The sequence below is a fragment of the Lycium barbarum genome, chromosome 2, assembly GCF_019175385.1.
Source record: "Lycium barbarum isolate Lr01 chromosome 2, ASM1917538v2, whole genome shotgun sequence".
NCBI lineage: Eukaryota > Viridiplantae > Streptophyta > Magnoliopsida > Solanales > Solanaceae > Lycium > Lycium barbarum.
Genome location: NC_083338.1, coordinates 134,077,891 through 134,149,979, shown reverse-complemented (window position 1 = coordinate 134,149,979; position 72,089 = coordinate 134,077,891). Strand labels below are relative to the sequence as shown.

Below are 72,089 nucleotides of genomic sequence, written 5' to 3'. Positions count from 1 at the left end.
CAGAAAAGAAAATGTACAAGTACAAAAAATGTGGTGTCATAAGTTTGCCCTTTAAGTATTTCTCCACTAATGTAAACACACTTTGTTCAAAATCAATTAGGACTTGCGGGTCATAGTTAAGGTTCGGGTTAAGGTGTACTGCCCACATCAACATCTCTAAATACGGGTCGTATCTCACTTTACAGACTGCATTTTGAATTTAAATAAATAAAAAAAGAGCGACTTAAATATAACAAAGGGCAGCGATTTAAATCAAAGGGCAGAGAACCATTAACGTTCCAAATTACACCTTTGAGATCAGGAGTAAGCGGTCGTTGTCAAATATAGAACCCAACAAGGTTGGGGTCGAATCCCAAAGAGAATACAATGAAGAAATATACTTGATAAGTGTAGCACCAGACTATTAGTCTATATTTCAAGGGGAAAGGAAATATAATAAGAGTTTGATTGTTGTTTGTTCATTAAAAACTGAGAATGTTTATAAGATGTAACCAATTGGTAAATGGGACTAAGGTTGTGGTTCCAATGGAAAGTAATGCGATTGGGTATCAATTCAACTTATTTATATGCCTAGGTGCATTAAGCCAAGGGTTACGCGATTCTTGCCAAAAGTTTTCCAACCAAATCAGCAAATTTCATCCTAGGCTTTTCCAAGCCCTAGAATGTTTTATAAGAGAACACCCATGTAGCCTCAACTAGCTTTCCTATTCCTAGCTCAAGCTATTAGATGGATTTAATGACCCACATTGTTGCTATTAACTCTTTTCCTAACCTCTACTTTCTTTTCCAAGCAAAGTAATGGTATTAAGGCACAAGTAATGTTGTACACCATCACAAGACATTAATGCTTGAAGAGTTAATAGAACACACCACTAGCATATAAATGTAGTATGAATATGAAACCCAATCACATAACTAACACATTTGATCCCATAACCTTAGCTGAAATATTAGCTACTGGTATTCATTAAGGGTAAAGCAATCAAGTAAAATGTATTCATAAATCTTACAAAAGTGTTGGATGGAGAAGATGACAAAATCCAAAAGAAATCTCTTAAATGCTTCACCAACCAACAATGAATGAGGTCCACCAGAGTCTATGCTAAAAACTGCAGAATTAATGCCATCCAAAACCCTAGAAAATCTATTTATAGCAAGTCCAAAACGGGAACAATTCCCAGACTAAAATGCCCCTGCGCATTTGGTGCGGATCGCAGATGGTGTCGCATGTGCAACATGCGAGTCGCAGATTGCATCACATCCTCGCAGGTGTCGCGTCTTCAATCATCTGTTGAGCAGCATCTGCGACACCAGATGCGATTCGCATGTGCCACCTGCGACTCGCATGTGGTGTCGCATGTGGTGTCACATGTGGTGTCTTCTTTGGTCATCTCTGTCAACAGATGCTGCACCACCTGCGACTTGCATGTAGTACCTGCGATTCGCAGGTGATGCCCTGGGTTTTGCTTCATTTTGCTTCGTTTTGCTTCAAGTTGCTTCCGGCACATGTTATTCTACAAATTAACACAAAAACACGAGAAACGACATCAAAAGTACTTGGGGATTTACAAAAGACTAAGTAGTTGGCGTCGAATGAGCCGTAATTTCACGACTCATCACCCACCATAACCCATCATCTTAACGTTCCCTCCTTAACTCTCCCTCCAGTAACGTTCCCTCCTTAACTCCCCCCATTCCCACGATTTCCCACCATAACCCATCATCTTCCATTGTTCTAAACTCCATAAATACACAACTCACACCCAAAAACAAACCCACTCTCACCAAAATTCGTATCTCTCTGCCCTAGGTTTAAAGTTGGTTGTGATTGAAGTTGTGTTCTCCAAATCTTTGTTGATTGTGATCTGTTGGTTCATCATAAAAAGGTATGATTGACATTCTCTACTTTTATTTTCCAACAGTGAGTTTGAACTTGATGGTAAGTATTGATTAGGCTAGGTTTTGTGAAATTGAATATTTGCTTACCTTGGTTAATGATCTTGTGAGGGGATAGATATGCTAATTTCTTTTAATTCTCTTGGGAGGTTGTAAAAAAAAACCCAAATGGGTTGGAGGGCATTCCATACTTTAATATTCAAAATGTGAAGTTTTGGTCTGCCCACTAATAGCTTGACTCTTGAGGGAATTATGAAAAATTGGTAGAAAGTCGGGTGAAGTCTGAGTAACCTAATCCCCAAAACAATATGAAACCGAGATGTGCAACCAAATCCTGGAATCAAAACATGTCTCTGTCTATGATGCGAAACACGATCATACTTTACGGATCGTATTTCAGTTTACGGTCCGTATTTAAGCATGTCACGAAGGGACAGAATAGTCTCCAAGAAGATGAGCAATTTACGATCGTACTTTACAGACCGTATACGGTCCGTATTTAAGCATGTCACGAAGGGACAGAATGTTCTCCAAGAAAATGAGCAGTTTACGATCGTACTTTACGGACCGTATTTCAGTTTACGACCAAGTCGTCCTTCTAGTTGTGAGCAACTTCCATCTTTTGAAATACGGACCTTAAAGTGGTTTACGACCCGTAAACTGCTCGGTCGTCTTTCAAATTCCAAAACTCAGACTTTCTGCCAAATGCTCGAATGGTTAAATACGTGTTGAAATACGGACCATAAACTGAAATACGGTCCGTAAATTGAGTTCGTAAATCACCACGTTCTCAGCCTGCCTTTCTGGTTCTGTTATTCTTTAATACGACCATGGAATACGGCCCGTATTTTAGAATACGGACCGTAAACTGAGTTTACGCCCACTTCTGTACTTCCAACTGTTTTCATTCCAAATCTGCTCCGTTTCCTGAAAAACACTAAAAACCACGTAAAATCACATAGACTTGCTTAAAAACAAGTAAAACTTATAGCAGAAAAGCATCGATTTGTGGCGTAAAATCACGCCACATCATGCATCCAAGATGATTTCATGGTCACAACAGATTTTGCTCTTCTACATTAACTAATCTGGATTTTTCCGAACTTCAAGGACTTTTACATGCTATAAGCTGCTAATTTTCATCATTTCTATTCTTGTTAACTGATTACTCTTCGCATGGTGGAACTTACCTTCATTTTCCCCTCTTTAGAAGGGAATGACTTTAGAGATCAATCAGTATAAAGTAACTTCATGTCAATCACGGTACAGGAAAACACTAAATTAGAAAGACAATGGAGAATTTTTCTGTTACGATACATAATTCTAAAGTGAACTTGAAGTAATAACATGTCGACTATATTCTTATTATCTATATTTTACCTTGACAATCATTAAAAATGACTCTTTCATTTCCTGTAGTTCTTTCCGAACAAACAAGTTTGGTGAAAGAAGAGACAAGACAAATATATAAATCAATGCAGTTGTTACTCGATGTATGGACATATCGAGAAGCAAGCACAAGAGATGAAGAAAGGAGCCGCATCAGGTGAATGAGTAGAAGACAAACTATGGTAGGTCTTACATTTCTTTTTCATGATGTTATATATGTGACTATGCCTTAGATATTTCTTGATCGTAGTCTTGATCCCCAAAAATTGATGAAAGGATTTCATGTTGACTTTGGATATCTAATATATCCCTGTACTGTCACATTAATCATTGACAATGTGTGAATTATATAGATTTTAGTCATCCTCTTAATATTCTGTTGAGAAATTATAGTCTTGACATTTGCAGTTGTTCTAAGTTTGACTACCAGTTGTTAGAAAATACAAAGAATTATTTTCATTACACAAAACTCCAAAAGACGATGCATAGTTCTCAAAACAAGCACCATGAAGGCTATTTCAAAGTAAAGAACTCTTTTCTTTTTCATACTTAAATCTATGTTGCTAATCTCTGTACTTGAAATTATGTAAAACCATCACAAATTCAGAAAATTTAAAACCAAACACATGAAAAAAAGTACAATTCTCATTTGACAGGACTGTAAAAGCCCATAGCACCCGACATTGTCTTTTGGCATGGACATAAAGACATAAACTTCCCAATTTGCAAAAACAAGAATGGTCTTGAATGTCAGACTTCCCTACTTTCTTCTGAACTAGTGGAAAAAGACTTTTTTTTTTTAAAAAAAAAACTTGGAAATAGAAATTTTCGCCCCGTAACTTTCTTCCATCAAATTAACAGCACAATGCCAAATATAGAACATTAACCATCATCAGGAGATTTCTAATTACAGCGCAATATTAATTAAGAAAAGAAAGAAAGCATACCTCAAATGGTTGGCTGTGGACGCGACGGTGACAACGATACTGATTAGGGATGGTGGCGACAGTGACGACAGTACTGATTAGGGATTGCGGCGACGGTGACTCCCTGCAATGATGGTGACGTCGACGGCGTATTAGGGTAAGAGAGGGGGGGGGGGGGGGGGGGAGTGAAAACGTGAGAGGGAAAGAGAGAGAAATGGAGAGAGAAGGGTTTATTTGGGTCTGTTTTAATTTAATTTATTTGCCCAATTATACCAACCTCATGAGGTCGGTATATTTAATTAATTTATTTTTAATTTAAAAGAATACCGACCTCACGAGGTCGGTAATCTTTTAAATTAAAAATAAAATTATAATGTTAGGCATCAAATAAATTTCCAACCTACTGAGGTCAGTACATTATTTTTTCAAATTTTGGTACAAAATTACTGACCTCATGAGGTCGGTTTATTTTTAAAAAAAAATTGAAAAATAAATATTACGACTTTACCGACCTCATGAGGTCGGTTTTTTTCCGACCTCAATTGAGGTTGATTTTTTGAGGTCGGGAAATCCTGTTTTTTTAGTAGTACATGGCAAATGATTGTGTTGTGGTGATTTTGGCGATGTTGGTGGTTGTGGGTGGTAAAAGGTGACAATTGTGGACATCAATGGCAGTGAGGGTGTTAATTGATAAAGTGGGCAGCGCGCGACAGCAGTGGAGCTTAGCGGTGAAAATGGATGAAGTAGTGATGAAACATCTTATCTTTCCATAAATCCTTGAATGGATATGGTATTAAAACTTTATTATATGTCTTAATCAAGCGTATGTATTCAAACCCATTATGTAATTGTAAAACTAAAAAAAAATAACATGCGCACTTAATACTTAATATCTAAATGATTAATATTAAGACCTAAAATATGAATTCCTTAGTAACTGAAATCTAAATAATTAAAATTCAGATTTTCGTTAAGCATAAATAAATGAGGCCTAAGATTGGATAGAGTAATAATGGAAGTTTTATTATTCACTAGCTCACACACATTTCAGACATAAGAACTCTGTGCACACAAAGATTCTACTCAACACGTACTCTTATTCTCCCCCCACCCCCACCCCCACCCCACCCACACACAGACACACCCACACGCATCCCCCAAACAGAGAGACAAAACAGTATAACATTTGTAGAAATAACCACAAAAGGTTTACATTATATTTCTGACCAAGTTTCTTGTGTCTCTTCTGCAACAGAAGAAGAAGAAAGTAGCAAATTATAATTAGCTGAATTCCTGGCCGAACAATTGCCCCTAACTTCACCCTGTGTACCTGTCAACACTTTCAACTGTCCCATCTTGACCATGGAATTCACAAATTCTTCAAAGAAAAGTGACTCATTAATAGCAAAGCTCGTAACAATCCCTCGAGTTCTTTTATCCGTGTACAAATCTTGATCCGAGGTAAAAAGTCCTTGTCGATTCATGAGATCAACGTAGTACTTGTTATCGAACTTGTTAGGTGATCGGATGTCTAGGACAGTCGTGTTCGTCGAATTTGAGGTGGGACAAGTTGTTTTAAGGTTTTTGGCAAAGGTTTTATCCATGGATGAATCTTGATTAGGGTAAAGTCTCTCAGTGAAAGAAGTGCAATGGCCAATACCAATAGTGTGGCCACCAGAAAGTGCAACAACATCTGTGGGGGTGAAGTTTTTTGTGGCAAGTGAAGTTAGAATTTCACTTGCGTTGGATGAAGGTGGTGGAAGATTGGCTAGGGTTTCATTTCTTGTTGCAAAGTTGAGTCCATCCCTTCTTCCTAATGGTAGATCATAGTCCGGACCACCAGACTGCATTGATTATTTATACTATCAGATCACTTATAAGATATCATAAACAGATATTCACCATGAATATTAATTTGTAACTTATAAAAATAATAACCAACCGGTTATCATAAGTTAAACTACATTGATATAGTAAAAGAATTATGATGTAATGTATAGTTCATATTTATATATATGGGATGTGATGCATGTTGGTATGTATTGCTCTGATCATATGAAGAGCATTGTTCGGTCAGTATTGATTTTAGCTTGTTGATAACAATTAAAATTTTGCTTTACTACATCTTTTGTTAGTAAACAATTATGAAAGTGTTTATATTTGACCAATTAGTTTTATAAGAAAATATTATAAATAATAAAGAACAAGAAAAGGAAAGAAACGAAATGGTATTAATGGACGATTGAATGCGAACATTATTGAGAAAGGAAACCCGTCAATTATTTGAGGCTTTTGTACTAAAGCTTATTGAATTTCTCCATTAGTCAATAAAGCTTGAACAATTTTTGAAGGATGTTTCTGAGTTGTTTGTCCACGTCTTTTTTTTTTTCTTTTTTTCTTTTTTTTTGAAAATAGTCGAACAGTCTTTATCAAATCGTACTAGTATATCAATTTGGATTAAGTTTTCAACACTTATCCATGCAATTAATTTATTACAACAAGTTATGACTCTATATTTTAGATTAATATATCAAAATTGATATGAATAGTTACCTGATTGTTACAAGTCAATTTTATCTGATAGTATAAAGTATATATACACCATCAGTGCACCCCCAAGGGGTTTGATGAGTTAGAGCCGGATCTTATCCAAAACTTGATCAAAATCACAACTACAAAGTCCCTTTTTTTTAAAAAAATAAAAAGTTTCTGTACCATCAAAAAAATTGTAAAACCAACTTCAGTTAAATGTCTTAAGAGAAAATACTATATAAATTAAATGTTAACAGAACTTTTTGTACAAATTAAAGTGGAACTGGGAACCCGCAAGGGTGGCTCAGTTGGTTGAGCATGGGGCTTTCATAATGGAGGTACAGCAGGGGATTTACCTTTTGGGTCGAGCTCGTCGCACCGGGCTTGTCTAGTGCGGGTTACCTCTCCTGTGTGGTTTGCGAGTTATTGCACAGGAGCTGGATTTACCCGGTGCGCACCCGGAAGGTAGCGACTGCGGGTTCCCATGTCATAAAAAATAAAAATAAAAAGTGGAACTGGGAACCTCATATGGATTATGCTGACTACTGAGCTAACTAATTAGCCGATTCGAAATTGATTGTTGTATACACTTTAAAAGAGCTCCCAAGTCTTACAATTAATTTGATCTGTCAGACCTAACAAATTGATTAGCGGCGGCTAATTCAATAAATTCCAACTTTCCACTAAATGACTTTGAGCCTTGACTATCCTAACAAATTGATTAGCGGCGGCTAATTCAATAAATTCCAACTTTCCACGACTTTGAGCCTTGACTATGACCTTTGCCTCCAGTTAGTACATTATAAAAAGAAGGTTCAAATATGCCCCTGAACTATATGAAATTGTATATATTTGCCCGTCGTTAAAAGGTTGGTGCAAAGATGCCCTTAACGTTTTTTTTTTTTTTTTGCTATATATGCCCTTGAATTAATGGAAAATATTGGAGGGCATATTTGTTCAAAGTCGCATAGTATAGGGGCATATTTGATCCATTGAAATTCATGAATATTATGGCACAAAATATCATTGCATTTCAAAACATAAAAAAACATTTGTAATTACAATCCATCCACTATTGCATTACATCAAAATTATACAACTAAAAGAGCAGATGCAATTACAACCATCTTTTAAAGACTGTTTTCACAAACAAGAGCACCATTTCTCCTTTTCAAAAGATTTTTTCCTAATGATAATATCATTTTTATTTTTCAATTTGTTGATGATCTGGATAGTCCTTTCTGGATATTTTTCGTCTTCTCAGTCCCAATATCTACACGATAATGGATGCAACAATTGCCGCAATAAAACATAAACATAAAATAGGAGATAACTTACATTAGACTTATGACACATGAAAAAATGTCTCCCGCAGTGCTAAAAGTTTTTATAATAATAATAGAAAGAGTATCACATTTTAAGCATTTATACGGTTTCTTACATAACATTCAATGTGGTTTGGCCCTTTCACGAATTTCACGCATAATCGAAATTTAGTAGAATTATTTGAAGTCCATAAGTGAGATGGAGTGCAGTAACTCCACGTCCACAAACCCTTCCACAACTATTTAAAGAACTCGAAGCTTCCGACATTTCATAAACAAGTGAAAGAATAAGAGAGAAAAGTGAGGGTTGTACGATAAGTGTGGAGTTTTCAAAATGCAGTTGCAATAAATCATTGGCTAGCATAAAGTGCACTACAAAAAAATCTGAGAACTATTTGCGCCATAATATTCACGAATTTCGATGGATCAAATATGCCCCTATACTATGCGAAATTGAACAAATATGCCCTCCAATATTTTCCGTTAACTCAAGGGCATATATAGCAAAAAAAAAACGTTAGGGGCATCTTTGCACCAAACTTTTAACTACGGGCAAATATGTGCAATTTCGTATAGTTCAGGGGCATATTTGAGCCTTTGCCGTATAAAAAATGATCTATGCAAATGGAATACAATTATAAATTGGTATTGACTCCTTCTGTATTTGTTTTCTTATATTTTAAATTTCTTAATAAAAATCTTGATTTCACCACTATCACATATATGAACTTACCAAGAAAACAGAGTCGCGAGCAGCAATAGCAGTGATATCGGCGCAAGAAACCACCCTACCGCAGACCCGGTGGACCCGATGGCGAAGGTCTTCGATGATCCTAAAAGCCTGTTGTCTTAAAGTCAAGTTAGGAGGTGCATCTTTCTCACTTGGTCCACTCGCTGAACCATCTAATAGTATTGATCCATCACAACCCTGTGTGTAAAACGAAGGCACGTAAAAGTTTATAACCATTAAACAAAAACAACAAAGTAGAAGTAACAAATTATATTTAAATTTGTTTATCCAAAATTGGAGTTAGAGATATGTATGATCGTTAAGTAATTCATAACAACTTTACATTTAATTTTTTAGGTGCATTAATGTTACACTTTCACCAAAACCTTTTTTCCTCGTGTCTTTTCTTGTTTCGCTAATCGTGAATTTCATCTCCACCTAAAAGTTATAGTACTACAAACGAAAATCAAAACCTACTCCTAAACTTCATTGATCAGGATCATATCTCCATTATATTGGAGAAAGAATTTAAGTTATATATACAGACTAAAGACAATATGCAGAGTAATTTAATTTGTAATAGCAGATTAATTAGTTATATCTATTTTTACCAAGTCGCCATTAAATAACTTGATTGTGCAAAATCATTGTCACCATTTGCACGTAGAACTTAGCTTATACTTAGGAAAGTACCTGGACAAAGCAATCATGGAAGTGAAGGCGAAGAAGGCCGGCAGCCTGGCCTATATCTTGCCGGAAAACATCCCGGAGCCGCCTCCTGATGATGGATTCAGCGTTGGGGCAAATGGAGTCATAGAAAGTCCATGAAAGACCTTTCACAATTGGTTGAGTACCTTGAGCTTCTGTTAGTTGAAAATGGACTGAAAGAAAAACAGAAAGGAAGAGTACAAGTGAAGAAGCAAAAGAAGAAAGGCTAGTTGAAGCCATGACTTATGCTGATCTTTCGAAGTTAATTGATGAAGGTTCACATTCACTAGGCTCTATTTATAACAGCTAGAAGGAACTAATAACCAGTAAGTATAATCACAGTGGTTGAGGCGGGATGTATGAAATCCTTTTATTCTTAACCCGAGGTCTCAGATTTGACGTTGTAAATGAAAAAAAAAAAATCTAATTGATGACGGTTTCTTCTATGATGAACATTACGGGCAAAATTCATATAAATAGGGCACAAAATGAATATCGGACACCGAATAATAGAAAAGACTGATAACTACAAAATGATTTGTCCCTTATGTACCACAAGCTTTGAGAAAGATGGTTCATAAAATTGCTCTTTTCTTTAATAATAATCTCTTTTTTTTTTTTTGGTTCCGGAGTAGGTAGCTTATTCTACAATATTAATATTTAATCGATTATATTTTTAAAATTATGGGTTGAAACATATTATTTATCTCAATTTTAGTGAACTTTTATACATAAATTTTACTCTGCATCAAAAGTATTAGGATCAGATAAACTCCCGAATGTTACATTCTTCTCTGTTAACATGGTGATAAAACTTGAAGAACGGGAATAATTAACAAAACTTTGATGCAAAATGTTGCTTGACCTAATTCGACTACGTACTAAGGAGTGAAAAGAATGTTTCGAGTAAAATCCTTGTATCGAGATTCTTGGAAATTGTTTAAAACAAATATATATATATATATATATATATATATATATATATAACAAAATGTGACAAACTATAATAGTTACTCGAGAGAACGTCAAGAATGTACACTATTAGAAATAGATATTTTTCTCACCAACATTCAGTGAAAAATTTGTGTTATAAAATATGATTTTCTCACCTCATTCTCATTGAATCAACTCACTGGGAAAACGCATGGTGGGAAATAAGTTCCTATTAAAACACTGAAAAATTTCCTAATTTTTCCGTGTGAACACTACTATTTTTTTTCCCATTGATTCAATCAAAATACAATAATTTTCTAGTGCCCCAATTTATGAACTAAAAGCTACGGAATATGAATCATATAAACTATAACTTTGATATATTCTCATGGTAATTGTTTGTTACAACATCAAGCTCCATCAACTATTTTCGTTTCTGTGATGTGATACAAGAAATTATAGAATTTAAAAACATTAAAGAAAAAAGAGTTACCTTTTTTTTTTTTTTTTGGGGGGGGGGGGGGGGGGTTGATGTGAAGGCCACGAGCCCACGACCACGTGGCAGACACACTCTGGCCTTATTTTATTGTTTTTTTAGATATCGGTGTTTGCGTTTGGATGAGAACCGGACATGCTTCGTTTTTACTCTCATAGCAACTTTAAAGTGATATCGGAGTTCCCTTGTTTTTGCCGGAAAAGTTGTATGCTATTGATATTTATATCAAAGTAATTAATAAATTATATACTTCTTTTACATACGTTTTATCACTTAATTCTAATTAATTAACATATCTTATCACGGTTATCACTTACTAATGATAATTTAGTATGATTTGATGCAAACACCTTTTTTCAAAATTGAGGAACACCTCTAGAGAAAAACAAGCTAACGAGGGAATCTTACCATTCTAAACCCTCACGAATTATTTAAATTTACATGCTGGAGGCTTAAAAAAAGAAATAAGAAAAAGATAAGGTCCAAATTGAGTGCAACAAGCAAAGCAAAAATTATTGAGGGATTTTTATACAAATAATTGATCAAATTTAATGTTTACTTTTCCTAATCGATATTATATACTGATTATACACGATTATACATATATTACACATATGCCGGCTGTTTTACTTCAGACGGTTGGGACGGCTATTCAAGTTTATTCTTCTATTAAATACTTTGATCTCAGTAGAGCACCAGAGCTATCAAAATATAATGGCTAAGCAATTGGCTAAAGAACAAATCATTATTTGACTATCATACATAGTGTCGTGTGGAGACTCTTTAAAAATTTTGTTTAGAAGGAGCTGTGAATTATTTAATGTTGAATCTGATACCTATACAACTCCAATGTTTCCTCAAATTAGTACTTAATTCAATAGTTGGCTTGATTGGATACGCCAGAAATTATATGGAAACTCATTCATTATATTCAAAGTTTTAAACTTGCCAAAGGTAGCTAGTTTATACAAATTAGTATTCAGACTTCAGAGCATATCCCAAATATGTATAGGGACACACTGTGAGTTGCTATTAGTTTCCCCTGGTAATTTCCAAGCTCCATATAAGAAAAATAGATTTGACTTATACATGATATTGTAAGTAATTCATATGCTGTTGATGTATTTTAATATGTTGCAACTTGCAACCGGTAATTAACTTTATTTTCAATTTACTAATTTTATTATTTATGATTAATTATTTGTCATTATATTTTAAGTGACTCGACAGGGTAAAGTTATTTTCAATCCTTTGAAATATATAGCAGAATAAGTGAGAATTTAAAAGTGGACTATCATAGAGTAATAGTGAGGTAATACTTCGGTAAGCTCTTAGGTATGATGGCACTAAATGATAGTAAAATGTTAGGTTTGAAATTAGGAGCAAAGAAGCCGACAACAAAGTTATAATACGAGGAGAAGTCGGAAAAAATATTAACGAAAAATGAGGACACGATGACTATTTATATTCTTAATTAATGTGGGTAATACTTATACTGATGGTGAAATTATATTTTTATTTCAACTATATAGTATATGTCCCTCATTTATTCTTTCTTAGCAATTTACCAAGACATAAAGGACAAGAAAGAGAGAAAGAAAAAAGAAACCGATATGAAAGCGAGACGAGAAATCTTATACCCAACAACTCCATCGAAACATGATTTTTGCACTTTATGCTGTCTCCTTTAAAAGATGGCAATATCATGGGATATAAACGAAATACAAAAAAAATTATTTTCCTATTTCATTTTTATATAAACGAAATATAAAAAAAAATATTCTATTTCGTTCATATACCAACGAAATACAAAAAAAAAAAAAAAAAAATTCTGTTTCGTTTTTATATAAACGAAATAAAAAAAATTATTTTCCTATTTCGTTTTTTTATAAACGAAATACAAAAAAAAAAATATATATATATATATATATATATATTCCTATTTCGTTTTTATATAAACGAAATAAAAAAAATATTTTCCTATTTCGTTTTTTTATAAACGAAATACAAAAAAAAAATCTTATTTCGTTGGAATACAAACGAAATGCAAAAAAAAAAAAAATTGTTACATTTCGCTACAAGTGTAGTGAAATGCAACAAATCCGAACCGGAACAATATTGATTGTGGGTATTTCGTTGGATAACCAACAAAATACCCATTTTGGTATAAAAAAAAAAAACATCCTATTTTTGTCTATTAACTCCACAAACAAACTATTTTGACGCCGGACTCTCATTAGTCTCCCCTGGTAATTTCCAAGCTCCATATAAGAAGAAAAAAAAAAGATTTGACTTATACATGCTGATATTGTAAGTAATTCATATGCTGTTGATGTATTTTAATATGTTGCAACTTGCAACAGGTAATTAAATTTATTTTCAATTTACTAATTTTATTATTTATGATTAATTAGTTGTAATTAAATTTTTAAGTGACTCGACAGCGTAAAGTTATTTTCAATCCTTTGAAATATATATACCAGAATAAGTGAGAATTTAAAAGTGGACTATCATAGAGTAATAGTGAGCTAACACTTCGGTAAGGTTTTAGGTATGATCGCACTAAGTGATAGTAAAATCTGTGTCCTTTTCACCATCTTTCTTCCCTGATCACTTAATTACTTTTATTTTATTTCTCTTAATCAAATCACGTCAATTCATCAAATTAAAATATCATGTTGATAGAGGAGCCAAATGTTCAAAGTGTTAGGTTTTAAATTCGGAGCAAAGAAGCCGACAACAAAGTTATAAGAGGAGGAGAACTGGAGAAGTAGGAAAAAATATTAACAAAATATGAGGACACGATGACTATTTATATTCTTATTTAATGTGGGTAATACTTTTACTGATGTCGAAATTATATTTTTATTTCAACTATACAGAATATAGTATATATGCCCCTCGTTTATTCTTTCTTAGCAATTTACCAAGACATAAAGGACAAGAAAGAAAGAGAGAGAAAAGAAACTGACATGAAAGCAAGGCAAGAAATCTTATACCCAACAACTCCGTGTCCTTTCAAAGATGGCAATACCATGGGATGTTAAAAATCGAATTCGGTAGAACATGATTTTTTCAACTTTTTTACACAACAGTTCAGCAAATAGATGATGTTGCTATCAAAGATAGTACAAGGTAATATTGAGCGTTTACGCCAACGTGCCATATTTTGACAATTGGGTAGGCACAGTGAGTTCTATACTTGCCCAGTTAATTTGCGGAAGAAAAATGAAATGAAGATGAAATCTGAAGAGATTTGTAGGGTGGAAACCCTAGAAATGAGAGAGAAACGAATTAGGGATTTTCGTTCATAAACTAATCTGAGAATTACATTTGCAAAAATCTGTACAAAATCCAATTCTAGTCCTATTTATACATCTTTAAAATGTGGCTACAAATTAAATTAAATGATCAGGCCTTGTATTGAGTTGGGCCTGTTGGGCCTCTGTCTTTGATGTTGTTGGACTTCAACACCCCCCTTCAAGCTGGAGGGTGGAGAGACACCCAGCTTGGACAAAATCGCTTGATGTTGCACACCGGTGAGGGACTTAGTCAATATATCAGCAAGTTGAGAGTGAGTGGAGATGTAATGCAGGGAAATGAGAGCAGCAACAAGTTTTCCCGTACAAAGTGACAGTCGAGTTCAATATGCTTAGTCCTTTCATGAGCCACTGGATTCCTGGCAATGCTGATGGCTGCCTGATTGTCACAATGAACAGGAACTGGAGAGGTAATAGAAATGCCAAAGTCATGGAACAAACGAACTAGCCAAGCAACTTCAGCCACAGTCTTTCTTAAGGCTCGATATTCAGCTTCAGCAAAGGACAAGGAGACAGTGGGTTGTTTCTTAGACTTCCATGAGATAGGACTACCACCTAGTGTAATGAAATACCCAGTGACAGACCTCCTAGAGATGGGGCAAGCAGCCCAGCCAGAATCAGAGTAGGCCGAGAGAGAAAGATCAGAGGAGGCATTAAGGAAAATGCCTCTATCAGGGTCTTTGGCCAAGTACTTGAGAACATGTAGGGCAGCCAAGTAATGGGAAGATCTGGGAGCATTAAGGAACTGGCTGAGATGCTGTACGGAGAAGGACAGATCAGGTCTAGTGTGTTGTAAGAAATTAAGTTTCCCAATCAATCTACGATATGTAGTAGGATCAGATAAGAGGTCACCAGAAGTAGGGGTGAGTTTGGTGGACAAATCAAGAGGGGCAACAACAGGGGAAACAGAGGAGCAATTATATTCATCAAGTAGTTCCTTGGTGAACTTGTGTTGGTTAATAAACAGGCCCTCGGGGCATTTGGTGACTTCAAGTCCCAGAAAATAGTGAACAGTGCCCAGGTCCTTAATCTTGAACTGCTCATCCAGAAATGATTTGAGGGAGTCCATCTCAATGGTGTCATTACCAACTAATAGAATATCATCCACATAAACAACAAGAATTACAATAGAATCTTCAGATTTCTTAGTGAAGAGAGAGTAGTCATTAACACTAGGAACATAGCCCTTTGAGGTAAGGGCAGTGGACAGCTTTGCAAACCATTGTCGTGAGGCCTATTTTAATCCATACAAGGACTTCTTAAGTCTGCATAATAGCTGACCAGAGTCATTAGAAGAAGGGGACACAGTGAGGCCAGGAAGGATTTTCATATAGACCTCTTCAGAGAGATCTCCGTGCAAGAAGGCATTATTGACATCCATTTGGTAGATAGTCCAAGAGAATTTTGCAGCAAGAGCAAGGAGACACTTGATGGTGGTAAATTTAACAACAGGAGAAAAGGTCTCAGAATAGTCAATTCCAGCTTTCTGAGTATCACCCCTAATGACTAACCGAGCTTTATATCTTTCAATGCTCCCATCTGATTTGTGTTTAATCTTGTAGACCCATTTGCATGGTATGGCCTTTTTGTGTGGTGGTAAGTTCACAATATCCCAAGTGTCATTGGCTTCTAAAGCCTGAAATTCCTTAAGCATGGCAGCTTGCCAAGCAGGGTTGGACACAGCCTGTTGGTAGTACATAGGTTCAACTGGACAGGACTCAGAGGGTGTATATGGTTTGGTAATAGGGACAGAGTAGCAGATATAGTCCTTGAAATGTGCAGGGGTATTTCTGATAACCCTAGAGGACTATCTAGTGGGTTGAGAGGTAGTGGAAGATGGAATAAATGGCTGTGGAGGTGAAGGAATGTTCAGTTGAGATGTTGAATGAGAAGGAGCAGTAGGAGCAGAAGAAGAAGAAGAAGAAGAAGAAGGTGAAGGGTTGGGAATAGAAGATGAAGGAAAATCATGATCATAGCAAGATGTTGAAGGAGGAGGAAAATAGCCAGAAGAGGGAGAGGTGGAAGGGAAGACATGTTCAAGAAATGATACATCTCTGGAATAGATGATGGTGTGTTTGAGTAAGTTGTAGAGTTTATAGCCCTTTTTTCCTATCCCATAACCCATCATTAGACAAGGAATAACTCTAGATTGCAGTTTGTCTCTAAGTGGTGTGGGAACAGTAGCATAAGCCAAGCAGCCAAATGATCTAAGGTGGGAATAGGAAGGGGGATTTCCATGAAGTATCTCATAAGGTGTTTTGTCAGATAAAATAGGTGAAGGAAATCTATTTATTAAGTAGGTAGTAGTGAGGACACATTCCCCTCAGAACTTTGTGGGGAGTTTGGATTGGAAAAGTAAGGCTCTTGCAGTTTCAAGGAGGTGCTTGTGTTTTCTTTCCACAACCCCATTTTGTTGTGGTGTGTGTGGGCAGGAAGTTTGGTGGGAAATGCCAACAGAAGCAAGGAATTTAGCATTGACAGAGGAGGAACCAAGTTCAAATGCATTGTCAGTCCTTATGGTTTTGATGGAAGTGTTGAATTGATTGGAGACCATAGCAATGAAGTTCTTTATGACAGGAAAGGCATTGCTCTTACAGGAGAGAAGGTGAGTCCATGTGGCCCTACTATGGTCATCTACAATGGTTAGAAAATACCTAAAGCCATTATATTTGGGAGTGTGATATGGTCCCCAAAGATCAATGTGCACTAATTGAAAAGGTGTCTTGGAAACAGTACTGCTGTCCAGGAATGGCAACCTTTGTTGTCTAGCCATTGGACAAATGAGGCAGATGAATGATTGTTTGTTGGATAATTTGCATGTAGATAGAGAAGGGATAGTCAACATTTTGGCAAAGGGAATATGCCCCAACCTTTGATGCCACAAGATATCAGTCTTATTTATGGAAGAAACATTACAATCAGGTGCACAAACAGGAACTGAAAAATCAGAAGAACAAGTATCTACAATAGGCATATCAAAAGTAAATGGAGAAGGGAAAGAATTAACAACAGGTGAAACTGTGTTGGCACAAGGTTGACTGAGTGGCAACTTCAGCAGATACAGTCCATGCTCAGCTTTACCAAGTTCCAGTGGCCTCTTCAGAGAAGGGCCCTGCAAACAGCATGAAACAGTGGTGAAGAGAGCAGAACATGACAGTTGAGTGAGTATTTGATGAATGGAAATGAGATTGAACTGAAAAGAGGGCACCAACAGAACATTTGTGAGAGTAATGTGAGGAAATAATGATAATGATCCAAAGGAACTAACTTTAACCTTGTATCCATTTGGTAAAGTAACTAGGGATGGAGTAAGTAGGGATTGAATATCATGAAGTAAATGTTTGTGTGGGGTCATGTGATTGGTAGTACCAGTATCTAGGATCCAAGAACTAACACCCTCATAAGTACTGTGACATGCAATAAAACCATGTAATCTACTAACAGGATTATTATACCAACTTGCAAAGTTAGCATATGTTTGAGAAGCTGGTTGATGTGATGGGAGCTGAATCTGATTGAACATGGTCATAAGGTGGTCATATTGCTCCTTGGAGAAACCATGAGGTGGAACAGAATTTGTATCAACATTGAGGGGATCATATGGAGGCTCAACATGAGCATATGAGGCAGACCTTTTATTTTTAGTGAATTTGAAGTCAGATGGAAACCCATGAAGCTTGTAACACTTGTTCATGGTGTGACCTGTTTTCTTGCAGTATTTACAAATGAGGTTTGGTTTTCTTGAATCAAAACTGACTCTTTGAGTATAGTTTCTAGGGTGGTGGCTGGAATTCCCTTGACTAGAACCAATTGAAGGAGGTGTGTAGTTAGAATTTCCCATACTAGAACCACCTGATGTGGAAGAGTAAGCATGATGCCCTGAATTGGAACCAACAGAACCAGAAGTTCCTGAACTACTGTGGTGATCATACATAATTCCTTTGCCACGAGAGTTAGTAGCATTAAAGGAGGAAGAATCTGGTGAAAACATATGAGAACTAGTGTGAATTTCTCTTTGTTTCTCATCTCTGACTAACATAGCGTAGGATTTTTCAACATTTGGAACAGGGCTTAGCATGAGGATGTTACTCCTGAATGTGGAGTATGTTTCATTGAGGCCAGATAGGAACTGTATAAGTTTTTGTGTTTCGGTTAGGTCATGCATTGCCCCACAAGTGCAAGGTTTACCTAGAGATATGGTGTGGAGTTCATCCCAGAACCCTTTGAGTCGTGTATAGTATGTGGCTATGTCCAAAGAACCTTGAGAGGTAGAAGAGATGGCTCTTTGGAGAGTGTAGTATTGAGACATGTTTGCTACACCATACCTATCCGATAGGTTATCCCATGCCTCTTTTGCAGTTTTGTAGTACAAAATGGTTTTTTCTATGTCTTTGGACAAGGCATTCATTATCCAGGCTTTGACCATATTGTTACACCTCAACCAATGAGGGTACAACTGAGATTGTGGACTAGGTTCAACAAAGGTCCCATCTATGATTTGTGTTTTGTTCTTTGCAGACAAGGAAATGAGCATGCTTTCTTTCCATTCCCCAAATCCATCACCGGTAAAAGGGACAGATACAAGAACACTACCAGGTGTGTCAGAAGGGTGAAGATACAAGGGATGGAAGGCATCTAAGACCGTTGAACTACCAGATACAGTTGATACAGAAGCAGGTTCGGTTCCAATCGCCATATCAATCAGCCAACAACAATGACCAACTATACGATGCAATGCTATGATACAGTAGTACGAAACACTACAGGATTCTTCGACAATCGGCAATATAAGAGTCCTAAATCAACAAATCTTGCTACCTAACAACTGAAACCCTAGATTCGAAAACTGAACAAACAAATCTTCGACTATTAGCAATTAAAACTTTAGATCGAAGATATAAGATCCTACAATATGGTAAAGACATAAAAAATGGAAGAATATCACCAGATTGTCGAGTTGACCGAGTCAAAGCGAAGTCAAAAAAACCACAATTTCTTCGATTTGCGAAGTCAGAAAAATCACAATTCCTTCGATTCGATTTGCAGATTTCAACTCCAATCCAACAAGATGATCTTATCAACAGGTAATCTTCAATAAACGAAGCAAAAAAAATACTGAAAGTTGAAAGATCGTAAGTGCGATCTTCTTCAAAATAAAAAAATTTCTCAGATTTGTGGATGGAAGTTAGGTGTATACGATATTTCCCGAGATACGCTCTGATACCATGTTAATTTACTGAAGAAAAATGAAATGAAGATGAAATCTGAAGAGATTTGTAGGGTGGAAACCCTAGAAATGAGAGAGAAATGAATTAGGGATTTTCGTTCATAAACTGATCTGAGAATTACATTTGCAAAAATCTGTACAAAATCCAATTCTAGTCCTATTTATACATCTTTAAAATGTGGCTACAAATTAAATTAAATGATCAGGCCTTGTACTGAGTTGGGCCTGTTGGGCCTCTGTCTTTGATGTTGTTGGACTTCAACATGCCCAAGCTAATTAAGGTGATAAAAGACTACACCAAATTACAAAGGGTGATAAAAGACTACACCAAATTACAAAAGGTGATAAAGAAACTGAGGAGGTCGACACTGCGAGTCTGTTGGGTACGGAGGAAAATATTTCCCTCAAAAATAAGTAATATTTAATAATTTTTTTATTTGATAATAAATGAAATTATAAAAAATATTATTTTAACAGCATTTATATATAAATTACACAAATATTATGGGGGTATGGATTAGAGGTGTGGTGAGGTGATCATGGAGGGTGGAGGGGAGGGGGCAGAAAGATGTGAGGTGTTGGAATCAGAAAAATTATCTTTCTGTTTGAAAAAAAATATTTTCCTAAAGAAAATAATAAATAGAACGTCAAATTTTTTTAGAAAAAAAAATCCTCTAGCACAACATGGAAACAGAACAAAATGACGGATCTTCTAGCTAAATATGGAAGCAGGATACACTGTTAACGTAACAAATAATTTGCAGTTCTTTCTTTGTTCATCTTGGATATATTTAGAGAAGGAAAAATTATATAAACTACTTATATATATAAGAACCAGTATGAATAGTAGTTTGGATATAGTAATTTAAGTGCAATAGAACCAGTATGAACTACTCATGTTTATTAAATTTTACTCCCTCCGTCCCAATTTGTTTGACATTTTTCGATTTTCGAGAGTCAAACTTCTTAATTTTGACCGTGTGTTTGAACATAAAATCTTTGAATTTTTAGAAAATTAAATTTACATATTGAAAACTACATAAAAAGTACCATAAGTCATCATAATTAATAATATAAAATATTTAAAAGACATGAAAAAATTATGGTCAAAGAACAACTCATTTGGCTCTCGAAAAACGATAGTGTCAAACAAATTGGGACGGAGAGAGTAATTTTCTGTATGTACAAAAAAAAAAAAAGTTTTCTGTGTGCTTCCGTTAAAAATGAATTTTTTGTGCAGATTGCCCTTCAAAAGCACTGGTCTTTAAGTTTTGCCCCTTAAATTGGTGGTCTTTAAGTTTTGCCCTTCGCTAGAAGCCCCTTGGATCCGGATTCGAACTCTCGTTCAGTCAAAAATTAAAAAAAAAATGCAAGGCATAAGTTGGGATTCGCAAGGCAGAGTTTTGCATGCCTCAGGCAGAATTTTTAATGCAAACTCTACCTGCAGGTAGAGTTTGAAACTTTGCCTGAAGTAGAGTTTTGCATGCAAAACTCTGCCTTGGCCCTCACAATTAACATACAAATATTATGGGGGTATGCCTAAATATTGGTTCCCGCACAATTAACATATTTCATTTAAATAGAAAATGTGTTGTATAAAATTCTAACATTTATGGCATTTACTAATATATATCATTTGAATTTCATCAATATTCAGTCACTAAATAACATTATGTCCATTGCAAATCTAATTTCAATAATCAATGGTAACTTTAAGCACATTCATCAACCATCTTCCAGAGAAGGAAATTAATTATAATTTTTTCCAAATAAAAGGAATTGAACAAATCATAGAACAAACTATTAAGGATATAATAAATATTGGAGGATGCTAAAATCACTCGTGAAGAGACACTTCGTGTACTAGCAACAACCACAGATGGTGGAGTCCGAAGCCTAAAGGGTATAAAAATACACGATATAAACCAAAAGGCCATCATCAAAAATTTATATACCAAAAGGGGTATAACGTGGGCTGATCCACGTTACACCCCAAAAAACTTTTTCCGTTGTCAGATGCCATCAACGAAATTTTTTTTAAAAAAAATTGTATAACGTGGACTAATCCACGTTATACAATATATTTTGTATAACGTGGATCAGTCCACGTTTTACAAATATATTTTGTATAACGTGGATCAGTCCACGTTTTACAAATATATTTTGTAAAACGTGGACTAGTCCACGTTATAAATATAAATTGTATAACGTGGACCGGTCCACGTTATACAATTTATATTTATAACGTGGACTGTCCACGACTCTTCATCTTTATGCCCTAAAATATATTTCATGCTGATGGGTTGCTCTAGGAGTAATTAAACACATGGAGACTGCAAAATGGCATGGAATATGTGTCTTATATTATACTCCATGTAGGTACTGAAAAAGTTGTGAATGTTATCGAGTTTTAGATTTCCACTTCCATATGTTAAGTATTCAACCTACATGTATGTTGCAGCAAACTTCTAATATACTCCTATTTAATATGAAGTTAGTGATCACTTTCATGATCTAACAAATTGATCCGAAATTCATACTACCTCCGGTTCGAAAAGAGTGTTCACTTAGCTATTTGCACACCCCTTAAGAAAATACTAACTTCTAGACAAAAATAGGTAATTTGACTGAATTACCTCTAATTAAGTATTGGGATTTGGTCACTTCACTTAATAAGGGTAAATTTGAAAAAACAAGGTTAATTCTTTTTTGATTTGGTAAGTAGACACTCTTTTTAAACAAAAAAATTAAAATAAAGACTAAGTGGACGCTCTTTTTTGAACCAGAGGAGTAGTTGTTAATGTTTGATTACTTCAAGCTAAGCCCACTTACACAATTGTTTAATGTTGATTCTTATAGCAAGTTTATATTTTGCATAATATAAGTGTTGAACAGTCGTCCTGCTGAAGCTTTGTATAGACATTGCATCTATAAATTTTGTAAAAGAATTTTAGGGCATAAAGATGAAGAGTCGTGGACAGTCCACGTTATAAATATAAATTGTATAACGTGGACTGATCCACGTTCTACAATATATTTTGTATAACGTGGATCAGTCCACGTTTTACAAAATATATTTGTAAAACGTGGACTGATCCACGCTATACAAAATATATTGTATAACGTGGATCAGTCCACGTTATACAATTTTTATTTTTTTTTAATTTTTCGTTGATGGCATCTGACAACAGAAATTTTTTTTTGGGGTATAACGTGGATCAGCCCACATTATACCCCTTTTGGTATATAAATTTTTGATGATGCCCTTTTGGTTTATACCGTGTATTTTTATACCCTTTAGGCTCCGGACTCAAAGATGATGTATTGAGATTAAAATATCTAATTTTTTCTTCTTCATAATGGATCGACTGTCTAATAATAACACAATATGCAAAGAACCTGCGTCATTAAGGTAAGAGGCGTGATAATTTGATAGGTTATTGAATGTGCATTATTTCTATTTTAAGTTTGTAGGATTTAAGTATTTCTCAGTACATGTTGTAAATTTGAAAAGTTAGTGTTATTATAAAATTGAGAATGTTAAATTTTCTAATAACATCTTTTACCCAATTATTAAAATTAATGTCTAATAACATTTTTGCAATATAATGTAATTACAAGTAAAATTAGCTAACATTTTTTTGTGTGATAAATTGATAGGAAATAACGTGCAACTGCACATTTATAGAGACTAGTTTATAGGGAACAACGTGCAACTGCACATTTATAAAGACGAGTTTAGGTATACATGGCTTTATTGACCGTAAGATAAATATCAAAAGAGATAAAAATAAGGAAACTAAGGACAGAGTCATTCATTTGTAAGAGATAATTGTATCCTTTTAAAAGTGATAAGCAGTGCATAATAAAACTGGACGTAACTCAATATGGTGTGACTTATAATAAGGATTTTATCTTCGTATTAATTATGAGTAAAGGGTTACTCTATTAAATACAAAATATTTCTACATGTAATATTATGGTCATACATAAGTACAATTAATAGTACTTAATGACAAGAAACCGAGTGATCATGCTCAACAGCTACCACTATCTTTAACTCAATTGTGAGCATGATCGCCTCTGAGATTTTCATAGTATAATAATGATGTTTATCTCAATATCCTTCATTCAAAAGAAAAAAAATATCCTTAACTTCATTGGCTCAAAGAAGTAGGAAATATGATTAATCAATCCATAGTCTCAGCCCTTAATTAAAGTTGCAACTTGCAAAGTAAATATATCAACCATCATTCTACCAACCAAAGTCCCACAGCCTTGCAAATCTTAGTTAATATATAATGACATATGGCGGTACCTACTTATAAAAGTGCATACATTCTCCGTTCTGATTACTTGTCCAAATATGCTAGAAATAAATTGTTATTTTTGTACTTGTTTACTTTTGAAAATCAAGAAAAAATTAAATATTCTTTTGCCAATTTTGTCATTTCTCTATTATATATAAATGTGGTAATGGGACGAACACAGCTTCCCATGGTTGTACCATGGGCTTTAAAAATTATACACGCAATGAATGCTTGTACCATAAATTATATAAATTGTACAGTTTAACCAACTATTTTATAATCCCATGTAAACATATGTCATAGTACTTAATATTTATTCCCTTCTCATGTATAGACTTATATACTTCAAATTTAATTTTCCGACACATTTATTTCCTCCATGCATTTTACTTGTTCACTTTTAACTTTTCGTGTTCTAGCTGAATATTTATTCTCTTCTCATGTATAGACATATGCAGTTCAATTTTTAATTCTCCTACACAAATTTATTTCCTCTGTGCATTTTAATTTGTTATAAATGTCACGTGGATATATGTCATAGTACTGAATATTTATTTTCTTCTCATGTATACATGTGTGCACTTCAAACTTAATTCTCCAATACATATTTATTTCCTCTGTGCACTTTTACTTGTTCACTTTTGACTTTTCACGTTTTTGCTGAATATTTATTTTCTTCCCATGTATGCACTTCAATTTTAATTATCCGACACATATTTATTTTCTCCGTGCACTTTTACTTGTTCACTTTTGACTTTTCACGTTATTTAACAAAAATAAATGAAGTACTCCTTCCGTCCCATATTTCTTGGCCACATTACTTGACTTTTCACATTCTTTAAGAATTAATAAATGAAGTACTCTCTTCGTCTCATATTACTGGGCCACATTACTATACTTGACTTTTCATGTTCTTTAAGAATTAATAAAAATGAAGTACTCCCTTCGTCCATATTACTTGGCCACATTACTAAAAATATGTGCCTATTTTTCTATTCTTTATTTTTCTTCTTTTCTATTTCTAATAAATCTAAGTGTGAAGGGAGGATTAACAGAGCAATATAAATTTGTACCACAAGCTATATAAATTGTACATTTTAACCAACTACTTTTTTATCCCACGTGGTCATATGTCATAATACTGAATATTTATCTCTTTTCATGTATACATGTATGCACTTCAAATTTAATTCTCCGACATATTTATTTCCTATGTGCACTTATACTTGTTGACTTTTGACTTTTCAAGTTCTTTAAGAATTAATAAATGAAGTACTCCCTCCATTTCATATTACTTGGCCACATTACTAAACTATTTTTTTTACTGAATATTTATTCTCTGCTCATGTATACAAGTATGCATTTCAATTTTAATTGTCCAACATATATTTATTTCGTCCGTGCACTTTTACCTGTTCATAAATGAAGCACTCAATATTACTAAAAATATATGCCCAAATTACTTGTTCATTTACATAACCAAAATAAAATTAATTAAATGTTTTACATCTTATCCTCTCCGTTCCATATTACTTGGCCACATTACTAAAAATATATGTCCAAATTACTTGTTCATTTACGAAATCAAGATAAAATTATAAGATAAAATTAATTAAATCTTTCCCATCTTACCCTTAGTAATAAATGTATTTATTTGAGAGAGATAGGGGTAAGATAGTAAAATACATCTTTTACTTCTGATTTCTTAACGGACGTGCAAAAGGGAAAGTGACAAATAATATGGGACAGAGAAAATATATATTTTACTATAATATTCATATTTATTGGTATAAGTCTCAATAGCCTTCGAAAATAATTTGAAAATGAGTAATTAAAGGGTAAAATTAATAATAAGAATACACAAATATTCACTCATTAATTCCATGGAAATTAATGGCCAACCCCTTCTACATGATTCTCCTCACTCTTCTTGTGTTGTCTAGCTTGATGGTTGCCATGATAAATAAAGGAATACAAGAAAAAGGATGACATGTATACAAATATATATGCCTATAATATATATATGCGTAATCGTTATCTTTATACACAATCAACATAATTGAAGTTTCATTCTAATTAATAATTACCATATTAGTTTCTTTCTCTTGATATGTTAACGTGGAATTAAAAATAAACAGAGAGAGTGACTTTTATCTCCGTTTTTCTTCTTTGTCAATACTTTAAACGTGAAGAGATGACGAACAATATCAATGCAAATTTGTACCAAAAGTTATTTTAATTCTCCTACACATAACTTGTTCACTTTTGACTTTTCACGTTCTTTGACAATTAATACATAAAGTATACTATATTTTATCATAATATCTATATTTATTGGTGTATAGTCTCAATAGCCTCAGAAAATGATTTGAAAATGAATAATTAATGTGAAGGGTAAAATAAAAAGAAGAATTTTGTTTTCTTGATATTTTAACGTCGACAAGTAAATGTGAAGGAAGGGAGTGACTTTTATCCCCGTTTTCCTTCATTGTCAATACTTTACTTATTTACTCTTCTTTGCAGTCTCTCGTTATTGTTTTCTTTATATTTTTATTTCAGAATTAAAATTTGGTGATTAATTATATAACATATATCTTTCTAATTTTGATTTCTTTGTAAAAATATTGTTTTATCTATAATTGTTAACATAAAAAATTATAATATATTTTTTCATTAATTTAATAAAAATATTTTATTAGTTTTTCTTTTAAAAAATTCAATATATACAACAATGGTTCTTATGTTTGGAACTGAACAGTTACTTAATTGAAATGGATATCAACTTCGGTATACATATAAAATATTAAAGAATTTAAAAGAAAAAATTTAGAATCAAAATATTAATTTTCCCTCATATTGTTACTAATTTTCTTTTACATCGATGAACGACTTTCATTATCATGATAATGAGAAAAAAGCCCAACTCTTTCCATCTCAAAGACTTAATTCCATCAACTTCATTTTTTAATTATAACTAAAGTGATGGTACATAAAATATATTTTGTATATGTTGCTATATATAATAACAATTACAATATTTTTAAAAGTTATTTTCAAAATACAAACCTTAAAGACTGGCTAATTAAAATCAATAGACATGTTCGGCCCGTGCTGTAACACCCCGTACCTTTAACGAAAGTTTTGACCACGATCCTAGACTTAGAACATCAGATAAAGAATGTGGTGTAACAACCCGATATTTTCCAAGTGAATTTTAAAGTTACGTCCCTAAATATAGCGTAATAGTTGTAACTAGTTTCATATCATAGCAGGTACTCATTATATCCATATAATATGTATATATATATATTTATTGTTGAGAATATTATCTATATGATATAATATTATAGATGGTGAATTCATTAAAAATAAATTAGTGGGCCAGGCCCACTACTTCACCACTAGTCACGTTAAGGTGAAAGTTAGAATTCAGAAAAATCATTATTCTAGTTATTAGCCTTAAAAGAAAAGAAAAAAAAATAACGAGGGAAGGAGAACCGCATAGGGTTTGCAGTTGCTTCCAAAATATAGCAGTGAAGTGAAAATTCTCCTTGAGTTAAAAGAAAAGCATCAGGTATTTATGTCATTAACTTTTAGGATGTGAAAATTTCTATGTTGCAGTGATGTGTTGTCTAGTGTGATAGGAATGACAAGAGTCTATTGGGAGTAATGATTAAGGGGGTCCACATGATGGTGCTAATATGAAGAATTGTAGAATTAAGCATGAAAAGTTGGTTTCAAAACCAGTAAAAGTAGCAATTCTCTTCTGCATATTTCGTACAGTGCTTATTTTTTGGGGTTTCGTCCCTTTCTTCTTTCTTTCTTCCTTTCTTTATTTTTCTTTCTTTATCTTATAATTATTTTCCTAATAATGCCAAAGGGGTATACCCATTATTACTACTAGCGACACATACATCATTCAAATTATTGATTAAATTTTGCATATAGAAAAAGTTAACGTGAGGATTACAGTGTGCTATTAACCGTATCTTTAGTTTATATATATTATATTTATATACAACTGCTTATTAGTGGTACTAAATTACAGTTTCTATCTTTAAAAAAAAAGAATTATGGAATCAAGGTTGGGGATGTTGGGATTTAGTTCTAAACCCAAAATTATAGGATTAGTTTTCCTAAACTAATTCGGAATATTTATTTATGGAATTGAATAGATTGAGGCTATTGGAGATTGTTTGAAGATTTGACCCTTCAAGAGAGTTGCGTTCCGGTTATAAGGCAAGTGAGGCTTAAACTCTTAGTTTACTTGCTTTTCATAAAAGCATATGGTTTGTGTTGTATGTATGCATTTAAACCATTTAGTTCGTGTGAGTGGGCAAGCATGATCTAGATTGGATAATTTTCAAGTTTCTAAAGTAATGACCGTATGAGTACTTTAGCGTAATTTGCTTAAATAGATACTATTTATACAAATGTAAAGTTTAGAAGTGGTATTGAATGGATGTATGTTCCACTTATCATATCTTCAGAGAGGCATACTTCCACAGGTCCCATTGATGTTCGGTGATAGATAGATGCTAGAATTTTAAGTAACCCGGGTAAGATGGGGGTAAATAATGCCCTCTCCGGAAGACGGGGTAAGACATAGACAAATACGTACTATGTCCCGTGAGCATATATTCAGATTCAGTGTATTTCATGTATTGCTCGTCCGGGTAAGATGGGGGTAAATAATGCCCTCTCCGGAAAACGGGGTAAGACATAGATAAACGCGTACTATGTCCCGTGAGCATAGATTCAGATTTAGAGTATTTCATGTTCTGCTTGGTTGTGCTTCATGATTTTAGCTTAGCTTCAGTGTTTGTATATATTTAATATACTTGTACTGTGTAATTGCTTTTATGCATTATCAGGAATTTCAAAGACTTGCCCCAGGGGTAAGCTGAGAGTGTCGATGATCTTGCTGGGTCTTTTAGACTCACACTTGTTGATGTTGTATGTGTGCAGGTGTGGTTAACGGTGACCAGGTAGCCGATACTTGATTCATTCCAGCTTTGTTCAGTCCAGTTCAGTGGAGGTGAGCCACCATTAGATCATGGCGGCCTCTTCTTCTTTAGTCGACTTAGTAGTATTCCGAGCTTCGTCTCGTACTTTTCTATTCAGACTTGTAGTTTCATGACTTAGACATTTTATGGGGTTGATGGGCAAGACTCAATATTTGTATTTCGCTTCCGCACTTTTCGTTATATTATGAGACTTTGCGTATTATTCATTTTATTCGTTAATTTTTGCATGATTAGCTTAAAAGGTTCGCCTTATGGGTAGAAGCTCGAAAGGTGCCCGGTCACGGCCTAAGTGTCAGATTTGGGTCGTGACAAACTTGGTATCAGAGCCCTAGGTTTCAATTTCCTTGAAGTCATGGAACGATGCCTGGTAGAGCCTTATAGATCGGTACGGAGACGTCTGTACTTATCTTCGAGGGGCTGCTTGGGTATTTTAGGAAAAAATTTCCCTTCTTTCTAATTCTTATCGTGCCATTAAAGTTGAATCAGGAATTAACCCTTTTCTTGTTCTGGAACAGATGGCTAGGACTCGATCTTCTGCATCTGCGGGGCGAGGGGGTGCACCAGTAGCACGAGGGAGAGCCGGGTCACGAGGACGGCCTCCAGCACGACAGACTGCTATGCTTAGAGGTAGACCCCCAGCCGCTAGACAGGCACCACCCGAACTCCCGACAGAGGAGGATGTCATGGACATACCAGCAGCAGCCCCAGTTGAGGGAGTTACAGTTTCAGTACCACCAGAGCTATTGGTCAGGATGGTTTCAGTTATGGAGGCTATTGTTCCTCGTCTAGGTGGAGTTATGCCTCCAGCTACTTCTCAGACTCAGGAGGGTGTGGGTGGTCAGACACCAGCCACCCTTACCATAGAGCAGCGGGTCGCACAGGGTTTTCAGACACCACCACCTGATTTAGCTCCACCACCAGCTGAGGTGGTAACACAGCCAGCAGTTCATCTAGGGGGTACAACTTCAGTTACTGGTAGGAGGGCAAGTGCTACAGATGAGCTTAAAGCTTTCATGGGTTTTGGACCACCGAACTTCGATGCTACTCCTAAGTCGGTGGATCCCCAGAGGTTCATAGATAGGTGTGAAAAGATTCTGATGACTCAGGGTATTTTACACACTCACGGGGTTGACTTCACAGTTTTTCAGCTTTCTGGATTGGCAGAGTCATGGTGGACTACCTTGAGTCGTAATAGGCGTGCAAATTTGCCCCCACTCACTTGGGCCCAGTTTGTGACACTTTTTATGGACAGGTTTCTACCTCCTAGTCAGCGTGATGCTTTGCGCGATCAGTTTGAAAAGCTTCGTCAGAACGACATGACTGTGGCACAGTATGATGCAGAATTCACCAGGTTGTCTCGTTATGGCCTTGAGATCATTCCTACTGAAGAGGATCAGGTCAGGAGATTTGTGAATGGGTTGAAAGGGTCCCACCGTACCGCCTTGGCTACTGAGGTGCGGAGGTCTACTTATGATCAGGTTCTAGATAGTGCTATGCGTCGAGAGGTATACTATTTAGAGGACAAGACTGAGCGAGAAGGGAAGAAGTCGCGCACATCAGTGGTACCCAGTTTGGCTCCATCTGGGAGCAGGGGTGTTCAGGGTAAGGGGTCAGCTAGACCTCCTCAGTTAGCTTCACATAATCATTCTCAGGACTCACCTAGTTCCCAGTCAGCCCGGCAGGGGCAGGGGCAGCAACACCAGAGACGTAGTTCTTTTCAGAACAGGGCTTATAATTGTTCTTCTTGTGGGAAGAACCATTCAGGCAGGTGTATGAGGGGTTTCACTGGATGCTATGCTTGCGGGGAGCAGGGTCATTTGTCTTTTGCATGTCCTAGAGTTGTAGGCGCAGTCCAGCCGGCAGCCCAGCAGCAGGGTGCCATTGCGGCGCCACTTATAGCCGCAGTTCCAGCTAGATCAGTACCACAGGCAGGTCGTGGAGCAGCTAGACAGGGTACTCAGGGTGCACAGGCAGTGGGTGGACAGCCCCGTTTCTTTGCTTTGGCCAGACAGGATGTTGATGTATGTGATGCAGTAGTCACAGGTATTCTCACAGTTTGTTCTCATCCGGCATTTACCTTGATGGATCCTGGATCCACTTATTCTTATGTATCCCCATTTTATGCTACTTGTTTGGAGCGGGTACTCGATTACATAGATGTGCCTTTTCTAGTATCTACCCCAGTTGGGGAGTCTATAGTGGTAGATCGAGTATATCGTGATTGTATAGTATCTATTCATAGTACAGAGACCTTGGTGAATCTTCACGAGCTTCAGATGGTCAGTTTTGATGTCATCATGGGTATGGATTGGTTGGCAGCCTGTTATGCTACACTTGATTGTCGTAACAAGCTAGTTAGATTTGATATACCTGGAGAGCCGAGATTAGAGTGGAAAGGTACCACAGCCGCTCCAGAAAAGCGGATCATTTCTTATTTCAGGGCCCGTAAATTGATTAGCCAGGGCTGTTTGGGATTCATAGCCACAGTTCGAGATACTCGAGCTGAGACAGTGACTATAGACAGCATTCCGGTTGTACGGGACTACCCAGATGTATTTCCTGAAGATTTGCCAGGATTGCCTCCCACCTGAGAGATTGAGTTTTGCATAGATACTTTACCGGGGACTCAGCCTATTTCTATTCCCCCGTATCGTATGGCACCTGCCGAGTTGAGGGAGCTGAAGGAACAGATTCAGGATTTGCTTGATAAGGGCTTCATCAGGCCCAGTGTATCACCTTGGGGTGCTCCAGTATTATTTGTGAAGAAGAAGGATGGTTCCATGCGAATGTGCATTGACTACAGGCAATTAAACAAAGTCACAATCAAGAACAAGTATCCACTACCTCGTATAGATGATTTATTTGATCAGCTTCAGGGTGCGGTCTGTTTTTCCAAGATTGACTTGAGATCGGGTTACCATCAGTTGAGGATCAAGAAAGAGGACATCTCGAAGACAGCATTTCGGACTCGTTATGGCCATTATGAGTTTTTGGTCATGTCCTTTGGGCTTACTAACGCCCCTGCAGCATTTATGGATCTTATGAATCGAGTGTTCAAGCCTTTTCTCGACACTTTTGTTATAGTATTCATTGATGACATATTGGTCTACTCCCGTAGCCAGTTGGAGCATGAGGGTCATTTGAGGGCGGTGTTAGAGAAGTTGCAAGAACACAAGCTTTATGCCAAATTCTCGAAGTGTGAGTTCTGGTTAGATACAGTGGCGTTTTTAGGTCACGTGATTTCTAAGGATGGTATTCTAGTTGATCCAAAGAAGATTGATGCAGTGCAGCAGTGGCCTAGACCTACTACTCCTATTGAGATCAGGAGTTTCCTGGGCTTTGCCGGCTATTACAGACGCTTCGTGGAAGGATTTTCAGTAATAGCTGCACCGTTGACCAGATTGACGCAAAAGAATGTCCAGTTCAAGTGGACAGAGGAGTGTGAGTTGAGCTTTCGGAAGCTCAAGACAGCTTTGACTTCGGCTCCAGTATTGACTTTGCCTATTGGGGAGGGAGGCTATTCAGTGTATTGTGATGCCTCGAGAGTGGGTTTAGGTTGTGTTTTGATGCAGAGAGGCAAGGTGATTGCATATGCCTCTAGACAGCTTAAGAATCACGAGAAGAACTACCCGACTCATGATTTAGAGCTAGCAGCAGTGGTTTTTGCCTTGAAGTTGTGGCGGCATTATTTGTATGGCGAGCCATGTGAGATATTTACAGATCACAAGAGTCTTCAGTACATCTTTAAGCAGAAATATTTGAATTTGAGGCAGCGGAGATGGCTTGAGTTACTAAAGGATTATGATATGACAATTTTGTACCATCCGGGGAAAGCTAATGTAGTGGCGGATGCTTTGAGTAGGAAGTCAATGGGTAGTTTGGCTTCTATCTCAGCCTCAATCCGACCTTTAGCTATAGATTTTCAGCGGTTGGCCAATAGTGGTGTTAGACTTGATGCCACGCCTTGTGGAGGGATACTTGCTTGCGTAGTTGCACAGTCTTCTTTGATTGAGCAGGTCAAAGCTCATCAGTTCGAGGATCGCCGGTTGCTTAAGCTCAAAGAGCAAGTGGAGCAGGGACAGACTAAGAGAGCGACTATTGACTCCGATGGAGTGTTATGGCATGATGGCAGGTTATGTGTACCAGATGTAGGAGACCTGAGGCAGACTATTATGGAAGAAGCTCATAGTTCTCGCTATTCCATACATCCGGGAGCCACAAAGATGTATCAAGACTTGAAGAAACATTTCTGGTGGATGAGGATGAAGAGAAACATATCTGATTATGTGGCTCGTTGTTTGAATTGCCAACAGGTTAAGTATGAGCATCAGAAACCTGGAGGGTTAGCTCAGAATCTCGTTATTCCTGAGTGGAAGTGGGAGAGAATCACTATGGACTTCGTGGTAGGCTTGCCACGTACTCTGAGGAGACATGATTCAGTTTGGGTGATTGTGGACAGACTTACCAAATCCGCACATTATATACCGGTTCAGACTACATTCACAGCAGAGCGGTTAGCACAGATCTATACTCGTGAGATAGTTCGATTGCATGGCGTGCCCATTTCTATCATTTCTGACAGAGGGTCACAGTTCACAGCTCAGTTTTGGCAGTCTTTTCAGAAGGCTTTGGGTACTAAGGTTGAGCTCAGTACAGCATTCCATCCGCAGACTGATGGTCAGTCAGAGCGGGTTATTCAGATTTTGGAGGACATGTTGAGGGCATGTGCCATCGATTTTGGAGGTCATTGGGATGAGCAGTTGCCTTTGGTAGAGTTCGCCTATAATAACAGCTACCACTCCAGTATTGAGATGGCTCCATATGAGGCTTTGTACGGTAGGCGGTGTCGCTCCCCAGTTGGTTGGTTCGAACCAGGTGAGAGGAAGCTTTTGGGTCCAGAGGTGGTTCAGCAAGCTTTGGAAACGGTGAAGGTAATCCAAGACCGGCTCAAGACAGCTCAAAGCAGGCAAAAATCCTATTCGGACAAGAGAGTCCGTGATCTTGAGTTCATGGAGGGTGATATGGTATTATTGAAAGTATCGCCCATGAAGGGTGTCATGAGATTTGGCAAGAAGGGCAAGTTAAGCCCGAGATATATTGGTCCTTTCGAGATCCTAAAGCGAATAGGAGCTGTTGCATATAGATTGGCTTTACCGCCGTCCTTAGCAGGAGTTCATCCAGTTTTTCATGTTTCCATGCTCCGAAAATACTCTAGAGACCCGAGCCATATTGTTCAGGTTATTGACCATGAGGCAGTTCAGCTTGATCAAAAGTTAGCCTATGAGGAGGCCCCAATAGCTATTTTGGATAGACAAGTTCGCCAGCTGAGATCCAAGAGTATTCCTTCTGTAAAAGTCTTATGGAAGAACCATCCGAGTGAGGAAGCTACTTGGGAGGCAGAGCAGGACATTCAAGACAGATATCCCGAGCTTTTCTCTTGAGTCATGTCAAGAGAGTGCATTGGATACAGGTATACTCTTTATGTGTTTTCACGAGGATTAAACTAATAGATAGTGCGTTTATATATTCGCATTTATGTGTTGACTTATTTGAGTTACATTGGTGTTATATTTTTATTTGTAATTTTGCATGATGGTACGGGGTCGCCTGGTGCCCCATTTTGCATGTGATTGATGGTATGGAGTCGCCCGGAACTCCCTAGTATATGTTGATTTATTTATGATGTTTGTTGGTGTTGCTATTAGTAGTTTTATACTAGATATATAAGTGACATTAGTCATAATTATAGGGGAAACTCTGCCCAAATTTCAGTAGGCCTAAGAGACTGGTTGAGACAGTTAAGGTTGTTAATGTGTTCCTCCTTGACCACATGAAGAGTTGTTCTTACGTTCGAGGACGAACATTATTTAAGGGAGGGAGAATGTAACAACCCGATATTTTCCAAGTGAATTTTAAAGTTACGTCCCTAAATATAGCGTAATAGTTGTAACTAGTTTCATATCATAGCAGGTACTCATTATATCCATATAATATGTATATATATATATATATATATATATATATATTTATTGTTGAGAATATTATCTATATGATATAATATTATAGATGGTGAATTCATTAAAAGTAAATTAGTGGGCCAGGCCCACTACTTCACCACTAGTCACGTTAAGGTGAAAGTTAGAATTCAGAAAAATCATTATTCTAGTTATTAGCCTTAAAAGAAAAGAAAAAAAAATAACGAGGGAAGGAGAACCGCATAGGGTTTGCAGTTGCTTCCAAAATATAGCAGTGAAGTGAAAATTCTCCTTGAGTTAAAAGAAAAGCATCAGGTATTTATGTCATTAACTTTTAGGATGTGAAAATTTCTATGTTGCAGTGATGTGTTGTCTAGTGTGATAGGAATGACAAGAGTCTATTGGGAGTAATGATTAAGGGGGTCCACATGATGGTGCTAATATGAAGAATTGTAGAATTAAGCATGAAAAGTTGGTTTCAAAACCAGTAAAAGTAGCAATTCTCTTCTGCATATTTCGTACAGTGCTTATTTTTTGGGGTTTCGTCCCTTTCTTCTTTCTTTCTTCCTTTCTTTATTTTTCTTTCTTTATCTTATAATTATTTTCCTAATAATGCCAAAGGGGTATACCCATTATTACTACTAGCGACACATACATCATTCAAATTATTGATTAAATTTTGCATATAGGAAAAGTTAACGTGAGGATTACAGTGTGCTATTAACCGTATCTTTAGTTTATATATATTATATTTATATACAACTGCTTATTAGTGGTACTAAATTACAGTTTCTATCTTTAAAAAAAAAGAATTATGGAATCAAGGTTGGGGATGTTGGGATTTAGTTCTAAACCCAAAATTATAGGATTAGTTTTCCTAAACTAATTCGGAATATTTATTTATGGAATTGAATAGATTGAGGCTATTGGAGATTGTTTGAAGATTTGACCCTTCAAGAGAGTTGCGTTCCGGTTATAAGGCAAGTGAGGCTTAAACTCTTAGTTTACTTGCTTTTCATAAAAGCATATGGTTTGTGTTGTATGTATGCATTTAAACCATTTAGTTCGTGTGAGTGGGCAAGCATGATCTAGATTGGATAATTTCCAAGTTTCTAAAGTAATGACCGTATGAGTACTTTAGCGTAATTTGCTTAAATAGATACTATTTATACAAATGTAAAGTTTAGAAGTGGTATTGAATGGATGTATGTTCCACTTATCATATCTTCAGAGAGGCATACTTCCACAGGTCCCATTGATGTTCGGTGATAGATAGATGCTAGAATTTTAAGTAACCCGGGTAAGATGGGGGTAAATAATGCCCTCTCCGGAAGACGGGGTAAGACATAGACAAATACGTACTATGTCCCGTGAGCATATATTCAGATTCAGTGTATTTCATGTATTGCTCGTCCGGGTAAGATGGGGGTAAATAATGCCCTCTCCGGAAAACGGGGTAAGACATAGATAAACGCGTACTATGTCCCGTGAGCATAGATTCAGATTTAGAGTATTTCATGTTCTGCTTGGTTGTGCTTCATGATTTTAGCTTAGCTTCAGTGTTTGTATATATTTAATATACTTGTACTGTGTAATTGCTTTTATGCATTATCAGGAATTTCAAAGACTTGCCCCAAGGGTAAGCTGAGAGTGTCGATGATCTTGCTGGGTCTTTTAGACTCACACTTGTTGATGTTGTATGTGTGCAGGTGTGGTTAACGGTGACCAGGTAGCCGATACTTGATTCATTCCAGCTTTGTTCAGTCCAGTTCAGTGGAGGTGAGCCACCATTAGATCATGGCGGCCTCTTCTTCTTTAGTCGACTTAGTAGTATTCCGAGCTTCGTCTCGTACTTTTCTATTCAGACTAGTAGTTTCATGACTTAGACATTTTATGGGTTGATGGGCAAGACTCAATATTTGTATTTCGCTTCCGCACTTTTCGTTATATTATGAGACTTTGCGTATTATTCATTTTATTCGTTAATTTTTGCATGATTAGCTTAAAGGGTTCGCCTTATGGGTAGAAGCTCGAAAGGTGCCCGGTCACGGCCTAAGTGTCAGATTTGGGTCGTGACATGTGGGAATTGAAATTTTTCCGTTCAGTTGTGATATGGTCGTTTACGCCCATGAACAGTGGTCGTATTTCAATTTACGACCATGAACAGTGGTCGTATTTCAATTTACGACCATGAACAGTGGCCGTAAACTGAAACCAAGAATTTCTGAACATTCTGGAATTTGACATTTTGAGGTCATATGGAATTTGACACTTTACGGTCCGTATTTCAAAACGTGTTTGGAATTTGGGAAAACTTCCTTGATGAAAGTTGTAGAGCATTGAAATACCTTTCCAACGGTATCTTACGGGGGTCAAACGGACATCTGTGCAAAGAGTTATGGTCATTTTACTGAAGAGATGCAGTGCAGTCCATATGGCAGAATACGGACCGTATTGCAGTTTACGGCCCGTAAACTGAAATACGGCCAGTATTTTGCTGGACGTAAAGTGCAAAGTTCCAGAACACTATATATTCGTCCATATCAGTTCAAATCATTATTTTTCATTCCTTCAAGCCCTAGAACGACTTCCTACCCTCTCCCATCATCAAGAACACCAAGGTAAGCCTACTCAAATTATTCCAACTCAATTCTAACACCTATCCTTGTAATCTAAACAAGAAATTATCATTCTAAAACTAGGGTTTTCTAGAAAACCCATCTGAAGGTTCAAGAATTCAAGATTTTGGAAATCTTCTTCAAAGCTCAAGTCTTTAATTCAAGTTTTGGAGCAATTAAGGTATGTAGAACTTCCATCCACATGAGGGAATCTCTACATTCTTCCCCATGCTCCGTTTCTTGATATCCATGAAGTTCAAACCCTAGGGCATTAAACCCAACATATTGGTAGCCCGTATTTATGTATTTATGTACATGAATTTTGTATCTATATTCGTTATTGTATTCCTAATCTTCCATTACGGTTATTAGGAACCCTAGCTTAATCCATGAATCATGAATTCTTCCTCATGTATTCTCATTATGTTTATATGAAACCTTATGATTTTATGTAGCAAGTTACAAGCATGTTTTCAAGTCAATTATATATATATATAATTATGAACTATTGTTATTACTCATGAATCAAGAACATGTTTGCAAGACTATGACAAGTTATCTCATGAAACCATATTACAAGATATTTCATGAAACCACGTTTACAAGTTATTTCGTGAAATCATGATTACAAGTTATTTACAAGTTATTTCACGAAAATCATGGGCTTCTTAGCCAACTATATTATGTTCATGTTTTGGGAATTGCTTAGTTAACCGAGAAGGCTCAGATAGCCTGAAACTACGTAGCCACCGTAGGATAAGGGTTGTCAGCAAGGAGGCAACACCTTCATTATGCAGTTTGAATCCTTACATGCTTATTATTACTTAAATCTCATATCCCTGACAAGGTTGTGAGTGTTCTACTGGTAGGACGCAAGTACCAGACCATGTTGTCGGTTATACTATAGCATTCCCCACGATACAAAGTAGTTTTACATACAAGTATTTCTATTGATTACTGTTTTAAGACTTCACTCACGTTTCATGTTCATGTTCAAGTTACATTCAGTTTCAGTTCATATCCTATATCTATGTTGTGCCATGTTCTTCATTTCAGCAGATTTTACATACTAGTACTATTCACCATGTACTAACGTCCCTTTTGCCCGGGGCCTGCACTTCACGGTGCAGATACCGATTTTCAGGAGCATACATCTGCGCAGTAGGATCACTTCAGATATCAGCTTATTGGTGAGCCCCACTTCTCTCGGGGTTCAACATGGAGTCTGCATTAGTATTTAGTTTATGGTAGTCCAGTGCCATGTCCTGGTAGTTAGTATTCAGACATGTTTTAGAGGTTTCATAGACATATGTTAGTTCACAGAGTCAGTTATGCTTTTATGTTTGCAAACTATTGTGTTTCCATGATATTTCATGCTATGAGATAATTTCAAGACTTTATTCCGCAAATTACATTTTCATGATTTATTTAAATTGCATCATATAGATTATGTTGTTTTGATGCCCATGTTGACAAGCAAGCCATGAGGTTCGCTCGGACACATGCAAGCAAGGCCCGAGTGCCGTGTTACGCCCAGGCCATGGTTCGGGGCGTGACAAAGCTTGGTATCAGAGCCTAGGTTCAAGGATCTTTAGGGAGTCTATGAAACCGTGTCCAGTGGGGTCTCTTTTATATGTGTGAGGGCCCCACACATATAAACAGTTGACCACCAAGACATTCAGGATTGTCTCAATTCTTTCATATTCTAGATCGTGCAGTTAGAGCAGTACTTTTAGAATATCTTTCTAATTCGTGCGTGTACGTATTTTCAGAAAATGCCTGCGAAAAGGAAGTACACCAAAAAGGCTAAAGCCACCAGCCAAGGGGCTACTGCAGAAGCAACTCGGGAAGAGACTGTTCCGACTCAGACAGCGAGTACAACACTTGCTTATGAGATTATCTACAAGTTCTGTATTTTACATTTGAATACCATACAATATTAGGTGGGGGCCTAAGCATCTCCAACCCATTGCACCATTTTTTACACCAAAATGGTGCAAATTAACTTCAACCCATTGCACTATTTTTTACACTAAAAAAGAATATTCCTTTTATGTTCTTCTCTCTCTTCTATATTATATTATTTTCTTTTACCTAAATTTTAATTTTTAATTTCATAAAAAACCTTTCTTTTTTTCTTGTTTACATATCCATCCCATGTAATTCTTAATCCTTTGTTATATAACCATTTAATATAAAATTATTTTATACCATAAATTTTTAAATAATATAAATTGTAAGCAAATATTATACGTTATACATATTAATGGATAATTCAAATAAAAGTGAAATCAAATAAAAGTGAAATAATTAGGTATATTAGGAATTTAAATGTAAAAATTAAAATTTATAATATGTTAAATTAAAAGTGTATATAATAAGAAAATAATAATAAAATAATAATGAATAGTAATGGTGTAGATGAATAGGTATATTAGGAATCTAAATGTAAAAATTAAAATTTATAATATGTTAAATTAAACGTGTTATATAATAATAAAAAATATATTAATGAATAGTAATGGTGTAGATGAATAGTGTTGCACCAAATTTGGTGCAATACTATTTATGCACCAAAATGGTGCAAAAAATAGTGCAAGGTTGGAGCTCCAAAACACCATTTTTTGCACCAAAATAGCATTTGATGAAAAAAATGGTACAAGGTTGAATATGGCCTAAGTGCTTTGAAAAGTAATGACATAAACCAAATACTCATTCATGATACCTTCACAGTCTAATTTATGAAATTTTCCCACCATGATCCAGTCTTAATTTCAGGAAAGTCCTTTTTTTCTAAATATAGTTGAACTTTATGTTAATGATCTATAAAAGTATATAATTTTGGTATCAAAAGGAATGTTCAGTAGTAAAAACATAGGAAATCGATCTTACCAAGACAACGGAGTCCCTGGCAGCAATGGCAGTAATATCAGAGCAAGACACAACTTGGCCACATTTAGCTTGGATCCTTTTCCTAAGATCATCAATGATCTTGAATGACTTCTTTCTTAGTGTCAAATTAGGATTTGCAGTCTGTTCACTTGGCCCTCCCGCTGATCCATCCAGCAACACTGAACTATCACATCCCTGCATTATATATCCAACAAAAACTTGAGTTAATTAATCTACTTTTAAGTAAGTAATTAACAGAATGAACACTTTTTGTTTTTAATTAGTATGATTCAGGAAAATGACACATTTTTTAATGTACAAACTCATTGATTTTAAATTTCTTATTTACTCGTAATAAGCATATTTTTGTAGCCGTAGAAATATTATGACATATTTAAATCACAAGTTCTAACGTGAATGTGTGGGCATAAGAGATAAGATTATGAATGAAGTTATACAAGATAAGGTGGAGTGGCTTCAGACAAGACGAGGGAAGCGAGACTGAGATAGTCGTGTCTGTGAAGAGAAGGTGCGTGGATGCACCAATAAGGAAGTGCGGTTGATTAGGAGAGGTAGAGATAGGCCGAAAAAAATCAGGGAGGTGATCACATAGGACATGCCTCATCTTCTGTTTATTGGGGATATGACCTACAGAGGTCGAGGATTAAGGTAGAAGGGTAGTATTTAGGTGGCTGAGTATTGTCGTACTTTTATGTGGGAGAGGCAGAAGGTATAAGTAAGATTTGCGTACATCCTACTGTTGACACCCAATTTCGTCCCTCCATTATTCCAATTTATTTCTTTGGCTTCTAAATTTATTAACGAGCTAAATATTTTATTTTCACTACTATTTTTATTTTACTACTAGTAATATTGTTACTTTCATTTTCCCTATTTTACTATCAACATTACTAGCATTACTTTATCACGAATTTCAAAATGGTTCGTCATCATCTCATTTTCGGATTTTGTACTCGTTAAATTAATTATACTTTAAATTAAGTCTTTATTTTCTACATATTAATCACTAATTATCATCCTTATATATATACAAGTTAATCACTTAGAAGTTGTAGAAATTAATCACTAAGAAGCCCAAAAAGAATTAAATTGAAGGAGAAAAGGCCATAAAACTTCAGCCAATTAATGGCCCAAACTACAAACATAATATGCTCCAATCCGCAGCCCATTACCTCGTTCACCCAACAGACCATCCCATTACCCATTTCATTCGACCAGGACAGAGACTGTCCTTCCGTTTCCGTATAAATCTACACTGCTCGGTGCTTTGTCCATTCCTGGACGAATATGAACAAATTAAAACCTTCACAAACCAGAGAAGGTCGAACCATTTCGAGTAAGGTCTGAATCAACCACGTGAAAGGATTTCAACGTCGGATTGGTACGGGTTTGACTCAATTTCGAATTTTCGATTTTGGAATTCTCGCTCATTAGAACCCTAACCCTAGTATACATTTCATATAAATACACCCCTTACGAGACGTTTTTTTTTTGGAACCACCGGATACTTTACCACACTCAACATTTCTATCTTTCCATTACTACTTTAAATTTGGGATTTGTTCAAATTCGATTCGGTTTTCGGGTTCTTTTTAGCCGCGGATTCTTCTAAATAATCAATATTTTCCTCAATACCTATACTGTCGGGTATTCTTTCGAAACATTAGAACATTTGTTACACTGTCGCTACTTCGAATTCGGGTGTAGATTCGAGAATCGAGCCCAGTTCGCTGCACTCGAAGAAGGTAAACAAGCCTTCTTTAATTAGTTTAATTCCAGTTTTAATAGTTTAAGAAGTGATTATGTGTTCATACATGCTGGTCGTTTCAGTTGGTCGGGTTGTAGTTTAGTAACTTAGCAGGATTATGCACATTCATGTTTTGATTAGTTTGGATTATGCACATTCTTGTTTTAATTAGTTTAACTTCGGTTTTAATAACGTTCATATGTTCATGTCTTAGTTTAGTTTTTCTAGTTTAGTAGTTAACAGTCCTACACGTTTATGTTTTAATCTGGTTTGCTTTAATTTCAGTTTATAAGTGTTTATGTGTTCACACATGTCTGTCGTTTCAGTCAGTTTAGTTCGTTTATGTGTGTTCTGTTGTTAGTTAATCTAGTCTTAGTTAGTATCTTGATAGGATTCGTGTATATTTTGTGTTTATCTAATTGCAGTTTAATGGTCGATAACATAGTTGCTGCTAATATGATTTTTCAAATCTGTTTTAAAACCTTCTTAATAACATTTTCTCATTTATTCTATGCTTGGTATATTGCCCTCTCGTTTGATCTGAATTTGCTTAAAATTGGAGCTTCAGCCTATTTATAAGCTGTTGTTTTCATAGTGTCTTCAATCTGTCGTTTGGATATGAAATCTGTTGAATTCTGTTTTCATAAGTGCTTTCATAGCAGCCCTTTCTTCTTCTGAAATCTGTTCTTATACCCTTCAACTGAAGCTTTAAAAAACACCAAGTAGAACCAAGCATGTCTTTATTTGAGTTAAGTGTTGATTTTCTGTTTGAGTATATAGGAGATATACCTAAATATACTAGATGTATATAATTCCTGTATACCTTTGATATACAAGAATTTGTATATTAAAGTATATATAGGGTATATCATTTATGTGGACTCTGGATTATTAGTTTGTGCATCATATTGGTATTAAGTTGGACCTGGTTCATAATTGTTTGCTTCTTTGGGATATCTCCTTTATATGTTATTAGTTGACTTTCTCTAAATCTTTCTTACTGCTCAAACGACAGTCACTACATTTTAGAACGAAATGCATCTCAATTCCCAGAACCCTGCCTTGTCAAGAAGCTGTTTGTTGAACATTTGGAGATGAAACTGTGTGTTGCTTTAGTTTAACTTTGCCAACAATTACTCTCTTTTGATCTCTGAAATCCTTGTCAATTTATTTCTGATGGCAGATGACTCTTTGGTTTAAGTTTAATTTCATTTGATAGTAAACTTTCAGTTTCTTGGACTTATTGGTTGCTTGCTGCCTTAGTATTTCCATCTATATTGATCAAGAATGAATTAGAATCGTACAAAGGAATCTGTATTCTGCATGCTAATGTCAATTAACCTTATGTAGTTCTCTTTCCTTTTGCTTCATTTATTTCTATTATTTAACGTCTACTGGCTAAAATTAACGTCCCAGCAGCTTTCACCTTTAGTTCTATCTCCATGCCTATTAATGACTTGGTCCCTTTACTAATTCCTTCATTTTCCTTTGTTTGCATGAACACCGGAGCCGAAGAGTCTCACTTTGAGAATCAACGACGCCGCTATCACACGGAGCCGTGCATCCTCGATCATTTCATGTTTTACATCGCTCAAAGAGAAATTACGAAATAATCAGATCTTTCTGTCGGGAGTTTATTTTGGCTAACGTATTTGTTGATGATGCTTGTTTATATGTTTGGCATGCCTAACCTTTATTTGTATTTGTTTGACTAATTGCTAAGACTTAAGTTACTATAATTTAAAGCTAAGTTTCATTTAAGGTTTCGCTTTAGATATTAATATAGTACTTCCTCTTACATAGAACGCGACATTTAAACATATGGAATTGGATAAGTGATCAGTTTACCACATTGTACTGATTTTAAAATTGGCCTTCCAAATTCGTACTTGCCCTGCCGTAGTTTAATATAAGTGTCCTACTAAAGACTATCCGCCTTTTTTTTGTTTATTTCTTTTACTAACAACTCACGTTTTTCTTTAATCTAAATTGGATCTTCAGGTCACTAACACTAAATTGTATTTGTTTCATCATGGAAGAAGCTTTTGTATTTACAAAAACCGTTCTCAGTTTCCGTTCGTCGTACCAGAGCGGATCTAAATTAAAATATTTTTCGACTATCAGTTTGAGTATTGTCCACCCTTTGACATAACTTTTTACAGCCTCGCACAAAACCTTTTTTCAATTAACCTTAAGTCCGGTCGGTTAACCATTATTAATGGAATTTAAAGGATGCCTAATACCTTCCCTTTAAATTAGTTGAACCCGTACCTAGAATCATTTGGTTTCGTAGACTTTAAAATAAAACCGACTTTAGATAATACTTTAATTAACCTTAGCTGCCCTAATTCACCATAAATAACTAGGTGGCGACTCCCTTCACTTTAATTAACCCCGGAATTATCAGGATGTTGTAAACTATTTTGACTCCGGTTAAAATAGGGTATAACACCTACCCTTTTCACACCCCACTTATGAGACTAGGCTTGGTATGTTTAAGTTCTAGGAATATTACTGCTATATATAAGAGAGGATCTCAAATTTTGTAGTCCTCACATGAAATTTTTGTCTCTATTTATCCCTAATATAAATTTTAATTACTTAGCAAATTCTCATACACTTTTGTAATTTTTAAGAATTTTAAAGACTTTTATCAATGCCACTAACAGTGATGATGTCATGAAGAAGGTTGTGGCCCCCACAAAGCACACTCATGCATATTGAGTCTTTTATGTGGAAATATTACTATATTAAATTTACTTTTAAACTATATTTTTACTTAAGAATTTATGATACACATCTAATAATTTATTATGTTATTTAAATTCTATCATAAAACTGGCTTAATTATTGAGTTAAAATATTATTCTTATAATATTATTTATTATTTATTGATTTTTTTTACCATTTATCATTCGCTATTTTAAATTTTATTCATCAGATTAAACATATATTTTTTAAAATTTCTCATGTAATTTTGTGTCGTACATGCTGACAAATATAAGTAATTTACAAAGATTTCACTTAAGGTAGGATTAAGTTTTAAATTAAGAAAATAAACACAAATAACTTATATCATTACTGAATGCTTTAAAAGGTATAAAAACAGTAAATATAGTCCCTCTGTCTCAATAAAAATGTTCCAAATTATGATAGTTAACTAATCAAATTTATGTGCACACTCATTCAACAATACATTTATCTAAAAAATTACTATATTAAAAGAGGAACTATAAATATTATTTCTATATATATTCTAAAAATGTTTGAAAAAAACTATAGTTAATTGTAAAAAATATATATTCTACTTTTTTTTAATATTAAATATTTTGCGAAATATCAGATATTAATATCTTATATAATTTAAGACAAAATAGTTAAGTTCGACATAAAAAAGTTATTACAATGTAGATTTCATAAAATGGATCATTAAACTAAGAAAATGAAAAAGAAAGCTTAAAGTAAGAATATTTCATTGACTTTTCAGTAAAAAAATTTGTGTGGTTTAGTTTGAAAGAACGTCTACAAAAGTATTTTATAATTATATGAAGAACATTTAATTATTTATATTTATTTATAAGTTAACTTTATTGATTTCATCATATAACAATATTTTTAAAAATATCAAATTGATGTTACAAAATCAAAAAAACAGAAAAAAAAATTACAAATTTAATTTTTAACGTCGGTTTGGCCCAGGCTTAGCACGGGTCAAATGACACTAGTTTTAGTATATATGAAGGCGGAGTAAACCAGCAGCTTGGCCCGCGTCATCTTTGATCTGTTTTTCAAGCCCCTTTCTAATGATGGATTCAAGCTGAGGGCAACGAGACTGATAAAATGACCATGAAAGACCATTCACTATAGCAGGCCTCTGTGCTTCAGTGACAAAGAAGATCAAGGAAGAAGAAACAGCAAGAACAAGTAGAAAACTTGCAAGACCTGTAGACACCATGGCTGCCGTCCTTTTCTAGATAGATTCGTTAGTAATTGGTTTGATTTATTTTAGCTAAAAAAAATCAAACCGGATCAAATCAACCCGACATTACGTGTATTCGATTTTTAAAATATTTTATACATAAAAATATTTATTTGTAACGTAATTTGTAAATATTTAAAAAACAATTCATAGTTTTTTGTCTTTTATAATAATATTTTAAGCTTAAACTTAAAATTTTGAATGTCAATAAGTTTTATATCCCATAGATGTTAGTAACTCAAATAAAGTTCAAATCAAAACCAAGTCAACACTAATGCTAACAAAAGAAATTCAATTATAACACTAGGAATGACAGTAATGTTTGATATCTATTATTTAGTTTTGCATAATTAGTTTAGAGCGTAAAAATACATAGCTTAATTTTTTTCTTTATCATGTAATTAATACTTATTAGCCGTACTTATTTTAGCATAACTTAGTATTTAGATTAAAGTCATTTTCTTTAGGGCTTATTAATTAGCAATAATTATTTTAATCGATTTTATTATCTTTTTTGTTGAATATTTTAATACGATGTCATCACCCATCTCACATTTTGTGTTATTTTCTTAAGAAATACCTTAGTTATATAGTTGTATCTTAGTAGGACTAAAGAAATATTTGAAGTAAAAGTCATACGTTTTGTATGAAGACTTTTTCGGGAAAACCCCGAAAAAACCGAATAACCCGAGAAAACCCAAATTTTATTAGTTTAGTTTGGTTTATAAATTTAAAAATCTAGCGCAATTAGTTTGGTTTGGTATTTGAAAAATCCAAACCAATCCGATCCATGTACACTCCTACATAGGATCAGAGGCGGATCTAGGATTTGAAGGTGTCGGGTGCCATAATTTTCTTCAATGTACATCTTGTTAGGAACGTGTTGGGTCGGGTCCATCTCTTTTTAGTTTATTCAGGTAAACTTAATAGGCCTTTTTTTGTTTGCAAATATAAAAATTACATCTCAAAAATTAAGAAACGAACATTATTAACATCTTAAACAAGGAATCACACCCATTAACAACAAGGTAAAATCAACATTTTTGCCAAGGGACTTGCATCTTTTATGTATATTAAAAAATGAACTTGCACAAATATATTCAATAAGGGAATTACACCAATCAAAATAAGAAAAACAATAGAAAAACTCGTAATAACACCTCATAAGTAAATGTAGAATTAGATAAACTAAAGTTCTCAAAAATAAATCATAAATTGTTAAATAAATCATAAATTTAGGAATGCGTACTAAATTTCCATCACAATTTAAATAGTAAAGTGATTTAAATTGAATTTAACAATTATAGAATAGCACAAATTTTTTTATAATACACTCCCTTCGTCCATTTTTATTTGTCCAGTATATTAAAAATAAATGTCCACTTTTACTTGTAAGTTGTACAGTTTGTAAAATCAAGACATAATTTACCATTTTATACCTATTTTACCCTTATTATTAAGTACTCCAATTCTTTTCTCATTTTATTTATTGCTTATTAAGAGTGTTCCAAGTCAAATATAGACAAGTAAACATGGACGGAGGGAGTAATAAACAAAAGAAATTATAAAAAATAAAAAATTGAATTTTGATCTCAATCCAAAATTCCCATTGAGACACAAGTTTTTTTATTTAAATACTCACAAATTTGAGATTAAGAAAAATGCTTAATTTAAGGTATTTTGAAGTTTCTATTTGTGTGTTCTCGCTAGAGATCACAGATAAAATAATAGAATAGAGGAAAGATAATATAAATAATAAAAAGATAAATAGAAAATTGAGAGAGCCGAAAAGGAAATTACTGGTACAAAATAACTAAAAAGCACAAAGAAAAATGGGAATCGAAAAAGTTCAAGATAGATTCAAACTTGTGTCTACTAACCAAGACACCTTTATCTAATTTGCGATTGGGAGTGACAGAATCAAATATTTAACCTAATTTAAATAAATTGTAATATAAATATATAAAAAAATTATTAATTTAGGAGGTGCCATGTCACCCCAGCTAAAGGGTGGATCCGCCCCTGCGCAGGACAATAGTGACTCCAAGAGTCTTTAGTGCTAGGTGCAAAATTTCGTTTAGTGTGCAAGTATCTTTGCTATTATTACATTCAATAGAAAAGCAAAATATGCATGTTAGCCGCCAATAAAGCAAAATATTCAATTTAATTATTTTTCTTTCAACAACTATTACTTAATATAGTGAATAAATTATGTTAACATCTTGACTTTTGTGTTTAATTAAATAAAATAGAACGAAAAGAGTAACTTTTAACGCAACGAGTTTTAACATTTAGCGTCTGCTTGTTTCACATCGGGGAGGCTGGGTTTTTTTTTTTTTTTTTTTTGAAATGTGTTATTTAATTAATTAAATATATTTAAAATAGTTTTGTTTCTCTTATAATTAATTTTTTAACTTTTAAAAAATGAAAAAAAAATATTTTCTCACGCTCTTTATAGCAGTGTAATGCACGCACTATGCCACCTCAGCAAATTGTTTCCATGTGGCACATTAAAAGTAGTCCTGGAGGGTTCATATGGTATGAGTTTCAGTTGAAGGGTCTAAATGGATTCCACGAACAAGTTTGAGGGTCTGTTAATGACTTAAGCCAATAAATTAAGGTAGAAATACATACTATTAATTATATATATATATATATATAACACATATTGTGGAGGACCCACATTAGGGTAGAAGGCTAGTAGATGTTATACCCCATTTTAACCGGGTTGAAGCGGAGTACAACATATTGGAGATTCCTATATTGCTTTATTTTAAGGAGTCGCCACCTAATTGATTTAAGGTGAATTAGGACACCTAATTATTAAATAAGGTAAAGCTAACTAAACCTCCGTTAATAGTCTGCTTAATCAGTGTGATTCTAGGTAAGAGTTCTATATTATCCTAAAGGGAAGGGGTTAGGCATCCTTTAGAATCCGTTAACTACGGTTATCCGGCCAAACTTAGGTTAATTAATTAAAGTTAAATATAATACTTAAATTTTAAGAAAATAACTTGAACATGTTACCAAGGTTTTAAAGAAAATATAATAATGCCATTTAAACTAACTTGTAGAAAAATATAGTAGTTTGCATAGAGAAAGATGTTTTAAAAATGAAACTTATAAATGCTGTTAAAACTTTGAATAAAATAGTAATGCTATTTAAAAATAAGACTTGTAGACAAATATAATAATTTGCGTAAGAGAAGATTTTAAATGCTATTTATAATAAGACCTATGAAGACTTCAAATAATAATGCTATTGAAAACGAGACTAATAATTTGCATAAAAGGAGATTCTAAAGTGCTATTTGAAATAAAGTTATAAATGTTGCTAATGCTTTAAATGGAAGTAGAATAATGCTATTCAAAATAAGATTTTCAAAATATGATAATTTGCATATAAGTAGAATAAAATGTGGGTTTGCACAGTATTTTAATAAATATTTGAAACAAACTAAACGATGACGTATTAATTGACTTGGCGTTTTAGAAGTGTAAACAAAATTATGTTTTATTAACTACATTTGGCTAAAATATGCATAATTTGGATAAGCCTTAAAAGATGTCTACAAAATATTTTAGTTCTTATTTGCGTGTTAGTGGCGTTTTAAAATTCCCAAGATAATAAAATATGATTCCTTTAACTCAAAATATGAATTTACGCTATTGAAAATCAATTATTCTAAAAGTAAATATTATAAATACTACAAATGACTTTAATATAAAAGAAGAAAATGAAACTTACGGAACTAATTATTAGTTTTCCTTAGATTGACTACCCATTACTAAAACTAAACCCCACTAAATTCTCCTATAATTCATCTAAGCTAAGAGACAAATAAAATAAAGTGTTAGTCAAAACAACACAAGTTAAATGCAATAAATACAAAAAAAACAAAATAAAAAGAGAGGCACAAGAAATGTAAATAAATGGGCTCAGCCCATTTTGGGCTGCTGTGATCATGCATGCTGTTGGGCTTAGGCCCAGTCATTTTTATGGGCTGCTGCAGCTGTTCCTACTTATTGGGCTTGGCCCAGAATTTGTTTTTCTTTTTTTTTTTTTTTTGCGGACAGGGCTGATGGGGGATGACCCGAGAAGATTGCGAGATTATGTTGGGCTTTCAGCCCAACACCGAATGCGGACGAAGAATGAGTCCCTCGGACTCATACGCGATAGTCATGCATAAAAACGAAAGAAGAAGGGATTAGGATATAATCAGATGAATAAGATCAACATATAAAATATACACTCAAAGCAGATCATGTATGTGCTGTGTATAATTAAGTATACTGACTTAATTTGATACGCTCAAATTACACCTATTATTGGTATAACGCGGACGTTGTCAAATATAGTAACCCAACAAGGTTGGGGTCGAATCCCACAGGGAATATGGTGTGAAAAGGTTACTAAAGTCGTAAATGCTAAGTTCTAGGTCTAATATCTTAATCCGATAATGTTGGTAAAAGTTGGGTTTTGTCTATGACTAATTTCTAAACTATTGTTTTGGTGGAAATTTATGGTAAAAGAAACTAAGGTTGTGTCCCCGTTAGATAGGGTGTATGATCATGGATATTGATCTTGATATACTTGTAATGGATCATTATATGAATGCATTTAATCTCTATGTGAACCTCTACTATTTCCCAATAAATAAAGATTATATCTTTCTATGATTTTCCCAAATATAAGAAAGTGATTATGAAGAACGATTAATCATGCCAAGTAAACTCCTCTTATTCCTAAGTGAATTTATTAAACAAAGTTTAAAGCTTTGAGTTCTTGTTAATTATTCTTACCAACCCTAATTATTTTCCCAAATAAATTAAGGTTTATGGCTTTAATCAATGTTTGCAACCATTAATTATGAATGAAGAATGAAGAATAATCAAACCCTAATAATCCATATTGTGTATATCAATCACAACACCCAATCACAAAACACCCATCATTGGGTTCACAACCCTAGTAAGGGAATTTAGCTACTCATGACAAAGAACAAGAAATAAGAAATTGAAGAATTCATAAATGCTTACTTTGGAATAAAAAAAGAATTGGTAATACTTGAATTGATGTTTGAATCTTCAAAAACTAGAGAGAAGTTTTTGTTCTAAGTCAAGAGACAAAAATATATTGAATGCCCACTATTAAAACCCTACAATGACTATTTATAGGTTTTGAAAACACATAAGTTACAGATTTTGCACTTCAGTCCCGTCATGACGAAATACGGTCCGTAAATCACTTTACGGACCGTAAACATGGTTTACGCCCAACTCGTTCACTCAGCTGTGTGCAACTTATCCTGCCAAAATACGGACCGTAAAGTGGTTTACGGTCCGTAAACTGCTTGGTCGTAATTCAACATCTGATACTTCGACTTTCTGCCAGATGCAGAACTGGTTAAATACGTGATGGAATACGGACCGTAAACTGAAATACGGTCCGTAAACCTAGCTCGTAAACCACCATCTTCTCAACTTGACTTTCTGGTTCTGTTATCCTTAAACACGACCATGGAATACGGCCCGTATTGTAGAATACGGACCGTAAACATCACTTTACGACCTGGTTCTGCACTTCAACTGTGATTGTGCCGAATCTGTTCCTTTACCTGAAAAACACTAAAAACCACGTAAAATCACATAGGCTTGCTTAAAAACAAGTAAAACTTAGAGTCAAAAAGCATCGATTGTGGCGTAAAACCACGCCACATCATATACCTCATGTATATATACTATCAAATACAACATGCTTGCCACGTAAAGACATAAAAATTTGAACAGGCAGGAACACAACATGCCTTATAGATATGACCCCTTTACTTCTTGATAAGTTAACAGAGATTAAGCACACCAACTAGTTGACATATATCTGATGGTATAACCCAAAATGAGGAAGATTAAACACTGCCTAATCATGTGGAATTTAAACAGGTGCCGAAACATAACATGCTTTACGGATCTGACCCTTCATTGCCTAATTTTTATAAGGCAGTTCAGGGACAAGGAAAACAACAACCCAACACTCCATGGAACATTGACTAAACGCAACAGTCTATTAACAACTTAACGACCTTCAAAACCCTTAACTAAGTGTAGCAGTCCAGCACTCTATATTCCATTTGAAATAATTCAGAACACACAGAATAAAACAAACAAGCATGCAGGTGTACATCATAGGCAGAACTCAAATGAGGTATATGGGGAATATTCATGCATATACAGGACCGACAAAGTTTTCTAGAGACTGATATCAAACCACAGAGACTTACAGGTATATTTGAATCAAAACATACCGATATCTCATGCGTAAGTAAACAAAACAGCCCATTAGAGGATCAAATATATATAAGAATTAACCAAGTTGAGACATTTAACAGATTTCTGGGCCAAAGTATGACTTTAAACAAGTATCGCATCAGTTTATCTAGCAATGTTTGGAACCGGGCAGCATATAGCTTCAAGTTTGAGAAAGAAGGCTCATATTCAATAGGGTAAACCCTTTCATATATACCATTTCCGAGATTTGTGACTTTGAAGCATCAATAAGCCAAGTGACACAGACCTCGTAGCTTAAAATAGACATTGGAAGGGACATACAAAGATTCTGGCCACTATTAAGCCAAGTAAGCAATCATTTTAGCCTTAAGGATGGTGTTTTTAAGCCTTATAGGCATGATGGTTCCACTTTGTCACACATAGCATAGAAGGAGGGCGGTATCCAATTCAGACAGCACAATAAGATGACAAAACAAACTAGTGTACCAAGTAGGGGTCACAAATGACTTTAAACTTTAGCTCTGAACAAGTATAAGCATGCTTCAATTGTCAGTATCCATTAATCAGGGAGATAGTTCAGTGTACTAATCTAATTGTAACAAAAAAAGAAAGAAAAAAAATCAGGGGGGCATGTCGGACATGCATTTAGACAGGGGTGGGCATACATAGTGACATTTTACCTAAACAATCAACCAAATCACTAATCATATGAACCTAGATCCCCTTAACATATAAGCAGACTTCTAAACTAACAGAACATAGCGTGGGTCAAGTATGATCCAAGACAGGCTAGCATTCAATCACCAAGATGTTTCTAGTATTATTCCCCTTTGTCATGCTATCAGAATGCCTCTAGCATAGTACATGAACCATATAAGATTTTGACAGGACTACACAATACAGTTAAAAAGGCAATGAACAAGGGTCAAAACAAGTAAACCGATCCCAACTACTAAGAATTAACTAAGGCAGAGGGACATTACTCATCTAGTATAGCTGCCACATAAACACACTAAGCTTGTACATAAAAGCACATTTAATTGGGGTGGATTAAACCAAACAGCATGTGACCAACATTCAGGAGTAAGAAATCAAATGCAAATAGCAACAAGGCAGCTTAAACATGATGAAATTAACTATATCAATATACTTGGCAGGCTTCTAAATCATATTTGGACATGGCAATAGACAAATTCTAGGTCCATAGTTTAACCTAGATGCTAACAACAATCATGCTCTCACAAGAGGGCTTAACCAAACTAAAATAACACTTGTAAAGAACAGGCTTGGCTCAAACAGGTTAAACTAAACTCTGTTTAACATAACAGATGCATCAGACTAGTCTAAATTGATATACAGGACCAAATGGACTGAACTAAGCCACTCCACAAAGATGAGTTTCTACCACTAAACAACATTAAGACATATGACATTTTATTTGACTGATACATAACCAACATGCATGCTAAGTTAATCTAACATATTAAAGCTTCATCTAACAAAGATGGATTAAACTAGATATAATAAGAACTAACCAAAACTTTGACCAAGATTAACATACCGAAGCATACTACATGAACCAAATTAACCAACAGAGAACAAACATTTTTTTAACCAGATTCAGGCTAAATTAACACATAAAGCATCTGACACGGATAACCAAATAAACTAAACAATTAAGAGTTTGTAGAAAGAAAACAAAAGAAAGAAAAAGAGGAGAAGATTACCTTTTTTCGGAGGCAGCGAAGTGGGTATGGGGGTTTCCAATCCACACTCGAAACACTTCAAAAACCCGAGCTTGAATTCACTCGGAACCGAAACAGTAGCAAAGGCTAAAAAAAAACGAAGATGATTTCTTATTTTTTGAAATAATTTCCAGAAAATCTTTTAAAATTGATAAAGACTCCTCTTTTTCATAGATTCGAAGCAGCTAAGAATAATCTTTTCTTAGGGGGATATCGACCAACTCCACTTGTTCTTTTCAGGGGATTTCGGGGTTCAAGATCTGTTTTGTAAAGGATTTTTGCGATTCCTAGGCTCTCCGAAAACTTGTCCCAAACGATTCAATCCGCCACTATTTATAGGTTTTTTCTTTGTGTTGAAAAAAGAGAGAAGGAGGAGCGGGAGAGAGAGAATAGCGGGGGACAAAGAGAAGTGGGGGACAGCGGGGAACAGGGCGAAGTGGGGGGCGATGAGGGAGAGAAGAGGGAGAGAAGAGAGATGAAGAGGGGGAGGGGGCGGCGGCTGAAGAGAAAAGAAGGAGAAGATGAAGGAAAAGAAAATGAAGGAAACCCTTAGGGTTTCCTTTGTTAAATGGAAAAACGGGTCGGGTCGGGTAATTTTGTGGGCTGGGTTATTTTAACCTGTTGGGCTGGTTGTTTAAAATGTTGGGCTGTGGTGAATTAAAGTGTGGGCTGGGCATTAAAACAGGCTGATGAATAAAATGTAAGCTGAGTAATGAATTAAATGTGGGCTGGTCTTGCGAATTAAGCCTTAGCCCAAATAATTTTAGAATTTAATTATGGACCGAATTAATACAGACTAAATATTATTTAATGAAATATGTAATTATTAGTGCTCAGATGATAAGATTATATGACATTGTAATAGCTGTGCAATACTATTTAAAAAAATAAAAATAAAATAAAATAAATAAACGCTATTAATTCTGCGAAATAAATGCATGCCTAAGGGGGTAAAATGTCGAAACGCAAATTGTGATAATAATAATAATAATAATAATAATAATAATAATAATAATAATAATGGTAGTAGTAACGGTAGTAAAAGATAATGACAGGATAATGAAATGTCGGTATTAATTATAGTAAAATATAAATAATTATTTTTTAAAGTTGTCAAAATATTGGAAGCGTAAAATAGGTATTTCGGAGGAAAGGTGGGACAAAATTGGGTGTCAACAGTAGATAGTCTCGTTTCCTTCCTTATTAGTAGGCGCATTATCGCAGTATAATTTCTTGTGCTCTGATTTATGCTATTATCTGTTATTTCCTGTATTTTGATTATTCTATTTTATCTGTGTCGCTTTCGTTATTTGCATTTACATATCGCTTTGAATTTCTTGAATTTCTTAGCCTTATCTGACCTCTTTTTATGCTTTATTGAGCCGAGGGTCTTTCGGAAATAGCCGTCCTACCTTGGTAGGAGTATGGTCTGCGTACACTCTACCCTCCCCAGACCCCACGGTGTGGGATTCCACTGGGTTGTTGTTGTTGTATATATAACACATATTATAAGGCGGAATAGTCTGGTAGGCCCCTGTACTTGTCCATTTTTGTCATCCTGGTGTTCGTACTTCACGAAGTTTCATCCAGACCCTTGAACATGTTCAAAACGGATATTTTAAACCCCTCTAACCTTGTGTGTTGCTCACTCGCCGTGACATGGAGGACTCTTCGGATAAAAATATGTCACTTCATTTTTTATTTTTAAAGAAAACAAGAAATAATCCTTTTAACTTTTTCCTTTATTTTTCTTAATCTCTTTCTTCTCCACCATCACCCAACCCTTGCCATAGCCAACACCAGGAACAACTTGAACACACTTCCTCCTCCATTAATTATTCAACCTTGTAGCTCCTTTAAAGATTTGATGGTGAATCTTTAAAAAATTCCTCAAACTTAATGAACACACTCCCTACAAAAGTTTCCACGTTAAAAGGTCCTTTAATGGTGAATGTTTTTCAATTTTGTAGTTCAACTCGATTTTGTAGGTGTCGAGTAGGGCAGTGGTTGTTAGAGGTTTTGGCTGATGGTGATGGTTGTGGGTAGTATAGTGGTGAAGGTGGCTTAATAATAATGGTTAGTAGTGATGGTTGATAGTGGTAGTTAGTGGTGACGTTGGATAATTATGATGGATGATAGTGATAGCTAATGCTGATGACTAATAGCAGTTGTTGGCAATATATAATTGTGGTTGATGGTAATAATAGTATTGTGGTGACGATATAAATGGTGGCAAATGATGGTGCTGTGGAGATTTTGGCGATGCTGGTGGTTGTGGGTGGTAAAAGGTGACAATTGTGGACATCAATAGTGGCGGTGGTGTTAATTGATAGAGTGGGCAGCGCGCGACAACGGTGCAGCTTAGCGGTGAAAATGGATGAAGTAGTGATGAAACATCTATCTTTCCATAAATCCTTGAATGAACATGGTATTAAAACTTTATTATACGTCTTAATCAAATGTATGTATTCAAACCCATTAAGTAATTGTAAAACTAAAAAAATTAACAAACGCACTTAATACTTAATATCTAAATGATTAAGATTCAAACAAAAAAATAATCCCTTAATAACTGAAATCTCAATAATTAAAATTCAGATTTTCCTTAAGCATAAATAAATGAGGCCTAAGATTGGATAGAGTAATAATGGAAGTTTTATTATTCACTAGCTCACACACATTTCGGACAAAACACTACTGTGCCCACAAAGATTCTACTCAACACGTACTTATATCCCCCCCCCCCCCAAACCCCACCCCACCCCAAACAAAGAGAAAAACAAGACAACATTTGTAGAAATAACCACAAAAGGGTTACATTATATTTCTGACCAAGTTCCTTGTGTCTCTTCTGCAACAGAAGAAGAAGAAAGTAGCAAATTATAATTAGCGGAATTCCTGACCGAACAATTGCCCCTAACTTCACCCTGTGTACCTGTCAACACGTTCAACTGCCCCATCTTGACCACGGAATTCACAAATTCTTCAAAGAAAAGTGACTCATTAATAGCAAAGCTCGTAACAATCCCTCGAGTTCTTTTATCCGTGTACAAATCTTGATCGGAGGTAAAAAGTCCTTGTCGATTCATGAGATCAACATAGTACTTGTTATCAAACTTGTTAGGTGATCGGATGTCTAGGACAGTCGTGTTCTCCGTGGAATTGGAGGTGGGACAAGTTGTTTTAAGGTTGTTGGCAAAGGTTTTATCCATGGATGAATCTTGATTAGGGTAAAGTCTGTTAGTGAAAGAAATGCAATGGCCAATACCAATAGTGTGGCCACCAGAAAGTGCAACAACATCTGTGGGGGTGAAGTTTTTTGTGGAAAGTGAAGTTAGAAGTTCACTTGTGTTGAATGAAGGTGGTGGAAGATTGGCTAGGGTTTCATTTCTTGTTGCAAAGTTGAGTCCATCCCTTCTTCCTAATGGTAGATCATAATCCGGACCACCAGACTGCAATATACTATCAGGTCACTTAATAAGATTACATAAACAGATATTCACCATGAGGATTAATTTGTAACCTTATAAAAATAATAACCAACTGGTTATCATAAGTTAAACTAAATTGATATAGTAAAAAAAATTATGATGTAATGTATAGTCTAAATTTATGTATCATACTTATATATATGGGATGTGATGCATGTTGGTATATATTGTTCTGATCAGATGAAGAGCACTGTTCTGTCAGAATTGATTTTAGCTTGTTGATAACAATTAAAACTTTGCTTTACTACATCATTTGCTAGAGTAAACAATTATGAAAGTGTTTATATTTGACCAATTCGTTTTATAAGAAAATGGTTATAAATAATAAAGAACAAGAAAAGGAAAGGGAAAATACATAAAAACCCCCCAACATATAGTCGGATTAATTATGACGCACCCAATCTTTGTGGGTGACCTATTACCCTCCTGGCCTTATTTTTTTATGTATTTTTGTACCCTTTTTCGGCCATTTTTACACGACCCCCACTTTTTTAGTGTTAGGTGTGAGACATGCGCCCAGTCTTCTTCTTATCATTTTTTTTTTCAGTTTGCTCAGGTCCTCTTGGATTGATTACTATAAAAAAAAAAAACAGAAAATATAAAAATAGAAGCCACTGTTGTTGGTAATTTTCTTGAAGTAGTGTGTCATTGTTTGAGTTTACATTAGTCACGAACAGATCTAAAAGTTCAAAAAAAAAATGTTGAAAACGTGATTTAGATCTATGCAAATCTATTTGATTTTTGTGATTTAGATTGGGAGTTATTGTTTGAAGTATGAATTTGACTTGAACCTAAGTAAATTTTGAGACTTGAAAACTGAATGTGGGCTTGAAAACGTGAACCACCATTGTTGTCTCTTCGTTGTCCGAAAGCTGCGGATTGAAATCTAGGTGTTGCCCATGTGTTGTTGAAATCAGCTTGTCATGATAGATTGGAGCTAAAACTCATTTTTATTGACTGATTAGAGAAGCTTGCAAGTGATAAAGTTTTGAAAACCCCCATTGTTGAAATTTTGAAGAAGCCGGAAAGGTGAGCTAGTGTTTTTTGGATTCATTTGTTGGATTGAACCTATTGGAGAAGGACGTCGAAGCTAGAGAACGTAATAACCATGGAAAGGTGAAAAATTCAAAGCAAAGCAGTCCGCCATTGAGGAGCTCCATTGAAGCTTCGAGTTTGAAGTTTCGGGTTGCCACAAACGAACTCCGATTTGAATGGGTAATATCTCAAAAGAACTGAAACGTCGAGAGGAGTTCGAAACCTGAAATTTGGGGCTGTTTGGTTGAGATTTGAGGTGTATTTGGCTGGATTTTAAACAGTTTCTATACCTTCACGTGCTGCTGCTTCGTGCTGACACGCCCATGTAAGAAATGGTACAAAAATACAGAAAAAATAAGGCTGGGGGATAATAGGTCCAACCGCAAAGGTTGGATGCGTCATAATTAATCCGAGTATACGTGAGGTTTTTTTTTGTTTTTTTTTATGATATGACAGCCTAGCTAAAACTTATTGACATGCATGGACGCTTGTCTGCGAACATTATTGAGAAAGGAAACTTGTCAATTATTTGAGGCTTTTGTGCTAAAGCTTGTTGAATGACTCCATTAGTCAATAAAACTTGGCCAACCTTTGAAAGACGGTTCTGAGTTGTTTGTCCACGGCTTTTTTGTTTTTTTTGAAAATAGTTGAACAGTATTTATCAAATCGTACTAGTATATCAATTTGGATTAAGTTTTCAACGTACACTTATCCATGCAATTAATTTATTACAACAAGTTATGACTCTATATTAGATTTCTATCTCAAAATTGATATGAATAGTTACCGATTGTTACAAGTCAATTTTACACCATCGGTGCACCCCAAGGGGGTGGTTGATGAGTTAGAGCCGGATCGTATCCAAAACTTGGTCAAAATCACAACTACAAAGAAGTTTCTGTATTATCAAAAAAATTATAAAACCAACTTCAGTTAAATGTCTTGAAAGGAAATACTATATAAGTTAAATGTTGACAGAGCTTTTTGTACAAAGTGGAACTGGGAACCTCATATGGATTATGCGGACTACTGCACTATCTAATTAGCCGATATTGATTGCTGTATACACTTTAAAAGAGCTCCCAAGTCTTACAATTAATTTGATCTGTTAGACCTAACAAATTGATTAGCTGCGGCTAATTCAATAAATTCAAATTTCCATTAAATTACTTTGAGCCTTGACTAAGATCTTTGCCACCAGTTAGTACATTATAAAAAATGATCCATGCAAATGGAATACAATTATAAATTGGTATTGACTCCCTCTGTATTTGTTTTCTTATATTTTGAATTTCTTAGTAAAAATCTTAATTTCACCACTATCACATACATGAACTTACCAAGAAAACAGAGTCGCGAGCAGCAATAACAGTGATATCGGCACAAGAAACCACCCTACCGCAGTCCCGATGGACCCGGCGGCGAAGGTCTTCGATGATCCTAAAAGCTTGTTGTCTTAAAGTCAAGTTGGGAGGTGCATCTTTCTCACTTGGTCCACTCGCTGAACCATCTAATAGTACTGATCCATCACAACCCTGTGTGTAAAAAGAAGGCACGTAAAAGTTTATAACCATAAAACAAAAACAACAAAGTAGAAGTAACAAATTATATTTAAATTTGTTTATCCAAAATTGGAGTTGGAGATATGTATGAAAGTTAAGTAATTCATAACAACTTTACATTTAATTATTTAGGTACATTAATGTTACACTTTCACCAAAACTTTTTTTCTCGTGTCTTTTCTTATTTCACTAATCGTGAATCTCATCTCCACCTAAAAGTTATAGTACTACCAACGAAAATCAAAACCTACTCGTAAACTTCATTGATCAGGATCATATCTCCATTATATTGGAGAAAGAATTTAAGTTATATATACAGACTAAAAACAATATGAAGCGTAATTTAATTTGTAATAGCAGATTAATTAGTTATATCTATTTTTACCAAGTCGCCATTTAATGTTTATCATAAAAAATAATTGACCTGTTACTTTATAAATAACTTGATTGTGCAAAATCATTTTCACCATTTGCAAGTTGAACTTAGCTTATGCTTAGTTAAGTACCTGGACAAAGCAATCATGGAATTGAAGGCGAAGAAGGCCGGCAGCCTGGCCGATATCCTGCCGGAAAACATCCCGGAGCCGCCTCCTGATGATGGATTCAGCGTTGGGGCAAATGGAGTCATAGAAAGTCCATGAAAGACCTTTCACAATTGGTTGAGTACCTCGAGTTTCTGTTAGTTGAAAATGGACTGAAAGAAAAACAGAAAGGAAGAGTACAAGTGAAGAAGCAAAAGAAGAAAGGCTAGTTGAAGCCATGACTCATGCTGATCTTTCGAAGTTAATTGATGAAGGTTCACATTCACTAGGATCTATTTATAACAGCTAGAAGGAACTAATAAGTAGTAAGTATAATCACCGGTGATTGAGGCGGGATGTATGGAATCTTTTATTCTTAACCCGAGGTCTTAGATTTGACGTTGTAAATGAAAAAAAAAAATCTAATTGATGGCGGTTTCTTCTATGATGAACATTACGGGAAAAATTCATATAAGTAGGGCAAAAAATGAATATCGGACACCGAATAATAGAAAAAACTGATAACTACAAAATGATTTAAATCATTCAATGATTTGTCCCTTATGTAGCACAAGCTTTGAAAAAGATGGTTCATAAAATTGCTTTTTTCTTTAACAATAATCCCTTTTTTTTTTTTTTTTGTTCCGGAGTAGGTAGCTTATTCTACAATAAATTAAATCATGTTTCTCCTTCAAGTCATACACATACATGGTCAGGCGCGATTTAGGATTTACTGTATATGGATTCTAACATTTTAGGTTCTTAATATTTAACTGATTATATTTTTAAAATTATAGGTTGAAACATATTATTTATTTCAATTTTAGTGAACTTTTACACATAAATTTTACTCTGCATCAATGTACACTACTATGATAAATGATGATAAATTAATGACAACTTGATACAGATACAATGGCTAAGCAATTGGCTATAGAACAAATAATTATTTGACTATCATACATAGTGTCGTGTGGAGACTCTATAACAATTTTGTTCAGAAGGAGCTGTGAATTATTTAATGTTGAATCTGATACCTATACATCTCCAATTTTTCCCCAAATTAGTACTTAATTCAATAGTTGACTTGATTGGATATGCCACAAATTATATGGAAACTCATTCATTATATTCAAACTTGCCAAAGGTAGCTAGTTTATACAAATTAGCATTCAGAACGTATCCCAAATATGTATAGGGACACACTGTGAGTTGTCATTAGTCTCCCCTGGTAATTTCCAAGCTCCATATAAGAAGAAAAAAAGATTTGACTTATACATGCTGATATTGTAAGTAATTCATATGCTGTTGATGTATTTTAATATGTTGCAACTTGCAACAGGTAATTAAATTTATTTTCAATTTACTAATTTTATTATTTATGATTAATTATTTGTAATTAAATTTTTAAGTGACTCGACAGCGTAAAGTTATTTTCAATCCTTTGAAATATATATACCAGAATAAGTGAGAATTTAAAAGTGGACTATCATAGAGTAATAGTGAGCTAACACTTCGGTAAGGTTTTAGGTATGATCGCACTAAGTGATAGTAAAATCTGTGTCCTTTTCACCATCTTTCTTCCCTGATCACTTAATTACTTTTATTTTATTTCTCTTAATCAAATCACGTCAATTCATCAAATTAAAATATCATGTTGATAGAGGAGCCAAATGTTCAAAGTGTTAGGTTTTAAATTCGGAGCAAAGAAGCCGACAACAAAGTTATAAGAGGAGGAGAAGTAGGAAAAAATATTAACAAAAAATGAGGACACGATGACTATTTATATTCTTATTTAATGTGGGTAATACTTTTACTGATGTTGAAATTATATTTTTATTTCAACTATACAGAATATAGTATATATGCCCCTCGTTTATTCTTTCTTAGCAATTTACCAAGACATAAAGGACAGAAAGAGAGAGAGAAAAGAAACTGACATGAAAGCGAGACAAGAAATCTTATACCCACAACTCCGTGTCCTTTCAAAGATGGCAATACCATGGGATGTTAAAAATCGAATTCAGTAGAACATGATTTTTTCAACTTTTTTACACAACAGTTCAGCAAATAGATGATGTTGCTATCAAAGATAGTACAAGGTAATATTGAGCGTTTACGCCAACGTGCCATATTTTGACAATTGGGTGGGCACAGTGAGTTCTATACTTGCCCGAGCGAGCCTTTGACCAAAATAAGCTATTTTTTAAATCAATTTACCAAAGTAATACATTTTTTATTTTTTTTACGGAACTAGCATAAACGTATTCCTGAGTAACGTATTAGGCATTATTTTATTCAAAAATTCTAACGGAAAAAATTAGGTCGGGTTAACGGTGTTAAAAGCTAATTCATGACTGTTAGTAACGTATTATTCCTAATACGTTACTGTCAGTAACGACTTTAGAGAATCCAAATACGAACAATCCTTTTATGTAATCTGACATTGACTGATGTTAAAGCCGTAACTAGGAGTTACGATTTTAGCATAAAACGTAACTGACAGTTACGTTTCTACTCAAACTAGGCATGCGCAAATCTTGCCGAGAATCCTGCAAATTGGGAATCTTTCTGATTGATTTGACTATAAAACGTGATTAATAGTTACGTTTTAATTGTAAAACGTGACACACAATAACGACACACTGCTAAAGTCCCTCTTCCTCATACTTTTTGAACAAACCACGTATCATTATAAAATATAGTGTATGAAACGAATGTTCAAACACATTCGAACAATTTTCATCAAAGCTTCTACTTGTGTGGCCTATTGTCGGAACAGTATTAAAAAATTCAACAGGTATAAGTTAATTAAGTCAAATATTTCGTAATATGTTAAAATAATACTATAGTTTTAATTTATTTTTCTGTTATATTAATAATAATAATAAGTGTCTTATTTTCGTGTGTAGGAGTAAAGATGGCCAATTTTGAACATAATGTGATGGTTGCTTTGTATTGGGGTGACGAAATAATTACTGAAATGAACGGATTCAGGTACACTGAAGGTGCCAAAATGATTGTCAGCATGTTTATTTCAACGAACTATGCTGAATTGGTTGAACTATTGCATGAGAAGATGGGGACAAATAGTGAAAATATTCAAATTGATATTTCTGGAAAATATCCATGCTCATTTCAAGGTAACAATACAAGGTTCATTGAGTTTAAAATTGAGAATGACCAGTCCTTGCTACAATTTTTCTCCATACGACAAAAATTTGCGGATAAGATCGATATAAATATTTTGGAGATTTATGTAAAGACCAAACCAGCAAATCAAAATAATATATTTCAAATGAGTGGTCAGCATGGTTATCACATGAATTTGTTGGCTCAAAATTATGAATTTGCTATGGCCAGTCAGCCTCATCTCGGAATTGAACAAGTTTTTTTTTATAAATACAGTTAATACTTTTATTAATATTTTTAGGTATACCTGTAGTAGTGGTAGGAATCCCGCTATCTCATGTTGCTTAGCCTGTGAGGCCTTACAAAGATAGTGATACTTAAATACACTAAGTTTTTTCAAACAAAACTTACTTCGGGCACCTTTTCAACCCCTAAAATGACGATCCGAACGTCTACATATCCTTGATGTATTGGGCCTACATTATTGTACGCAGAAAAAAATATCAAGTTCTATATAAAATATTGACGTTTCGGAGTCTTGATCCACGACTAATCGTTGGTCAAAGTATGGAAAAAACACTAAGTTTTTTCAAACAAAACTTACTTCGGACACCTTTTCAACCCCTAAAATGACGATCCGAACGTCTACGTATCCTTGATGTATTGGGCCTACATTATTGTACGCAGAAAAAATATCAGGTTCTACATAAAATATTGACGTTTCGGAGTCTTGACCCACGGCTAATCGTTGGTCAAAGTATGAAAAAAACACTAAGTTTTTTCAAACAAAACTTACTTCGGGCACCTTTTCAGCCCCTAAAATGACGATCTGAACGTCTACGTATCCTTGATGTATTGGGCCTACATTATTGTACGCAGAAAAAAATATCAGGTTCTATATAAAATATTGACGTTTCGGAGTCATGACACACGACTAATCGTTGGTCAAAGTATGGAAAAAAACACTAAGTGTTGCAAAAAATAAAGTTTGGCCAATTTTTTTTTCTTTTTGGTACTGTTTCTATAACGCAGTATTTTACTGCGCTAAAGGTAGTTTTGTAACTTTTTTTTTTGTTGGAAGAGCGAAACTAGAAGCCTGGACACGGGTTTCGCCAAACTCAATAATTTTTGCTCAAATAATATATTTGTGTTAAGAAATTTATTAAATATGTATAAATAATAAGTTTAGAACATAAGTATTAAATCTGAAATCGTCGTTCTAAAATCTAAAAACATAAAGTTGAACTCTTGGCTCTGACTCTGCCATCTAATCACGTGGGTAACAATATCCAATTATTTTTTCTTTCTATGTGAATAAAATAATCACATAACTTGCACACTAAATTGTGTAAGAAAATGTTGTCAGCATGGAAATGACATTGACATAACAGATAACAGCTATTAAAGGTAAGTGTACAATTTTATTATGTGTCACGTTTTACAAATAAAACGTAACTACAGATAACGTTTTATAGTCAAATCAGTCAGAAGAATTGTAAGTGCACAATCTTATTGTGTGTCACGTTTTACAAATAAAACGTAACTACATATAACGTTTTATAATCAAATCAGTCAGAAGGATTCCCAATTTACAGGCACTACAAGAAATTAGGCTTACGACGACATTTTATAAATGTCATATTAAGTGCCATAAGTGTCGCAAAATCACTTAGCGACATTTATTTTACATTTAGTACAAATGTCGTAAATTTGAGGGTCGGGAATTTTCCGACATTTATATTAATGTCGGTACATAATTTACGACATTTATTTACAACTTTTTAAAAACGTCACAACAAAATTTCCAACATTTAGATTAATGTCGGCAAAATAATTAGCGACATTTATTTGCAACTTTTATTAAATGTCACCGATTTTGAAATTAATTTAATTGCGACATATAACGAAATGTCATCAAATCATACCATCCTTACTACGCATACATAGAAATGTCGGAAAATCATCTCTAGTCAATAGCATCATTTTTCTTTTTTATATACTGAAAAAATCTAATTTAATGCCACGATGAATCATATAATTCCAGTACACAAGTTATACACTACAATAGAACTTTGAGTTAAACAAAAGAGTCACTTCGACAAACTTTTGAAAAATCTCGTGAACACCATTAAATATATGGTTCCCGAAGAATACAAAATTTTCTCCTAAGCTGAGAATGCTATAAATAAAATCTAATATTGACTAGTGACCACAAAAACACCAATTCATTGATTGTCACTTGTTGAGCCTTCATACAAAGCAGCATCTTGAATCTCTATGACAACATGCATCCTCTTCAAAAGACTTCTCTTCTTGACTCTAATTTTTGCATATCGACTTCTGATGAAGATGAGAAAGAGATCTCTGACAGCAAACCAAAGATAAGGGCAAATATTAGAAGTTAGAAAAATATGGTTTAAACAAAATAGCAGGCAACTTTTATAGAAGACAAAAGATCGTGAAATAAGAGTATTGCTACATTCACGGTACAGTTAAAAAAGTAAAATACAGATCTCAAAATTCAGTGTCAATCCTAAAGCCCACACCACAGAGGATTACCTTCACATCCACAAAAATATGATCCAATGCAACAATCATATTATACAATTAATCTCTTTCGGGACTCCACTTCGTAAAACCTACAAAAGAAAAAATAAATCAAGAAAAGTAAATGACAAATAAAATTCAAGCAGAGAGAGAGAGAAGAGAAATGGAGAAATTAGGCCGCCGGTGCAGCCTATGACGTAAAGGGAATTGGGGGAAGGGAAAAGGTTAGGGTTCCAGCTTTTATTCGTGGGAGTAGTATTTGATTAAGTTTAAAATTATTGGGGGGAAGATTTAGTCTTTGGGGATTTTTTAATTTTTTGGGGGGAAAGTCTGGGTCCAAATGAAATAGAGTATTAAAGTACATAGAACCAAAATTAAAAAAAATACTGCTCCTATTTCTATAACTACTATAATTTCATAAGCTTTTTTTTATTAGTAGTAGCAAATAGTATTCCTTGCAAAATCAATTACTTTAATAAGAGCTTAAATAAAGTTCAAATGCATATAAATAAAATAAATATGACACGAATTGTCCCGTAGTAAAATCGATTGTCGTCGATGCCTTTTTCTCGGTTCTTTCCTCCATTACAAGAGTTCGAACAAGAAAAAAATAAGAGTGCCCTATGAAGAATGTTGTAAAAATTCATAATAGAATCTGGCCATAACAATAATGAAAAGATCAATAATGGATAAAAAAGCCAAGTCATATTCTGAAAATAATTAATATTCTTTAAATATTATCCGCAATGACACCTAAATACTTTTTAAAAAGTCATATGTGCGATAGTTTTCTTTAATTGTTAGAAATATTCAATAGCTCTATTGTTATAATTGTATAATTTAATTTTAACTAATTTACACAATTAATTTAGTCACGTGTGGGACTACACTGGATGTGTTGTTGTTGTTGTAATTTAGCCATATTTTTAGTTCCAAACTCATTCGTTATATATATATATATATATATATATATATATATATATATATATATATATATATATATATATATATATATATATATATATATATATATATATATATATATAATTACTACTTTATGCATCCACTAATTCTTTCCCTAGAATTAAATATAAAGAGTGATGACATAATTTAAAAAGATTTAGATTTCCAACATTAGGTGTAAAAGTCAGTAATTAGCGACTAATAATATGACATTTGAAATAAATGTCATAATATTTTCGACATTTTACGCCAAAAATCGTTGTTTAGCTATATTTTATGCCAAATGTCATTATTTTAGTGACATTTTTCGTCAAATGTCACTATATTTACGACATTTTACATCACATGTCATTATTTTTATGACATTTTTTCATAAATGTCGAGAAATTCCTTTTTCCCCGACATTTATTTCAAATGTCACTAAATAAATGTCGTCGTATCTTTACTTTCTTGTAGTGAGGATTCTCTGCAAGAGATTGCGCGTGCCTAGTTTCAGAAGAAACGTTACTGTCAGTTACGTTTTATGCTGAAGTCGTAATTGCGGGTTACGACTTTAGGATCAATCAATGTCAGATTTCATAGAAAGATTGTTTGTACCTAAAATTTCTAAATTTGTTACTGTCAGTAACGTATTAGCCATAATACGTTATTGACAGTAACGAATTATATTTTAACGCTGTTAACCGGTGACTTTTTTGTCCGTTGGAATTTTTGAATAAAATAATACCTAATTCGTTACTCAGGAATACGTTTATGCTAGTTCGGTTAACTTTCAAAAAAACGTATTATTTTGGAGAATTGGCTCAAATAATAGCTTACTTTGGTAAAAAATTCTGCCCGAGCTAATTAAGGTGATAAAAGACTACACCAAATTACAAAAGGTGATAAAGTAATATTTACCTCAAAAATAAGTAATATTTAATAATTTTTTTATCATTTGAGTCGTAGATCCAGTTCCATTACTGGGTTTTTGAGATGAATTCAAACCATTCTGCACAGTTGCATTTGTCTGTGTATTAGTAGTTCCCATTCTTGTAACTGAAATGTGATTCCAAGATTTCCAAACTTAGCGGAAGCAATTTGTGTTTTCTTATCAACGAGGGATCAATATACAACTACATAAACTTTGAATCGAGTCTCATATGCTCTAATACCATGTCATAATTTGTGGATCAATGATCAGTCTTCAAAATTTATGAATTTCTTGTAATATTAGCCTAGGGGATATGCATACAGGTTTTCAAAGTTTCATAAATGTGCTTGTACGAGTTACACTAGGGAACATATATAACGAACATAGATATTTGATTCCTTAAGTAATTAGATATTTATGTATTATAAACATGCTTATTATCATATGAAATACATTAATATTTTAAAATCCCTAACTTAAATTCGCAGATCCTTTTGCGTTTGTATCATCATTCATCAGTTTGTTTCATTTTCCTTAAGGATGATTTTATAGTTCTTTATAAATTTATTTTTATTTTAGCTCCTTTACAAATAATTTTCTTTTTATTCTTGCATGTAAGAGATCTGAAAAATTAATTTCTATTCAATTTATAAGCAGCTATAGGAGATCATTTCTTCTAAAAAGAACCGTTGGCTAATCTCAAATTAGCATTGCAATCATGTGCAAGGCTGGATTTTGCTCGTCCTATTCACATGACTGGCTAAGCAATGAAATCAGCATCCTTTTACAACAAAGACTTTTTGGCACAAATTCTAAGATCTGGCCTCTTTTTCCTTGTACAGACATGAAAATCTTCTAGAAGAATGACGAAAGCATAATAAACTCAGCCTACTATTCTTTTTTAAATTGTCTTTATCCCCTCCTAATAAACCCCACAATAATCCCTTCACACACACACACATACACATGGGTACAGAAAAAACCAAATTGAAGGCTTTCTTGTTTCCATGGTTGGCCTATGGTCACATCTCACCATTTCTTGAGCTAGCCAAAAAACTTTCAGACAGAGGTTTTGTGATTGACCTTTGTTCTACACCTATTAATCTAAGTTTCATTCAAAAAAGAATTCCACATAGCTATTCTTCTTCAATCCAGCTTGTGGAACTCCAATTACCAGAATTTCCTCAACTTCCTCCTCACTATCACACAACCAATGGACTTCCTCTCCATCTCAATTCCACCCTCCAAAAGGCTCTCAAATTGGCCAAACCTAACTTTATCACCATCTTGAAATCTCGAAAACCCGATATTGTAATCTATGATATTATCCAACTGTGGACTTTTGGAGTGGCTTCTTCACTCAACATACCATCAGCTCAATTTTTCACATCTGGCGCGGCCATGTGTTCCTATTTCGTTCACTTGTATAAGAATCATGACATCGAATATCCTTTTCCAGCTCTTCATTTACGCGATTATGAGCTGACAAGAGCGCGTAAAACATTGGCTGACAGAAATGACACAGAGAATGAGAAAAAAGATGATGAACCTGAAGAGGAGATTACTCCTCAAGGTGGAATCATGCTAATAAGCACTAGTAGAGAAATGGAAGGGAAATATATGGATTATTTATCTAAAATTATTGACTCGAGAATTTTGCCTATAGGTACACTAGTTCAAGACCCTGTTGCAAGTACTGGAGAGGAAAGCATGGAGATCATGCAATGGCTAGATCATAAAAATGAGTTGTCAACTGTGTTTGTCTCTTTTGGGAGTGAGTGTTTCTTATCGAAAGAAGAAAGGGAGGAAATAGCATTTGGATTAGAGCTTAGCCAAGTGAATTTCATATGGGTTGTTAGGTTTCCAAAAGGTGAAAACCAAAATCTTGAAGAGGCTTTGCCACAAGGCTTTCTTGAGAGAGTTGGAGATAGAGGGATGGTTGTCGAAGGATGGGCTCCACAAGCTAAAATATTAACTCATCGAAATATCGGAGGATTTGTGAGTCATTGTGGATGGAATTCTATATCTGAAAGCATAGAATTTGGCATTCCGGTTATAGCTATTCCCATGCAACTTGACCAACCAATGAATGCTAAGTTGCTTGTGGAAATTGGAGTTGCTTTAGAGGTTGTGAGGGATGATAAGGGATCCCTTCATAGAGAAGAAATAGCAAGAGTTATAAAAGATGTTACAAGTGGAGAATCCTCGGAAGATTTGAGGTGTAAGGTGAGGAATTTGGGCAAGAATTTGAAATCTAAAAGTGTTGAAGATATGAATGCAGCTGTTGAGGAGTTAAAACATCTTGTTGGGAAGAGTAAGATCAAGAATGGTTCTTTCCGAGTTCAATTAATTGATGAATAAATAAGTATCACAAATATTTCCTTTTATATTTTACTTTCTGATTACCATAAGAAATAATCACCTCTTGTTCGTCCAAAACTTTAATTTGTTACGAAATCTATTGATATGGTCAATATTTAGAGAGTTAAAACTCTTCATGTTTCTAATTTCTTATATTTGCCATGTAGTACACGATTTGGAAAATAGTATCGATATTCAAAACGAAAATTTTGAGTAAATAACTATACATGAAGAATAAAGTACAAGTTTTTGTGAATGATTAATGTGAAGCTGAATTTAATAAAATAGTGTTTGAGCTACAACTGTTATTCTTGTAAGGAAAATATTCAGCTTGATAGTTTTCTTATTTCTTAGATATTTCAACTAGTCATTTTAATTATGAATACAAGTAACATCAATTATGGTTACAAATATTTCATGTCCTAACTGTTTTGCCCTGTTTTTAAGAATTAGTGGTCTCTCAAATCTAGAATCTAAAAATCTCAGTGGACAAGCACCTAATGTTGTATGACAAACAACCGACCCGCGTAAATGCGTTGTATTGTTCAGTTAGGTGGAAGAATAATTCATAAATTTAATAGTAAATGAAAGAGCATAACAGTGAAAAATTTTCAACAGTCATGCTTAGAAACTGAAAACATCCATTACATCTTTGAATTCTATCACGGAAGAAGGTTAAAGTCAATAAGAGGTGAACAACTCATGAACTTTCACTTATGGTTTAACATTTTCTCCAAAAATGTTTACTAATAGCCTTCTAATAATATTTCCTATCTTGTCGTAGATATGTGTTCCAACATATTCGTTTCCTCACATATACTGGGACTCACATTCACTATGCCAATTTTCAAATCTCACTTGGACAACAGAATAAGGAAAAACAAAGTACCTTTAATTAATCTCATTGAAGTAATTTCGAAGGTTTGATCCCTAAGTGTGACATAGATCTTTCTACTTAGCAAATTGTCAATCTTTAATGCATAAACTAAGCTTCAATCTTTAATGCATAAACTAAGCTTCAATCTTTAATGCATAAACTAAGTTATGTTTCCTGGGGCTACTTTTTCGGTCGCAGGTGATGCTACAACTAATAGATTCTTCAGTTGATTGATGAACAAAGGAATTTAGTATGGAACAGTAAATTAAAGAAATATATCAAAGAAAATTTATGTCATATAAATACTATCGTCGAATATTCTATCGACTTGACTCCAAAAAATTAGGATTAAAATTAATAGTCTTACGTCCACTTCAGTTGGATGCTTAGAAATAAGTATTACATGACTAATGACATAAATAGTGGCATTGCCAAATGCACAATCAATCTGAATATTCAAATTCAATATTTTTTTCCTCTCAAGGTGCTATGAGATCGGAAAATATCCGTGTCAAAAAGATCTTCTTAGTAGCAATTAACATACACCTCTATATGTGTATACATGGCAAGATACAGCTCGACACATGACAGGATGGTAATGGAACG

The 72,089-nt window shown here is 34.5% G+C and overlaps 4 protein-coding genes across 4 annotated transcripts; 1 reads left to right on the top strand and 3 right to left on the bottom strand.

Annotated features, from left to right (window-relative positions):
* Positions 1-5,208: 5,208 nt before the first annotated feature.
* Positions 5,209-9,902, bottom strand: LOC132627370 (peroxidase 12-like). Its single transcript, XM_060342682.1, has 3 exons — positions 9,492-9,902; positions 8,802-8,996; positions 5,209-6,055 (listed from the first exon to the last, which is right to left on the bottom strand). The coding sequence occupies exons 1-3, from the start codon at positions 9,744-9,746 to the stop codon at positions 5,426-5,428; spliced, it is 1,080 nt and encodes a 359-aa protein (XP_060198665.1). The 5' UTR covers positions 9,747-9,902; the 3' UTR covers positions 5,209-5,425.
* A 30,249-nt stretch (positions 9,903-40,151) lies between these two features.
* On the bottom strand, positions 40,152-46,027 carry LOC132628949 (peroxidase 12-like). Its single transcript, XM_060344700.1, has 4 exons — positions 45,826-46,027; positions 41,541-41,602; positions 40,305-40,499; positions 40,152-40,205 (listed from the first exon to the last, which is right to left on the bottom strand). The coding sequence occupies exons 1-4, from the start codon at positions 46,025-46,027 to the stop codon at positions 40,152-40,154; spliced, it is 513 nt and encodes a 170-aa protein (XP_060200683.1).
* Positions 46,028-56,843: 10,816 nt separating this feature from the next.
* Positions 56,844-61,176, bottom strand: LOC132627365 (peroxidase 12-like). Its single transcript, XM_060342679.1, has 3 exons — positions 60,676-61,176; positions 59,948-60,142; positions 56,844-57,533 (listed from the first exon to the last, which is right to left on the bottom strand). Exons 1-3 carry the CDS (start codon positions 60,928-60,930, stop codon positions 56,901-56,903), a joined length of 1,083 nt encoding a protein of 360 aa, XP_060198662.1. The 5' UTR covers positions 60,931-61,176; the 3' UTR covers positions 56,844-56,900.
* An 8,001-nt stretch (positions 61,177-69,177) lies between these two features.
* Positions 69,178-70,862, top strand: LOC132627364 (beta-D-glucosyl crocetin beta-1,6-glucosyltransferase-like). Its single transcript, XM_060342678.1, has one exon. The coding sequence runs from the start codon at positions 69,212-69,214 to the stop codon at positions 70,604-70,606; it is 1,395 nt and encodes a 464-aa protein (XP_060198661.1). The 5' UTR covers positions 69,178-69,211; the 3' UTR covers positions 70,607-70,862.
* The last annotated feature ends 1,227 nt before the right edge of the window (positions 70,863-72,089 follow it).

Bases quoted from the DNA above. Each gene is read 5' to 3' on its own strand.
- LOC132628949 (XM_060344700.1), bottom strand. From the start codon at position 46,027: ATGGTGTCTACAGGTCTTGCAAGTTTTCTACTTGTTCTTGCTGTTTCT. The intron at 41,603-45,825 runs GTTTACTCCGCC...ATATTCGTCCAG, and splicing joins TGACGCGGGCCAAGCTGCTG to GAATGGACAAAGCACCGAGC. The intron at 40,500-41,540 runs GTCGAATGAAAT...TATATAATGCAG, and splicing joins GAAGGACAGTCTCTGTCCTG to GGATGTGATAGTTCAGTGTT.
- LOC132627370 (XM_060342682.1), bottom strand. From the start codon at position 9,746: ATGGCTTCAACTAGCCTTTCTTCTTTTGCTTCTTCACTTGTACTCTTC. The intron at 8,997-9,491 runs GTACTTTCCTAA...TTTTACACACAG, and splicing joins TCCATGATTGCTTTGTCCAG to GGTTGTGATGGATCAATACT. The intron at 6,056-8,801 runs GTAAGTTCATAT...TAATCAATGCAG, and splicing joins CTCGCGACTCTGTTTTCTTG to TCTGGTGGTCCGGACTATGA.
- LOC132627365 (XM_060342679.1), bottom strand. From the start codon at position 60,930: ATGGCTTCAACTAGCCTTTCTTCTTTTGCTTCTTCACTTGTACTCTTC. The intron at 60,143-60,675 runs GTACTTAACTAA...TTTTACACACAG, and splicing joins TCCATGATTGCTTTGTCCAG to GGTTGTGATGGATCAGTACT. The intron at 57,534-59,947 runs GTAAGTTCATGT...AGTATATTGCAG, and splicing joins CTCGCGACTCTGTTTTCTTG to TCTGGTGGTCCGGATTATGA.
- LOC132627364 (XM_060342678.1), top strand. From the start codon at position 69,212: ATGGGTACAGAAAAAACCAAATTGAAGGCTTTCTTGTTTCCATGGTTG.